The following is a 70,344-nucleotide window of genomic DNA, read 5'->3' as shown; positions in this document are numbered from 1 at the left end:
TACACCAAGAACACCGCAGCTGGCAGGGGCAAGGGCCTCCTAACACTGGGTACTTGCTAATTTCCCTTCATTTCCCTCACCACCCTGCTTTGTTTTCAGTGCCAGGCACTCCTCCTATGTGAGTCACACCCCTAGGCTCTGACTTCTCTTGGTAACAAAAGGAAGGCCTAGGCCCCTGATCCTAGTGGGCATAACACTCTTCTACTTACATTCTTTCAAAGGGATGCATCAGCACCATCAAGGGAGATGGGCTTTGTGATTAGCTTAGGAACCAGAAAAAAAAATGCAAAGAAAACTCATACAGAACTTCCCTTTGAAAGAATGTAAGTAGAAGGAGGTAAATTCATTTAAAAAACAACAACAGGGGCCAGGTGGTGGCACAAGAGGTAAGGTGCCTGCCTTGCCAGCGCTAGCCTTGGATGGACCACAGTTCGACCCCCCGGCGTCCCATATGGTCCCCCAATCCAGGAGCAACTTCTGAGCGCATAGCCAGGAGTAACCCCTGAGCGTTACCGGGTATGGCCCAAAAACCAAAATAAAATAAATAAAATAAATAAAATAAATAAAAACAACAACAACAACATTATGAGGGGGCTGGAGTGATATCACAGCGGGTAGGGCATTTGCCTTGCATGTGGCTGACTAGGGTTTGATCCCCAGCAAACCATATGGTCCCCTGAGCCTGCCAGGAGTGATTTCTGAACTCAGAGCCAGTAGTAACCCGTAAGTGCCAATGGTGTGCCCCCCAAAACCAAAATAACAACAACAACAATAAAAGCATTATGAAAGCGATCACAAAGATTCTAATTGTAACTAATAGCAATCAGTTGCAGGGATGTTTTCACTTTACTAATAAGCACAATTCATCAAAAACATCCCCATTCTATAAATAACAATAAAAAAATAAATAAAAGAAAAAATGCCCCATTCTACCTGGTTGTGTTCTGTGGGAGCCTTTATGGGGTGGGCGCTTGAACATACAAACGATAAATAGGATAAAAAGGAGGGGGGACAAGGCTGCTCCCTTCTTGAAGTTTCTTGAACTCCTCAATTTAGCACCTGCCAGGTCACCCCCACCCCCAATCTTTGTTCTTGTTGAGACTGAGGCACTGTCTACACCCAAAACACTGACAAGCCAGGTCAGACATTGGCACCAGCCAGTCCCCAGACACGGGGCCTATCACGGGCTTGCTTCTGCCTAAAGATGCAGGATTGCTCTGCGCAGGCAAGTGCATCGCTGACTTGGTTCCACCCAGGTGCATCACAGGGTTGGTTTCCTCCATGTGCATCACAGACTTGGTTCCATCCTTGTGATTCACAAACTCGGTTCACCCAGCTTGGATCCTCCTCCGTGTCTGGCCTGTCTACATTGTGAAGCCCTGGCATGCACCAGTGGATCCTGCATGATGCAAGCAAGCACTGTCCCACACACTCTCCTGCTCTGTGCCATGTGAATAGGATATTCCTTTCTGGTTCCACTGTGCCCGCCCCTGGCTGATCTTCAGGATCAGAAAGTGACATTGCTGGGGTCAAGGGCAGATGTGCACTGGATTCTGGGAGAGCAGAGCATTAGATGTAGCTGGTGAGCAACTGGGCAGTCTTGGCATAGCAGAGAGAGGGCATGTCTATTTATTCATCTATTTACTCATCTATCTTTTATTTTTGGGACCATCTTTGGCAATGCTCAGGGGCTACTCCAGGCTCAGTGTTTGGGGGGTTCTCCCACAGGGGACACTACAGTTCTAGGGTTCAGTCCCAGGTCTCCTGCATGCAAAGCCCATGTGCCAACCTGTTGAACTCTCTCTCCTGGGCCTAACGTTCCTTTAAATCTCAGCCAAATGGAGGCTTCCCCTGGTCTCCCATGCTGAGAAAGTTCTCAATTCAAAGTCTCCTCTATTCTGCGTGAGACCCTTTCCTTCCTCAGTGTCACCCAGCTCAGGGAGGTACCCAGCCACCAGTGACAGGCTGAGTAGAGTCCAAAGGCAGAGTCCGAAGTAGAGTCCACCTTACGCAACAGTAACTGGAGTGAGGACAGTGGTAGACTGTGGAAGCTTCTTGCTCTCCTGCCAGGCTGCTCAGCCCACAGCCCTATTGCTGCCTCTTGGCATTACTCCTGGTAGGCTCGAGGGACCATAATGGGTTGCTGGGGATCAAACCTGGGTTGGCCATGTGCAAGGCAAACACACTTCCCGCTGTACTATCACTCTGCCCCCCCCTTAAAGTAATTTTTTGTTTTGTTTTGTTTTGGGGTCACACCCAGGTGACACTCAGGGGCTACTCTTGGCTCTACACTCAGAAATCACTCCTGGCAGGCTCGGGGACCATATGGGATGCCAGGATTTGAACCACCGTCCTTCTGCATGCAAGGCAAATGCTCTACCTCCATGCTATCTCTCCGGCCTTCCCTTAAAGTAACTTTTTAAGTTACAGTCCTCAAAGGGCTAGGACAGGCAGAAGGCCTGGGTTCAAGCCCTGGCATTGTAGAGTCCCCGCAAAAAAACACTGTGTGTCATCTCTCCCTTCTCCGGCCTCCTCTCACTCCACCACCGCCACCACCAAAATATGTGCTTGAACAAAACTGCTCTTTAGCTAATGCAAGAGTCTGAGAAATCAACAGAGAAAACTCATCAGCCTTGCCCCGGGCAGTCAGGACAGTTCTGGAATGATCTTTGACCCAAAGTCTGCAACTTCAATCGGATTCCCATCTTTTCCGAAGGAAACAGGTGTGAGGAAACTGCTGTGCAAGTCACAGCATGAAGCCACTTGTGAGTTTAAAAAAGTTCATGTAAGCCAACATGCAGCCCTGCCCATGAACCCCCAAACCAGCCTACCCTCGTGTTTCAAACAGACGAGTTGCTGAAGAGACCCACACAGCTCGGTTCTATTTTTAAGCTGAAAAGCCTAAATGTGAAATTGGTTTCCGAACCGGCCAGTCTACCAACCTTCAGGCCAAAGGACCTATTAAAAAAATGATCTTTTTTAATCCCACCCTGCATCTTTCTACTTGGCATCGCTGCCCAAAACAGAACATATGTGTAGCCTTGGTCCAGCAACTCCATTCCTCAGAAGCCACGCAACAAAAACACACATATGTTCACCAAAACACATGGCACTAGAATGTTCTCAACAACCCTCTCTTCAAGGACAGTCCCCACTTGAATCTACCAGATGCTTGTCAGCACCACGAAGGATGAAAAATTGCAGGAGGAGATGCCTGGACTCAGTGAGTACTTCAGGGCAGGGGCAAGTGGCTCACCAGGACAGGGTGTAGTGGGCAGCTGGGCCCAAAGAAAGAAGGAATTTATCTTATTCTGAGGCTCCATCTGTAGAAGGTCCCAAACCAGACCAAGATGGCCTCTGCTAGAAGAAGTCATAGACATGACTAGGGACCCTGGAGGAGAAGCAGTGATGGGAAGGGACACCAAGGGTGTCCTGGGAAGGGTCTGGAAAGATCACTTGATTTAGTGATGATTACATGGATATCATGAGCTTGTGCCAATTCATGAAGCTGTGTGTGTGTGTGTGTGTGTGTGTGTGTGTGTGTGTGTGTGTGTGTGTGTGTGTGTGCTGTGTTTAGTCACCTGATGGTGGCCCAGGGGCTACTTCTGGCTCTGTGCCTGGGTGTTGCTCCTGATGGTGCTGAGGGTTAGGGGATCCATGAGTCATCCCACATGCACAGCATATATTTGGCCCACTGGGCTCCCTCTCCTTAATGGATACCTGAGACTTCATTCAAAAGGACTTTTTAGTTGTTGTTTTGTTTTGTTTTGGAGCCACACCTGGTGATGCTCAGGGGTTACTCCTGGCTATGTGCTCAGTAATTGCTCCTAGTTTGGGGGACCATATAGGGTGCTGGGGATTGAACTGAGATCCGTCCTGGGTCACCTGCATGCAAGGCAAATGCCCTACCACTGCACCAATGTTCCGGTCCCTCAATAGGATTTTTTGTTTTGTTTTTGAGAGAAAAAGGTTTGGGGCCACATCTGGTGGTTCCCAGGGCTTTCTACTGGCAGGGCTCAAGGGACCATATGAGGTGGTGAGGATCAAAACAGGGTCGGCCCCATGCAAGGCAAATGCCTACCCCTTGTGCTATCTCTCCAGCCCTACAAAGTTTTTTGTTTGTTTGTTTTTGTTTGTTTATTTTTTTTGTTTTTGGGTCACACCTGGCAGCGCTCAGGGGCCACTCCTGGCTCCATGCTCAGAAAATCGCCCCTGGCAGGCACGGGGGACCATATGGGATGCTAGGATTTGAATCACCATTCTTCTGCATGAAAGGCAAACGCCTTACCTCCATGCTATCTCTCCGGCCCCATCCCTACAATGTTTTAAAAAAGAAATTTCTTTAACTCTTCACCTGCCCCACTGCCTAGGAGATCACCATCGTCTGAGCGGGTAATTTCTCGTCCAGATATTTTGGCAATGTGATAAAGATTTATCATCCAAGTCATTCATTAAAGTCAAATTCCCCACTCATTGGAAACAGGAACTAAAAAAAGAAAGGAAATGAGAAAAGTGGGGAGAGGGCTATGTTTAAATTTTGATCATGAGGATGAAGATCGATCAAAGACAGAAACTCGCTGAAGTGGTAAAAATGATTAAGGCGGCAAGTTCTCATCAGTAATATTGAGGGACAAAGGGCAGAGCAGAAGAGAATGCAGACAGACTCATGGTGCAGGATGCTGGGATCGAACCAAGATCGACCGTGTGCAAGGGAAATGCCCTGCAAATGCCCTGGACCCGCTGTGCTATTGTTTCAGCCCCTACTGTGGACTACACTCAACTATGCGCAGGCATCACTCTTAGGAGAACTCAGTGGACCATTGGTAGTGCCCAGAATCAAAATGAGCTCAGCCACATGCAGGACAAGTGCCTTACACCTGTACTGTTTGCAGAAATTCTTTTCTGCAGACAATCTTGTAATTCATAAAACCCCAACCTCCATTAGATCAAATGAAGTTTTTTTGGTTTTTCTGTTTGTTTTTTGATTTTTGGGCCACACCAGGTGGTGCTCAGGGGTTACTCCTGGTTCTGAGCTCAGAAATCGCTCCTGGCAGACTCTGGGGACCATATGGGATGCTGGGGATGGAATCAGGGTTGGTCCTAGTTGGCTGCATGCAAGGCAAATGCCCTACTGCTGTGCTATTTCTCAGTCCACCCCCCCTTTTTTTTTCCAGGTCAAATGATTTTACATTTAAATGGTGAGCAGGGCCAGATTTCAGTGGCTGAAAAATCCTGCAAAAATCCCATTCCAGAGGCCAGAGTGGTGGTGCTAGGCGTAAGACGTCTGCCTTGCACACGCTAGCTAGGACGGACCATGGTTCGATCCCCCAACATCCATTATGGTCCCCCAAGCCAGGAGAGATTTATGATCACATAGCCAGGAGTAACCCCTGAGTGTCACTGGGTGTGGCCGAAAACCAAAAAAAAAAAAAAATCCCATCCCAGTCCCTCAGTTTTTCGGTCTTTATTCTCTATTGAACACCTTCTGGGGTAATGTTTTCTTTTTTTTCTTTCTTTCTTTTTTTCTAGGTACTACATGGATGCAAAAAGACATCCAGATTCTATTTTTAAACAAGTGCCATTTTTATAGCAGACTTAACCCTCACTAGATTCTCCCATTTGTTGTAAACTTGATGCCCAACAAGAAAGGTTCTCACTTGGTCAAGTGTTTATAGCCAGTTCTATGTGAGGGTTGGTTGGTTTTCTGTGTTAAGTGACTGAGGTAAGGCAGCCAATTCTTTACCCAACAGACACCCAGGAGAGCTGCTGTGGAAGGTATCTGTCAATATGGATAACGTGAAAAGAAAATGGCCTCAAGTAAAGGAATTTCTCCTCAAGAATGGACCTGGGCTCAACCATCATCACAGAAACTTTGCCCCCCAAAAACAGACATCAGCTCCTACTGAAGGTTTCACACCAGACTCGGCAGTGACCCAAATCATAGAAAACAATCTCTTCTTTGTGGTTTTGGGGTCACCCTTAAAGGCACTGAGGGTTTACTCCTAGATGTTGTGCTCAGGGATCACTCCTTGGCCATGACTAGGGGACCAAAAGAGGTGCCAGGGATGCCAGGGTTGACCAAGTGAAAGGCAAGTGCCCACCTATTGCTTCACATTAAATGGGGGTAAGAACAGGATTTACTCATCTGTTTCGTTTTGTTGGTGGGGTGGAGTTAGGGTCACACCCAGGGATGCTCAGGGATTAAGGGGTTACTCCTGGCTCTGTACTCAGGAATCACTCCTGGCAGTACTCAAGGGATCATACCGGATTGAACTCAAGTCAGCTGCATGCAAGGCAAGAACTCTACCCACTGTACTACCTCTTCTGTCCCTAGGAATTACTAATCAGAATAGAAAACCCTTGGCCAAGTTAGTGTTTTCAAAGAGGTTGCAGATGAAGTACTGTGGTAGGACTGGAGGGTCCTTACCCTTGGGTCCTGAGGTCTCTCCCCAGCACCAAGAAAAACAATTAAATAAATATAAGTAAGAAACAAATAGTTCTGTGATGCCAGGTGTATATCTCAGCTGGAAAACTTGAGATATTTTTATTTCTAATAATTTTCTATCAATCACACATGATCTCTCGTCCCATGCCCCAAGAACAGCTCAGAACTATAGCACCTCACCATCATTCCAGGAGCCTAATCAGGGTATAGGGGAAGATGTGCAGCAACACCAGCCAATGCCCCCACCACCACACCCCTGCATGCACACACACACACACACTCACACACACACACACACACACACACACACACACACACACACACACAGAGCGAGGCTCAGAGCACACTTCTGGAACATTCTTAACTCTGCAAGTTCTCAGCTGCCGCACAGCTGCACTTCAAGAGATTCAGGCTGCTCTTCCCACGCTTCGAGGTTGAAGCCCTTAATCCACACAACCCCTCTGTGGACACCCCCCACAGCAGCTTGCCCTGGTCCCTCGGGAAGAAATCTTGAATGGAGGAGCCCAAACATTTTTGGGGGGAGTGATAGGGAAGAGGGTATTAAGTAAGAGACATGTTCCAGGTGTGTGCGAGGGCAGACACCGCTCTGGGGATGTCCAGCACGAATTTGTAACTTCTACTCTGAGACCCTATTAGAGAGTAGTAGCCTGTTGGGTTACACCTTAACCCAAAACAAAGATTATCCCTGGTTTCTTTGTATGTTTGTTTACAACTTGGATCTATCCCCCAAACATAGATCGTCTTACTTGTAAACCTGAGTGGGTTTACTGCCTTACCCAGGGGTGGTCCCTGTACTCAATAAAAATGGTAGTTCTGGCAGGTAGGGGGCTCCATACAAGGTAGAAGACTGCCAGACTACACGTGTTTCACCCTCAGCCTGGTTTGGATTATTTCATGCTCACCCTGATTCAGACTCGTTCATCTAGGTCTGGAGATACAGAATGTGGGGTAATTTTACAGTAGCCAACTTGGGATTTCACCCCAAGTGTTCTGGTTCTTACCCAGGTTCCCTTTCCTGAGACTGGAAAGGAGCAGAGAGGTTCACACAGGAAGCGGCTGGGAAGGATAGTCCAATGGGCAGGGCGCCTGCCTTGAACATAGCTGACCTGGGTTTGATCCCCAGGTCCCATATTGTCTCCAGAGCACCACCATGAATAATTGTTCAGCAGCACCAGTATGGCCAAAATAAAAGCCCAAAATAACACACACAAAAAACTGAGCTGTGGGCCTGGAGATATAGCACAATGGCGTTTGCCTTGCAAGCAGCCGATCCAGGACCAAAGGTGGTTGGTTCGAATCCCGGTGTCCCATATGGTCCCCCCGTGCCTGCCAGGAGCTATTTCTGAGCAGACAGCCAGAAGTAACCCCTGAGCACCGCCGGGTGTGGCCCAAAAACCAAAATAAAAAACAAAACTGAGCTGTGGGTAATGGGAGGGCTTGGGTACTATGTTGAAGTCTGATTACTTTCCTTTGTTCTCTTTGGGTGGGGGGGGTTATTTCTAAACATTTCCCAAACAGAATTACTCAGGGCTATTTGGGGCCATTCCTAATAATACTCAGGCAGCTGAGTCAATGGTTCAATATGGTAGTGGGGGTCCCCAGACAGCCATTTATGCTAGGAGTAAACCATGTGGTGCTGGAAATCTTTGCAAGGCAGTTGCCCGGCCCCTGAGCTGTCTCTGAGCCCCATCAGTCCATTCCTTTTCAGTTAAACAAGCTCTGGGCCAGGGCTGTACCACAGGGGGAGGACTGAAGCTTTCAGGCACAAGGCCCTGGGTCTTAGCTTGGCACTGACAGACAACTACAGGGTCCCCGAGGAAGAAACTAGAACCAGTCAGGAGCCATCTTCCTGCATGAATTTCCTCCCTGAACACAATTAGTGTTGGCTTTTGAGATGCATCTTCAAGTTCATTAGTAATTCATATTCTAATAGCTGAAGTTTGCCTTCCTATAAAAAATTCAAGGCAAGTGATGGTAAAATTATTTTTCATTTATTCACCAGCAGTGCAGTCAAATCAAAATCTCCTTGTAATTCTTATTCAACTCCTCTCCCAATAATAAGACCTTCTTAGAAACAGACTCTGGTGAAATAAGACTGAAATCCTGTCTTCTAACACTTCAAACAAAAAAAAATGCATGAATGGGGGGCCGGAGAGATAGCATGGAGGTAAGGTGTTTGCCTTGCATGCAGAAGGTCGGTGCTTTGAATCCCGGCATCCCATCTGGTCTCCCGAGCCTGTCAGGTGCGATTTCTGAGCGTAGAGCCAGGAGGAACCCCTGAGCGCTGCAGGTGTGACCCAAAAACAACAACAAAAAATGCATGAATAGGAATCCAATTTAATCAGGACTTGGTTAATTTTAGGGGGCTGGAGAGATAGCACAGTAGTTAAGGCTATCTGCTGACCCTGGGCAGACCCTGGTTTGATTCCCAGCATCCCATATTAGCCAGGAGTAACTCCTGAGCATCTCTGGGTGTGGACCCCCACCCCCAACACACACAAGAACTTTGGTTAATTTTAACACCAGAAAGACAAATAGGATCTTTTTTTTTTTTTTTTTTTTTTGGTTTTTGGGCCACACCCGTTTGACGCTCAGGGGTTACTCCTGGCTATGCACTCAGGAATCGCCCCTGGCTTGGGGGGACCATATGGGACCATATGGGGGATCGAACTACGATAGCGCTTACAAGGCAGATACCTTACCTCTAGCACCATCTTCCCGGCCCCGACAAATAGGATCTTACAGTCCCTGTTCAGGTAATAGAGACTTCCCTAGGGGCAGAGCCAGAGCACAGCAGGGAGGGCATTTACTTTGCACAGAGAAGACCCAGGCTCATCCTTGCCACCCCATCTGGTCCCCCAAACCTGCCAGGAGTAAATCCTGAATGCTAGCAGGTGTGTCTTCCCCCACTCCTCCCACACACTTGACTTCTACCTCGCAACACTGACTTAAGGTATCCAGATATAGCTCTGTGAAACAGCACACACATTATATGTAAGGCCCTGAGTTCAATCCTGGACACCACCGTTAAAACACCACCGTTAAAACAAAGTATTCAGCCAGAGTAGTAGCATAGTGGTAGGGTGCTTGCCTTGCACGCAGGTGACCTGGAACAGACGCAGGTTCGATCCCCAGCATCCCATATGGTCCCCCTGCGATTTCAGAGCACAGAGCCAGAAGTAACCCCTGAGAGTCACTGGATGTGGCCCCAAAAAGCAAACAAACAAAATTAACTATATAATTTCAAATGTGGGGCCGGAGTGATAGCACAGTGGTAAGGCGTTTGCCTTGCATGCAGTCAACACAGGACGGACCCTGGTTTGAATCCCAGCATCCCATATGGTCCCCCAAGCCTGCCAGGAGCAACTTCTGAGCACAGAGCCAGGAGTAACCTCTGAGCACTGCCAGGTGTGATCCAAAAACAAAACAAAACAAAACAAAATATTGGAATCCTAATGTACCCTAGAGATTTGCTCATAGATCTGATGGCCTTTGATCTCTAGTTCCCCAAACCTAATGAGAATCTACATGATCACTGAGCAGAAGTTTTCAGATGACCACTGTGGGAGGACAGAGGGGGTACGGGTACCCAGATGAAGGCACCTCCAAACCACCCAGGTCTAAGTATATTAATGGAGCAGACTATCCTTGTTGCCCAGCCTGGGTCTGTGCCATGAAGGAGGAAGTGTTGAGGGTACAAGTGAGATCTTTGGACCTGGAGATGGTCCAGCAGGTGGAGCCCTGGCTTTGCACTCTCCTACCCAGGTCCAATCCCTGTCATTGCAGGGCAGGGTTCAATCCATGCCCCTCTAGGAGTGATCCCTGAGCACAGAGCCAGGAGTAAGTTCTAAGCACCTCTGTGCTCTCCCCTAAACAAAAAGAATCATCAGATCTTTGTGAAGTCCCTAAGATTGGACAAATGGAGCAGGCACCCCCGAAAATATGGGTACATAAAGTCCTTCTCTAGGCTATGTCTCCAGGGCATTGGCACAGGCTGGATAATTGGGCCTTCCTCAGCCTTAGACACCCCTCCCTGGGGATCAGGGTGATTACAGCCAACTGTAATAGGGTCATACCCTAAATAAATGCAGAAACTCTTCAAAAAGAACAAAGAGGAGGAGCCAGAGTGATAGCACAGAGAAGAGAGCACTTCCTTTGCATGTGGCTGATCAGGGTTCGACCCCTGGCATCCCATATGGTTCCCAAGCACTACTGGAAGTAATTCCTGGGTGGAGAACCAGGAGTAACAACTGAACACTGCTGGGTGTGGCCCCCCAAAAACAGGAGTGGGGAGACACAAAGAGATAGCTAAGGCGCCTCTGCCTTGCATGTAGCCAATCCTGGTTCAAACCCTAGACCTATGGTCTCCAAAGCACCACCAGAAGTGGTCCCTGAGGAGCCAAGGAGTTGTCCCTGAGCACCATCGGGTATAGTCCAAATCCACCAAAGACCCCAAAATAATTAAAAAAAATATATACCAGGCCCAAGGGGCTGGAGAGATAACACAGCTATAGGGCATTTGCCTGGCACACAGCCAATCCAGGATGGACCTTGGTTCAAAGCACTACATCTGGTCCCCAAGTCTGCCAGGAGCTATTTCTGAGTGCAAAGCTAGGAGTAATCCCTGAGCACCAACGGTTGTGACCCAAAAATTAAAAAACAAAAACAAAAACCTGGCCCTGGGGAGATAAGTTAAGTGATAGAGCACATGGCTACTATAGGCAAGGACGAGTTTGATCTCTGGAACCACATGGTCCTCTAGTTTCACCAGGATCAGCCCCAAGACCCAGAGCACAGCCAACCATGACCCCCAGAAAATCATGGACTGGACTGTGCTTAGCAGTGGAGCAAACCTCACGCATGCTTGATGCCAATGTTCAATTCTTGGCATAAAAAAATAAAAAATAATAGAGTAAATGGGGCCTAAGCAATAGGAGAGCAAGTAAGGAGCTTGCTTGGCCCAATGTTCAATTCTTGGCATAAAAAAATAAAAAATAAAAAATAATAGAGTAAATGGGGCCTAAGCAATAGGAGAGCAAGTAAGGAGCTTGCTTGGCCCAAAGCTGACACAGCTCTAGGCTCAGTATCCCATAAGGTCCCCAGAGCACTGCCAGGAGTCATTCTGAGCACAGTCAGGAGTAACCCCTGAGCATCGACGGGTGTGGTCCCCCAGAAAGAATAAGTAAACCAACAGGACATCCTCTGCCGAAACTGTCCCCCACTGGGTGATGACAGAAAAACTCATGTCCCAGCTGCAAGCATTCTTTCCTAAGCAAAGAGCTTGGGTTTCCACTATTTGGGTCGGTTCATTTTGTAAAAAAGCGCCCCCAGGAGGGGTTAGCAGAATAACCATTTATGTGTGAGGCCTGGGCTGGAGGCCAGAACACCCCCAAACTCTGCACGCCACTTCCCAGCCTGTCCTTCCGGACCAGCCCTCCAAGAAGCCAATCTGAGCAAGCAACTGTCCTTGACAAGTTAGCATGATCAAGCCCATCTCTGAGATCCAGAGGCCTCTGGGCACTGCCCAAAGGGGACCCGGAGCTGGCAACTCCCTCAATTCTGACCAAGAGCCAGCAAGCAGCCCCCGCACCAAAGTAACCTTGCAGATATGGAAGCAAATCCCAAGGTCTCTCCTTGAGATCAAGATGCTCAAAGGCTCCTCAGTGAACTGAATGGCAAGAATAAGTCACAGCAGTTCTAGGATTTGGCCAAGTTTCCTCCCCTCCAGGACTGGGGTGGAGATGGGGTGTGTTTCAGCCTAGTTCTTCCCTCTTTTTTTTTTATTTTTGTTTTTATTTAAATTAATGATAATGTAAGTATCATTGCATTATCTGGAAAGGTTTCCTGTAATATCCACCAAGTGCCTACCATAAAAAACCAGCAGAGAATTCTACACGTGGGAAACCCGAAAGGTACTGGAATATAGGCGGGCAGGGTTGGCAGTGCCAGAAAGCTGTGCTCACTCTATTTTATTTTCCTTTGCTGTCCTTCTGCACCCACCCCCTGGGCAAGCGGCTGTCCACCAGCCTCCAACCACACGGAGCTCCCGCCTTGGCCACCTAAGACAATGCTGGTTAAGTCTGCACAGGATGGCCAGGCTGGCTTGGGTGTGGTCCCTGGCAAGGGGTGGGGGCTTGGTCCCAGCAGCAGGCAGGAGGGCACACTGGGCCAGAAAAGTGCCCCGCATCTCCTGGGAACCCCAATTTTTATCCCCAGCTCTGCCAACTCCCTCTAAGACCACACAAAGCCCCCAGATGAACCTGCCCGGTGGATGCAGCCTGGGCGACGACACAGGGGCCCCAAAGGCCGGGCAGTGTTTTGGGGGGAATGCATGGTTCCTGGTCAGAAGGAACCACGCATCTGGGCGCCCCAACACAAACCCCTCAGAGATGGGCACGTGCTCAGAGATGTCTCCGGGGATTTTATTTTTCCTTTTTTGCAGCCCCCAAGAGCCTGGGTGGAGGGGCTGGCTGGTGTCGGGCGGATCCCAAGGGCCGCTATTGTTCTCCGGGCCTTGGCAGTGGCGGGAGACGTCCCCCCATTCCGCCGCCCGCCTGCTGCATCTGCCATGGGGGGGACCAGGCCTTTCAGCGAGGCCAGAAAAGGGTGCAAAGCGGCGCTGCAGTCCCCAGCCAGCCCCAGGCCGCGTCCCCCACCGGCTGCTCCCCCAGACTCGAGACAAAGCTCGACTTGAGGCCCTCCAGCCTGATGCCCCCCCCCATCCACCTGCTCCGGTGCGCCCCAGCGCCCCACAATCCAGCGCCCCGCGACCACGCCCAGCACCACCTGCTCCACTCCAGGGTCCACCCCTGGCGCAAAAGAATCGCGGGGACTCGAGGTCCCCTCCTCCCCAAACCCAGGCGGTCCCCACCCTCCTCCCGGTCCCTCCTCCCCTCTGCATTCTTCATGCGCCCGGGGCTCGCCTCTCCTCGCCACCTACTCCATGTTCCATCCCTCGCACCCCAGACCCGCCCCCACATCTCCAGCCTCCCCAAACCCTCCTCTCTAGTGGCACCCTCCTCCCTGTCAACCTGTCCCCCACCCAGCTCCTCCGTCTCGCCGTCTGGGCGCAAACCAGGCCTCGCCAACATTTGAGCGCCCCCCACCCAAATCTCTCCAGCTCGGAATCCAGGGGTCCCCCCCACTCCCTGGCCCTCCAAGATGATCGATGCTGCTTGCAGATCCCCGCAGGCCTCGAGCAAAGGGTCCGAGCTTCCCAGAGGGGCAGCAGAGGGGCCTTTTGTGGGTTCCAGCAGGTGCCTTGGAGAGGGGGACCAGGGCTGGCCAGGCCGCGCACAGCCGCGCGCAAGGGCTCTCCAGTCTTGGGGGGGCCTTGGGGGTAAAAAAAAAAGGTGGTGGGCAGCTAGGCAAACCCCACCCGATCTTCCAGAGGCTATCCCCAGTCCCTCCATCGCCAAAGCAGGGCCAGAAGTACACCCCCTTTTTGCCTTTTGGCTAAATCTGTTTACCCAATTCTTGGAGAGCCCCACGAGGAGAATGCAGTCAAGCCCCAAAGGATTGGGCGTACAAAGAGGTGCAAGCTCGGACCCGGTCCAGCTATCCCCGGGGACCCAGCCACCAGCCACACCTCCACCGCGCGTCCCCAACTGCAAGGCCATCCCTAGGGCGCACGGCGCACCCAGCCCTTTTGGGGCGCCTCGGGGAGAGACAGAACCAGGAGCCCCGGCCCGGGTGGAGCACTCCTGGCTAAGCAGAACCACCATCACCCACTCTGCACGATGCCAAGCCCGCTCGATGGTCCGTTATCCTTCTGCCCGTCTGCCCGTCCGTCCTCGCGTCTCCACCGGCCTGCGGGGCGCAGGGGCGGCGGCTCCAGGAGCGCGCGCTGGCTGGATCTCTGGCTCTCTGGCTCGCTCGATCGCTCGATCGCGCGGGGTGCAGGAGTCGGGAGAGCGAGTGGGGAGGGACGTGGGCGGGTTCGAGGCGGCCTGGGCCAATCACCGGCCCCACGGCTCCTCCCCGGGGCTCCCCCACTTTGGGCCCCGCAGGTTTCGGGGGAGGTGAGCGCGCAGCCTCTGCCACCGCCCTGGGGAGACTACACATCCAGACAGGCCCAGGGGCCCGGCTGGGGTCCGAGAGAGCCCCTTGGAACCATACCCCCCAAGCCCCCAGACCCTGCCCAGCTCGCCACCACCCCCTGACAGCTGTCCGCGTTCCTTGGGGTCTCCATGGAGACTCGCCCCGCTTCACAAAGCAGAGCCGCCTGCAGGCGTGGGGATGGGGTCCCCCGGGAAGGCGACGGGGCGGGTCCCGGCGACGTGTGGCCTCCCCTCCCCACCCGAGGGGCTCAGACAAGGCCCCGGCTGCTGCCCACCGAGCCCCCCACTCCACCCCCGGGACCCCATGCCTTCCCAGGTCCCTGCTGGGTTGGACCGCAGAGCTGCTGCTTGCTCTGGGTGGATGCTCCGGGGCTGCGATGTGGTCGGCCCTGGGGGTTGCTTGAGTTTGCATCTGGCTCCCCTGGGAGGCCCCTAGGGCGTGGGGGGGGGTCTCGAGCCCAGAATTTATCCTCCCAGTTTCTGACAACTCCTTTCTGCAGCCTTCCTGATGGGGATGTTTTCGAATTCAGTTCGCATCTTATTCGCCCTGCATGTTCTCTCCCTTCTGGTGTTCAAAACACACACGGTTTCATAAAAATAAGAAAAATGGCAACTCTTTGGGGGTGACTAGGCTGGAGCCCTTCCTGCCTCCCCACCCACGTGGGGTCTTCCCTAAACCCCAGAGGGTTCAGAAGCGGCCCTGGGACTGACTCTCTCCGAGTGTGTCTCTGTCTCTGTCTGTCTATCTCTGTCTCTGTGTCTCTGTCTGTCTGTCTCTGTGTTTGTCTCTCTGTCTGTCTATCTCTGAGTGACTGTCTCTGTCTATCTGTCTCTCTCATTTTCCTCTCCGCCCCCCCCCTCCTGTCTATCTCTCCAACTCTCCTCTGCTCCGTACCCCTAACCCCTCGAAAGTGAGTTCCCTTGGTCCCTTTCTAGCTAGCCCTGCCCTTCGCCATGGGCTCAAGCCATGGACCAGGCCCTGGAGGCTGCGAGCATCAATCACCCCAGTGTTCACCTCCCCTGGGAGGAAGGTCTTCTTTACTTCTCTCTCCACCATCCCTTTCTTCTCGGTCCCCACCCCAAAAATAGAGTCCCCCAGGCTGGGTGTGGCCGGGAAACCTTGGAGAAGCCTCAACCCTTCCTTTTTCTCAGAGTGGGGTGAAGGGGCACCCTCTGCAGTGCTTGGGGTTTACTCCTGGCTGGATGGGATGGAAGACAGGCCCATATGTTAGGAAAGGGATGGAACCGGGGCCTTGTGCCAGGCAGAGCGCCCTCCCCGCTGTTCTACCATGCCAGCCTGGAGGTGGCCCCTCCTTCCTGCTCCAGGCCAGGGTGCTGCCCTTCGGCTTAAGCAGGACTGCCCACCATGGCTCTGAGCCCACTCCAGGATCGGGATCGAAGCAAGAGGAACGAAGCTGCAGCAGCCGGGAGGTGCCACACCGAGCTTCTTGCCTGAGAGAGGGGTACCCTCTAGTGGCTGCCAGCGCTCTCTGCGGTGCCCATGCATCCAACTGAGAGCTGGTAATTTTTTTTTTTTTTTTTGGCCAGGCTTGATGGTAGCTGTATTTCTTTTTAATCTGGGATCTTTGGAAAATAGAAAGAGCACACTACTTACAGTCAGTAAGTACTTACTGGATCTGCTGATATCTGGTATTTGCTTTCCAGTTATTTGACCTTGGGAAAGTTACTTAGTCCATCTGAACGTGAACACAGAACTGAGGAGTCATTTTTTTCTCTTCTTTCTCTTCCTTCCTTCTTCTCTCCCTCCCTTCCTTATTTCCTTCCTTCCTTATTTCCTTTCTTTCTTTTTCTCTTTCTTTCTCTTTCTTTCTTTCTTTCTTTCTTTCTTTCTTTCTTTCTTTCTTTCTTTCTTTCTTTCTTTCTTTCTTTCTTTCTTTCTTCCATTCTTCCTTCCTTCCTTCCTTCCTTCCTTCCTTCCATTCTTTCTTCCATTCTTCCTTTCTTCCTTCCTTCCTTTCTTCCTCTCTTTCTCTCTTTCTTTTTCTTTATTTCTTTTCTTTCTCTCTCCCCTGGAGTATCAACTTTCCCTATGTAGTGCCACAAAATAATCAGTGCTGGCCACATGCAGGGCAAGTGCCTTATCCCCCATAATACATTCTTTTAACCTGACTGTGATAATTTCATGAGGAAATGCTGTTACAGGGCAGAGCTGTTATACTCAATAAATGTAGTGATTATTCATTTATTTGGGTGGTTACTGAACAATACAAGGGCATGAGACTTCCTGTTTTAAACAACCACAAAAGATCCATGTTGAGACTTTTATGATACTGAACATGTGACCAACTTAGAGAAAGTGGAATAGGAATTCAGCGGAGAGAGAAATTGGTTTAGGAACAGCATCAGAGAAAGGAGGACTTAGATTTGGGTACTGATTTGCTAAGTGGTTCTAAGTAGAGATGGAAGTTTATAGCCAGGAGTAGGCAAGCTCTTCTGCCAGGTCTACTTGAATATTTATAATATCAACCATGGCTATATGATATAGGCAAAACAGGCCCCAGGAAACCAATAAGAAGCATCCAACTCTGTCCAGTCATGGACCTGACCAGACCCAAAGATATGCCTACAGACCGAATATTCCTCACCACTGTTCTAGAATAAAAGAGACAAAGCTTTTGGATGGAGGAGGCAAGGGGGCATTTGGAAAGTGACTGGTAACCAATCATGACTGGCAAGTGAAGTTTCTGAATGGGAGAGGAGGAAGATCAGATAATGAGGCAACTTGGCGATGGGACCACTCTTGACAACACTTGGGGCTTTCATGAGTAAATGGCGGGGAGGCAAATGCCCCAAATTATTCCCAATCACCAGATTCTGAATTAGAGATGAGTAGTAGGTCAGAGTCTGAATAATAGATCATAAAGGGGATAAAAGAAGAGAGTCTTAGGTGTCACTAGTTCTACTCCATGTGACAAAAGTACCATTCATTTCTCACAGCCAAGGAGCTCCACACGTGAGAGGGAAAGTCTTGGTGCTCCAGTAGTGAAGCCGGGGCCTGGGCCCTAGGCCTAAGGCCAAATTGAGCTCCTTTTCCCTCCAGAAGTCGCCAGTCAGTGCAGTGGCTTCAGTTACTGACTGACTCCAGAAGAGCCCCAACGGCCTTTGACGTTCCTGCCTCCACCACTTTCTCCTCAGGAGGGCTCTTCATCATCCCAGCGGCAACTTCCTTCTGCCACCTTCTTTCACCTTTCTCCCTCTCTGCCAGGGTGGCAGATACCATGTGAAGGTGACTTGATCTTGTTTTTTGTTTTTTGGGCCACACCCGGCGGTGCTCAGGCGTTACTCCTGGCTGTCTGCTCAGAAATAGCTCCTGGCAGGCACAGGGGACCATATGGGACACCAGGATTTGAACCAACCACCTTAGGTCCTGGATCGGCTACTTGCAAGGCAAACACCGCTATGCTATCTCTCCAGCCCCTGACTTGATCTTGTGAGACACCTGTAGCTGTGAATTAGGAAGATGATCACGTGGCCACTGAGAGAGACGAAGACAGTGTGGGTGCAGGGAGATGACCCACACAGCATCAGGTCATCCCACCCCCTGTGTTTCCCTAGAGCCTGAGTGCAAGTAGGTCCCACCCCCAAATCATCTGTTGTTTCCCCAACAAATCAACAAACAAAATCTCTTCTGGCTTAAGTAAACCCCCCCAACCACATATGATGCTTTTTTGTTTTGGTTTTGGTTTGTTTTGGGGACACACCCAGACGTGCTCAGTAGTTACGCCTGGCTCTTCGCTCAGAAATCACTCCTAGCAGGCTCGGGGGACTATATGGGATGCTGGGAATTGAACCCAGGTCTGTTCCGGGTTGGCCTTGTGCAAGGCAAACACACTACCGATGTGCTATTACTCCAGCCCCTGCTGCTTTATTTTGAAATTTCAATGTTTCCTTTGGAAGTAATTTTTTTGTTTCTTCTCTCAGAACTCAAGTGGTCTCAAAAGAACAAAGAATAGAAGGAATTTCTGGATAATTCCAAAAATCCTTAGCCCCAAAGTAGAAAGTCATTTTTTTTTTTTTTGGTGTTTGAGCCACACCTAGTGACACTCAGAGGTTACTCCTGGCTATGCGCTCAGAAATCGTCCCTGGCTTGGGGGACCATACGGGATGCCGGGGATCGACTTAATTTGTCCTAGGCTAGTGCTCTCAAGGCAGAGACGCCTTACTCCCTGCGCCACCGCTCCAGCCCCAGAAAGTTTAAATTATTTTTATTTTTGGTTTTGGTCAGGTCTTACTACTGACTCTGCACTTAGGGATCATTCCTGGGGAGGGTCAGGGGACCATATGAGCTGCCAGGAATCAAATCATCAAATCTGGGTCGACCATATGCAAGGCTAGCACCTTCCTTGCTGTATTATCTCTTCAGTGTCAAAGCTCCCATTTGTATTTGTTTCATCCTCCTACAAAGATTTGCAGCTGAAAGACCCTAGAAATTGGTGCCCCAAAGCCAGAACTATACAGAGGAGGATAAGGAGGCTGTGTTTCAACTACACTGTCCCTGAACAAATCTCTTACTTGGGCACGAATGGGCGCGTGGGCGTATGGACAGGAAACACCTCCCAAGTCAAAGCAATCACCTCCACAAAAATGCAGCGACTAGGGGCTGGAGTGATAGCACAGTGATATGGCACGCAGCCAACCTGGGAAGGACCCAAGCTTGATCCCCCGGCATCCTATATAGTCTCCTAAGGCTGCCAGGAGTGACTTCTGAGTGCAGAGCCAGGAATAACCCCTTAGCGTCACTGGGTGTGACCCCAAAACCAAAAATAAATAAATAATTATTCATAAAAATAAATAAATTAAATTTTTTTTTCAAAAATTTAAAAATGCAGCGACCAAACATCACTCCTGTTAGTGCTTGGGTGTTAGTTCTGGATCTGTGCTCAAGAGTTACTCCTGGCTCTATGCCCAAGGACCACTCCTGGCAGGGCTCAGGGATGCTGAGGATGAAACCTGGGTTGGCCACATGCCAGGCAAATGCCCTCCTGGCTGTCCTATCTCTCCAGCCCTGATTTCATAATTTATTTTTTGACCCCCCTTGTTGCTGTCGTTGAAATGGGGGGAGGCCCCTTAAATGTAATTGGTCCAAATCTAGTTGTGGCTCCTGCAACTGTGCTCACCAGGGGTGGCACCTTGTGGTTGGGGGTTGCATATAGTCAGGTTGGGGTGTTCTCTGGGACTGCTCTCTGGCACCCACACAGTGCTCTCTGGGGGACAAGCCCTTTTGTCTGGCTATGTGCCAGACAGAGGACAGGTTCCTGTGCTTGCTGGGTGTATGCAGGAGACGTTGAGAATTGAACTCCTCACACTTGCAGTTACTGAGTCAGCCTCAGGCCTGTTTTCTTTTGGGCGTTTTGTTCTGGGGTTGGGGAGACAAGCCATGACTAAGTCCACATGCCTGGCCCTGGGTTCAATCCCTGGTACCGCTTGGCTCTATGAGTCCCACCATGGCATCATTCCAATAGGCCCCAGCAGTCTGTGTTCTCCCGTAAAAGCACCAGAAGGCCTGGGGAAGTGGCTCCGAGGCTGGAGCTCAGAACTTGTAGTCAGGATCAGTAGTTCAGCCCAGGTCCAGCTTCTGCCCCTGAGCACCTAACAGTGTTGAGTGCACTTTGAAAGACAACACTTTTTTAAGGTATTGTGATTAATATGATCACAACTTTTTGTAAAAAAAAAAAAAAAAAGACTGATAGCACAGTGGGTACGGCATTTGCCTTGCACACCATCAATGTCAACCCAGGTTCAATTCCTGGCATCCCTATGTTCCCTCAAGCTTACCAGGAGTAATTAATTTTATTTCTTTTCTTTTCTTTTCCTTTCCTTTCTTTTCCTTTCCTTTCTTTTCTTTTCCTTCCTTTCTTTTCCTTCCTTTCCTTCCTTCCTTCCTTCCTTCCTTCCTTCCTTCCTTCCTTCCTTCCTTCCTTCCTTCCTTCCTTCCTTCCTTCCTTCCTCCTCTTTCTTTATTTTTTTTTATTTTTGGGTTTTGGGTCACACAGGTTGCATTCAGGGGTTACTCCTGGCTCTGTGTTCAGAAATTACTCTTGGCAGGCTCAGGGGACATATGGGATGTCAGGAATTGAACCCGGGCCTGTCCCAAGTTGGCCACATTCAAGGCAAATGTCCTACCACTGTGCTATCACTCTGACCCCACTGGGAGTAATTTCTGAGCTCAAAGCCAGGAGTTACCCTCCCCCCAAGGACCCTGGGTGTGTCATCCCCTGCAAAACAAAACAAAACCCCCAAAATCCAGACACACACACACACACACACACACACACACACACACACACACACACACACAAGCCTAAACTTTTTTGGAGAGGCATATTCCAAGATATATCTTGTGATTGTTTCTGAATCATAAATTATGATTCCTTCACTTCTCCTTTCTCATTTTCCACAGCAAATATATCCTACTTTTACAATAAGAAAAAGTCAATAAACTGTAATTTAAAAAGGAGGGGCTGGCAAAAGGGTAAGGTGACTTGCACACAGTCAAGTCAACCTGGCTTGATTCTCAGCGCCATATATGATCCCCCAAATCCCACTAGGAATAGTCCCTTTAGGGCAGTGTCAGGAGTATGCCCCGAGACAAGTCAGGTGTGACCCCCAAACAAAACAAACAGAAAGCACAAAAGGATGGGCTGGAGTGATAGCACAGCAATAAGGTGCTTACCTTGCACGCAGCCGACCAGGAACAAACCCAGGTTTGATCCTCAGCATTCCATATGGTCCTCTGAACCTGCCAGGAGCAACTTTTGAGCGTAGAGCCAGAGTAACCCCTGAGCACTGCTGGGTGTGCCCCCCACCCAAAAAAAAACAAATCAAAATAAAGAATGTACAAAAGGAAAATTAAAGGTGATTGGGAAGTAGCTATTTACCACATATGCTTTCCCAGGTCCCTCCAGGAGTACAGATACAAGAGTAAGCCCTAGCCAGAGTTAGCACAGTGGTAGGGCATCAGCCTTGCATGCAGCTGATCCTAACTGATGGTGGTTAGAATCCTGGCATCCCATATGAGCCCCTGTGCCTGCCAGGAGTGATTTCTGAGTGCAGAGCCAGGAGTAACCCCTGAACGCTGCTGGGTGTGACCCCAAAACAAACAAACAAAAAGGGCGTACGCCCACCCTTCCAAAATAAATCAAAGAAGAAAAAAATATCCTCAATGGCTTTGCCCTCAAAGCCAGTTTTGATGCTGTGTCAAAATTCTTTTTCCCAGCCATTCATCCATTGGGAAAACACTCCAAGCTGAGCCGTTCTGAAACGTAGAACTTTATCAAAATCACAAAGGCTCTGAGGAAAATGATTAGATCTACAGCGTGAAAAGAAACCGTGTTTTCCATCCATAGACCAGCGCTGCAGGGAAAGGTCAGCAAAGAAGACTTTCTTCTGTTCCCTCCTTTTCATACTAAGGCTCTGAACCAGTTATAGATTCATTAGACATGACCCACTCCCACGTTTTGGGGCCACAGCCAGCTGTGCTCAGGGATCACTCCTGGTAGGATTGGGGAGGAAGATCGTATATGGCGCTGGGACCCAAACCCGAGCTGGCCACATGCAGGACAAACACCTTAGCCCCTGGTCAGTATCTGGCTCCAGGGAAATCTCTCTTGATCTGCAAGAATGTTCTGCAAAGCCAGGAGAGCTGGGGGACTGGCACCATGATGGGCCACAGCCCACGTTTTTGACATTCCTCAGTGTCCGGCTCTTCTAGTTTAAGGCACGAGGTATTGAGGTACACCCACAGACCCAGGCGCAGTAGGATCCAAATCCTCAAACAGGTTGGAGATCACCCCAATGTGGGAGCTGCTGTGAGCAAATTCTAGTGCAAGTTGGAGAGCGCCCTCTGCTGCCCTGTCACGAAACATGAACCAGTTCTGGGTAATTCCTTTTTTTTTTTTTTTTTTTTTTTGATTTTGGGCCACACCCGGCATTGCTCAGGGGTTACTCCTGGCTGTCTGCTCAGAAATAGCTCCTGGCAGGCACGGGGGACCATGTGGGACACCGGGATTCGAACCAACCACCTTTGGTCCTGGATCAGCTGCTTGCAAGGCAAACGCCGATGTGCTATCTCTCCGGGCCCTGGGTTATTCCTAAGATAGGAGCTGAGTGCCTGTCTCCACCATCTATGTCCATCTTCCATCCACTAGCTCAGGCAAATGACTTGCCTCTCTATCTCATCTAGCTCTTGTTAACAGGAATTTTATATAGGGATAAGTCACAAATGGGGCAGTTCTGGGGGTGAGAGAGAGAGAGAGAGAGAGAGAGAGAGAGAGAGAGAGAGAGAGAGAGAGAGAGAGAGAGAGAGAATACATTGGGGAGGGCATTTGCCTTGCAGGAGGCAGACCCAGGTTCAGTATCCAGCATCCCTTAAAACCCCCTGAGCATTACCAGGAGAAATTACTGAGTGTAGAGCCAGGAGTAACCCGTGAGCACCACTGGGTGCTTAGCAAACAAGCCAAGAAAAAAAAAAAAAAAAAAGGCCGGAGAGATAGCACAGCGGTAAGGCATTTGCCTTCCATGTGGCCAACCTGGGACAGACCCTGTTCAATTCCTGCATCCCATATGGTCCCCAAGCGTGCCAGAAGGGATTTCTGAGCACAGAGCCAGAAGTAACCCCTGAGCATCGCTGGGTGTGGCCCAAAAACCAACCAACCAACCAACCAACTAACCAATCAATCAATCAATAAACTGCTTTTAAAAAAAGTAGGTCCTGGGGCCGGGTAGGTGGCGCTGGAGGTAAGGTGTCTGCCTTGCAAGCGCTAGCCAAGGAAGGACCGCGGTTCGATCCCCCGGCGTCCCATATGGTCCCCCCAAGCCAGGGGCGATTTCTGAGCACATAGCCAGGAGTAACCCCTGAGCATCAAACGGGTGTGGCCCAAAAACCAAAAAAAAAAAAAAAAAAAAAAAAAGTAGGTCCTGGGGCCAGGCGGTGGCGCAAGAGGTAAGGTGCCTGCCTTACCTGCGCTAGCCTTGAACGGACCGAGGTTCGATCCCCGGCGTCCCATATGGTCCCCCAAGCCAGGAGCAACTTCTGAGCTCATAGCCAGGAGTAACCCCTGAGCGTTACCGGGTGTGGCCCAAAAAAAAAAAAAAAAAAAGTAGGTCCTGGGGCCGGCGAGGTGGCGCTAGAGGTAAGGTGTCTGCTTTGCAAGCACTAGCCAAGGAAAGATCGTGACCACGGTTCTATGCCAATTTCTGAGCGCTTAGCCAGGAGTAACCCCTTAGCATCAAATGGGTGTGGCCTGAAAAACAAAACAAAAAAAAGTAGGTCCTTGAACTAGGTCTAGAGATTGCCATCCATGTTCTTTTAGAGGAGGTTTCGGAGACAGAAAGGCAGATTTGGAGGTCAAAGAAGGAGCTGATAGTGAGGGGCTGGCTTGATAGTGCAGTGGGTAGGGCATTTGCCTTTCAGGCAGTCAACATGGGTTTGATACCTGGCATCCTATATGGTCCTCTGAGCACTTGACCCCCAAACAAAATGCAAACAAAACAGAAAGAGCTGATGAACTGCCCGGAGCAGGTTCCATGCCCAACCTCCTACCCTGTGAGATGCTCCTGGGCAGGCGACATCTGATGCTAGATGATGACTCAAGAATCAATTCTCCTGGTGGAAGAGAGTGCCCCCCACTTTTCCTTGGAGGGGTTAGAGCAAGTGTTGGAAGCAGAAAGCAGCCAGGATTCATTTCCACAAGAACACCAAGATGGTCTTGGGAGGCATCACACGCCTCAAACACTCCGAATGTACCCAGAGACCCTGAGGTCTACGAGATGGATTGTCTAAGAAGAGGGAGTGCTGAGGGCAGTGAAGAGGCAGTGCAGACAAGAATCTCCATTTGCAGCTGAGCTGAGTGACCCCGCCCCCCCCCCCCATGAACATCAGCCCTCAGCCTTCTTTCTATTCAGTAAGTGCCCAGAGAAAAACATTTTGCACTGTGAGTGTTGAAAACCATCTCGGTCTCTGCTTACACAGGTAGTTGAGAAACTCCTGAAGACTTGAGAAGCTCTTTGCTTCCATCTTCATCACGAGAAAAGCTGAACCAACAATCCTCAGAGATAGACAGTGGCTTAGACTGCACTTTAAGGGTCAGGAATGTGGTGGCAAATCTAAAATAGCTACGTCAAATATTTATAGCAGATGAATAATCGATTTGCCCAGAGAGGAAAGAAAATGGAGTCCTCTAAAATACTCAGGGCCAGAGAATTATCTCTCTGGTCCTGGTTTAGTCCCAGCTAGCACATTTGGACCCCTCGTGTCACCACAAGTGTTGAGCAATGGAATGCCGGGGATCACAAAACAAAAATAAAGAAATAAATCAGTTCCCGACAGAAAAATATAGGCGACCCCAAGGTGAGGGTGCTGAAAAGTAAAGGAGACATTATGTACCAGTTTTGCTGTGGAATGGGGACCCCAAAACAAAAATGTGTTCTCTCTTTATTCTTGAGTTCCTTGACATTCTTCTGGGCTCCAGGAGTGAGTCCTAAGCACCAAAACTCAAAAAGAGGGGTTGGAGCAATAGTCTAGAGAGGAGGGTGTTTGTCTTGCATGCAGCTGACCCAGCTTGATTCCTGGCATCATATATGGTCTCCTGAGCGCCACCAGGAGTGGTTACTGAGTGCAGAGCCAGGAGTTATTCCATGAACAATGCTGGGTGTGCTACTGCTGCTCCCCTTCCTCCAAATGAAGCGAGTTGGGTCCTTGCCTTGCATGTAGCTGACATGGGCTCGATCCCTGGCACACCATAAGGTCCCCTAGTCAGTCAAAAGTGATTTCCTGAATGTAGAGCCAGGAGAAATTTCTGACCACTGTCAGGTGTTTTACTTTTGGGAGAGGGGGGCCTGGGCCACAACAGCAGTGCTCAGGAAGTTACTCCTGACTCTGCACTCAGAAATTACTCCTGGCAGGCTTTTGGGGACCATACGGGATGCGGGGGATCAAACCTGGGTCTGTCCCAGGTTGGCTGCGTACAAGGCAAATGCCCTACTGCTGTGCTATTGCTCTGACCCCAGCACTACCAGGTGTGACCCCAAACCAAAACCAAAAAAAAAGACCCTGGGCTCTAGCCTCAGCACTGAAAAATAAAGAAAAGAAAAAAGAGAAAAAGAAAAGAAAGGGAGAGAAAAAAAAGAGTCAGAAATGTGATGGGAAGTCCAGGAGGATCCGTGGTTTGGATTACCTCTTTGCAAGCATGGTGGGTCTGATCGCTGGTGCCACCACAAAGTGTTGCGTAATGTTTGAACCTGGCAGTTGTGGATCCCTGGAACCACAGCAATTTTTAGGCCAGGTGTGTGTAAGCACCACAACAAAGTGGTGTGGTCCCTGGCAAGCAAAATGGGGCCTGGGAGCACAGCTAAATGAGAGAGCACTGTGATCGGATGTGCAACTCTCCAGCAAGTGCCACAACTAAGAAATGTGTGAGCCCCCGTGTTTACCATATTTATTTGAAATAAAAATGGGAGGATGGACTTTCAGTTTGGGAAGAGACCAGTTCAGGTGGGGTTACCATATATTTTCAAAATAAAAATGAGAGGATGGACTCTCAGGCTGGGAAGAGGCCAGTACTCTTTACCTAGTTGTTTATTCCCAGCGGCCTCTTGGCCTCTTCCTTTTCTCATTTTGTAACTGTGGTTGATACCATATAGGTTTTTGATTAATTCCCATAAACAGTGACACTGTCTTATGTTAGATTGTTTATTTTCCCCACTTTTTATCTTTTCTCCTCTTTGTGAACTGTTCAATAAGGTATTTTGGTGAAAGAGTCCCTCTCTATCTTTCCTTCCCTTTGTAATTTGTTAAATAAGAAAGTTTGTAGAAGTGTCCCTCCATTTAACATTTATGTAAGAAACAAGTCAATTGGATTGTTGGACTTGTTCTAGCATCCCCATAGGCTCCAATCTCGCCATATGACACTGTTCTTCCTTTGCATAGGCACATTAAAATGGGAAATTATATACAAACACTTTCTTATAGAGATGGGAACACACAAATTTTCTTAAATGGTGACAATTGTGTCCACTGTCTTAAGTTAGATTGTTTATTTTTCCCACTTTTTATATTTTTTCGCATTGTGAACTGTTCAATAAGGAATTTTGGTGAAAGAATCCCTCCGTTTAATGCTTATGTTTGAACTAGGTCATGGGGATTATTGGACTTGTTCTGGCAGCCCCCTCATGCGCTGATAACGCTAGTTGGCATTATTCCTTGTTTGCATGGGCACATTAAAATGGAAAATACTATACATACAAATAAGTTCTTATCTAATAGATATAGGAACACACAAATCTTGTGGTGCAATGGAACCTTACACCTTGAACATTGACAAGATGACCTGGCACAGACCTCAAAGGTTTGGGCATTTTCCAGTCACCCCTGAACCAGGGAAGCCATCTACGAAACATCCAAAGTTGTTTATGACCATCACCTGGAAGCAATCCTCTACCAGGTAAGACCCTACTGCTGCTCTGACATCGATTTACTCAAAAGAATCTTCCCTTAACACTGAGAAGATTTAAACAACAACGACCTGTGTACTGGACAGGGCTTTCTGCATTGCCCTTCAATTGTGAGTTGAAATTAGATGCTGCTCCGCACCATCCTGACTTCAATGTAGAATATACAGATTCCAGGATCTTCAGTACAGAAACATGATACCAACAACAGAAACTGTGAAAAATATAACTGTATGGGCACTACAGACAATGACCTGGAATGGACAAACTAGTTTGCCTGGAGCCTAGAAATGGTCTTATGTCAGGAAACTTCAGGGGTAGGGTCTCCGTGTACTTAGGCCAAAGTTTTTCCTTTCCATGACCCCCATACTTTGGTGGGCCCATGCAAACGATAATTGCCACTCTAACATTGTTTTTACAGTGCTCCTTTGACTTTAAACCTTTAAGAAACCACTAGTAAAAATATCTGGAACTGCATATATGCTTTTAGTTACACTAGCATTCTGGGGAATAAAGGAGGGAGATAAGGGATATATGCTTGGGAACAGGGATGAAGGGAGGACAACACTGGTGGTGGAAAGGCCCTCATTTATTGTCACTGTGTACCTTAAATATCACTGTGTAAGATTTGTGAAAAAAAAATTAAAAATGCCTCTTAAAAAAAAAAAAAGAAACGTGCTATCATCACAACCCTGGCATGTGTGAGATTCCGGACATCACAACATCAACAGAACAATGTTTTTAGAAAGCAATTCTGGGCCAGAGCAATAGCACAGTGGGGAGAGCGTTTGCTTTGTACGGACTGACATGGGCTTGATCCTTCAATCCCCGGCATCCCGTATGGTCTCCCGAACCTGGCAGGAAGGATTCCTGAGTACAGAGCCAGGAGTAATCCCTGAGCTGAGCTGAGTGTATCCCCAAAACAAAACAAGACAGAAAAAAAAAGGTAATCCCAGAGCTGGTGAGAGAGAACAGTGTGTAGGGTCCTCGATTTGAATGTGGCTGGCCCAGATTATATCCCGGACCCCAACCAGGAGTGACTCCTAAGCACAGAGTCAGGAGTAATCCTGAGCACTGCTGGATGTGGCTCCCAAACAGACAATAAATCAAGATGGGGGAAGAGCAATATTACAGCAGGGAGGGCACTGCCCTGCATGCAGCTGACCTCAGTTTGATCCTCAGCATCCTATGATCCCCAAGCATCATCAGGATTGAACCCTAAGTGCAGAGCCAGGAGTAACCCCTGAACATCACCAGATGTGTCTCCCTCAAATCCCTGGCATTGTGTATGCACCTTTGTACCTCAACCCCACTAACCATAAACAACAAAGGGAATTTTTTTTGGGGGGGGGTCACACCCAGTGGTGCTCAGGTGTTACTCCTAGGTCTGCGCTCAGAAATTGCTCCTGGCAGGCTTAGGGGACCATATGGGATGCCGGGATTCAAACCACCCTTCATCCAGAATTGGCTGCATGCAAGGCATATGCCTTACCACTGTCTTCTCTCTCCAGCCCCAACAAAGGGAATTTTGTTCTGATTTTTCACATTCTGGAAGAACAAATCTATGCTTTCAGAACACACCTCTCGAAACCGGGTTTGAAAAAACCTCACAGACTCAAGACTCCCAGATGTTCCCTGGATCAAAACTATTTTCAGGGTGCGCATGTGCTGCCTGGGTTCAGGTACCTGAGCACAAGTAACCTGCATCTACGCTCCTGGGATATGACTTTCCTACTTTGAGGCTGGGTTGTGAAATGGGGGCTCTCTGTCTCTTGAATGTGTTACTCCTTAATCTCACTTTCCTATCTTCTCCCCCCCCCCCAAGTCAGTATCTCTAAAGTGAAAAAATCCCGTTTTTCACTTCAAAAACTAAACAAAATTATTTTCAGGGCCAGAAAGACAGTACAAAGGTGAAGGTGCTTATCTTTGAAGCCACACAAACAGCACATCTGTTCTCAGAACACCATCAGGTGTGACATCTGGGCACTGCTGAGTGTTCCCCTTTGCAAAAACACCTCAACCTCCTCCCCAGAAAACCAAAACAAACAAAAACTATTTCCACAATCTCAGGAAGATATTTGACTACACCCCTTGTTTCCTCATGAATGTAGAAGACAGACTCCGACAGGAAGAGCGGAATCTGGCGGCAGTGACAGGCATCCAGCTGTCATATCCAGCCAGACAGTAAAGAAGCAAAGAGAAAGCGATGCTGCAGTCCTCAAATTAATTTTTAAATATAGCTACTATTCCACAAAAACATTTAACGTGTAATTATTTTATCTTTGCTCATCTCAAATAAAGAAATATCTTCTGGGGCTGAGCGAGGGAAACACTTGCTTTACAAATATGAGTCCTGGGGTTCCCATTCCTGACACTGCAAAATATCTATTTTTGAAATTCTGCATTTCTTTTCAGATGTGACGCGTGTAAGCAAAAGCTCTTTGGTAGCCTCAATAAACTTCTGTATTTAAAGGGATTCAGACATCAAAAAGAAAAGGTTTGAAACTGCTTTTTTGTTTTTTGGTCACACCTGGCATCCCATGTGATCCCGAGCGCCACCAGGAGTAATTTCTGAGAGCAGAGCCAGGAGTAACCCCTGAGCACTGCTGGGTGTGGGCCTTCCCTCCCACAAAAGAAATCTAGAGGAAGCCCACTGGGCTCTGGGGTTACCCCCGACAGCCCGACTCTGGGGTCTCCTTCCTGGATTCTTTATAGGTACCAACTAACTTTATTTTTTGTGGGGGGGGGGGGGAGAGGGGGAAGAAGGAAGGCCCACACCCAACAGAACTCTGGGCTTTCTCCTGGCAGGGCTGAGGGACCATTAGTGGTACGAAATAGTTGGCTGCATGCAACCTACTATTTACTTTTTAAGTTTACTTTTAGTTTTCTCCTCCCTGCCTCTGTGGCCAATCCTACCTTCTTAGAATTTTTATCACCCCTCAACAAAGCTGTGATGATTCATTCAGAAAAATCCTAGTGGTAGTCTGGAAGCTTCTAGTTACAAACGTTAACACTCAGAATAAGAGCTTTCAATAGCCCATGGGGGGTCAACTTTATTGGCATTGATGTGAGCCGAAGGTGTTTCCCAGAGTACCAAAGTTTGAACAACACAAGGTCCTCTCCCTGTCACTGGTCCCTGATCTTGGCTGATGGTGCCTCTGTGGTCCTGCTCGTGGCCCACTTCATTCATTCCCATACAAAAACTAATGACTTTGGCTGCCTTTTCCAAGCTTTAGAAACCTTTTAAATGACTTTCAGTTTGACAGCAGGGCCGAGCTTTTACCCATTCCTGCTGGGTCAGAGGCAGAAGAGAGATTTCCTCAGTCCTCTGCTCTGCACTGTGGCTGTTAGAGACAACGTATCCCACGAAGAACTTGACAGTGACACAGATTTAAACCTCTGCATGAGGTAACAGCAAGTCTTTATATAATTTTTCCCGTTAAAGCATTATCTTCATTTTTATTATCTCTCCATAAAAAACATTATATTAAAAAAGTAACTGTAAAGACATTGACAATAAATGCACTTTAAAAATCCCAGAATGGAAAATTTTCTAAAGTATAAATTATGGTACAATGGCATAGCTTCTATGAATTATAAAAAAGATTTATATGTAGATATAGATATATATATTTTTTTCAACGAGGGAAAAATGTTTTTGAATGATTCTGGTCGGCATTTACTAGAAAGACCTCAGAACCTGCAACCTAGGTTTCCATTTCAGCTTTAGGTGAGATTTTTGACACTGGGCACAAACTTTAAGGCACAGACTGGGGACTCATGAACGACACTGAGGCTGGACTTATGCTGAACAACAGATCCATAGTGCTAGCTTGCCCCATGGTGCTCCCCCTCTCCCCAATATTTAAAATCAAAGTCAATCTGGACGGTAAAAGCTTAAAACGTTAACACAGAGTCTTTTTTCCTCATGACTCGGTCAATCTGACGTGTCCATGAAACAGTTCACCAACTTGGGACAAGCCTTCAGGGCTTTCTCCAAAGGTGACTCCAGTGTGTTGTCACAGCTTCCTGGGGTCACAAGAGATTGTGCAGCAAAACTTTGGTCCTAATCAAACTTCTCCGAGGAGGGCAAGTGCCGAGGAGAGTCGTCTGGAGGACCTGGGTCCCTGGATGTGTCCAACAGAGTCCCTTGGAAGTTGCCTGAAATTTAGAAAGTGAGTTAGCTCACTAACCATTTGTGAAGGCAAAAGGGACCCTTTGAGGTGCCACATGAAGCCTGAGGAAGGGAGAGGCCTGGACCCTTTCGGTCCTTGGTCACTTTCCTTTCCTTTTCTGTGGTGCCAGGGATCAAGCTCTGGCATAAAAGCACCACTTTACGGAAGTTCCCAGCCCGCTGACCAATTTTTTTTTTTCTCTTTTTGTTTTTGGGTGTGTTTTTGGGTCATACTGTCCCCTGCTGGGGTAAATTTCTGATCCAGTTCTAGAGACCAGATAGTGTTCTGGGTCTCTCCAATGCATAGCAGAAGCTCAGCTCACAGAACTGTGGTCCCCTCTGCTCATTTCCCTTTGTTCTGTTTTTTTTTTTTTTTTTTTGGTTTTTCACACTCATTTGATGCTCAGGGGTTACTCCTGGCTAAGTACTCAGAAATTGCCCCTGGCTTGGGGGGACCATATGGGACACCGGGGGATCAAACCGCAGTCCTTCCTTGGCTAGCTTGCAAGGCAGACACCTTAACTCTAGTGCCACCTCACCGGCCCCCTTTTTTCTGTTTTAAAGGCAAGGATATCTGAGAAATAAGGACAGGAAAGAGAAAGACATAGGCTCAGAGAATATTTAGGGGTCCTCAAACTTTTTAAACAGGAGACTAGTTCACTATCCCTCAGCCCATTGAAGGGTTGGACTATAGTTAAAAAAATAAACTATTGACAATAGTAGCCCATGGGTCATAATTTGAGGACCCCTGCCAGAGATTGATAGGAAGATTTGAGAGACAGACAAAGAGGGAGTCGGAGAGTGCAGTGTACATACAAGCACAATGCAGGCCCAGAACGAGCCAGCTGTTAAGCAGGACAGGCAGCAGCGGGCAAAAATGCCTGGTGGGCCAGATAAATGTCCTCAGTGGGCTGCATGTCGTCCACAAGCCGGTTTTTGAGGACCCCTGGTATACAGACTTCTACTGGGTTTTTGGGTCACACCCAGCAGTGCTCAGGGGGAAAGAAAAACCAAGTTTCTTTCTTCCTTTTTTTGTTTTTGTTTTTGGCTACACCCAACAGCACTCAGGAGTTACTCCTGGCTCTGTCCTCAGAAATCACTCCTGGCAGGCTTGGGGGACCATACAGGATGCCGAGGATCAAAGCTGGGTCCATCCTGGGTCGACTGCATCAAAACAAACCTTACCGCTGTGCTATTGCTCCAGCCCCGTCTGGCCATTTCTTAATAGAAAATATAGGTTTCTTTTTGTTTTGGGCCATACATGGCAGCACTCAGGGGTTAACCTTGGCTCTATGCTCAGAAATTACTCTTGGCAGGCGCTGGGGACCATCTGGGATGCCAGAAATTAAACCTGGGCTGGCTACATGCAAGGAAAATGCCCTATTCACTGTGCTATTGCTCCAGCCCTCTCCCCCCCCCCCCCATAGGGGCCACACTGCTAAGTGTTCAGAGGCTCCCAGTGCTGGGTAGGGCACATCCAAGCAGGGCCAGGGCCCGAATTCAGGGCCTTACGTGTGAGCTGTCTCCTTGGAAACCAGCAGCACAAAAGTAACCAGTCCCATTTCAGTAGAGAAACAAGGGAAGAGCAGAAGGCAATGGACTAAGGCTGAAGAAAGAAAATCCTTCAGAGCCTGCAGCCCCACCGTGAAAAGCAGGCGTTCCTTCGGGGTGGGGGTGGGGGGCATTGCAGGGGGAAAGGCTTACAGAGATGCCAGGGTCCAGTGGCTCAGCCCAGGCCCCCCTCAATGCCCCGGATCCTCCTCGCCAGCTGGATGTCCTTGGGGAAAAGGGTGACCCGGCGTGCGTGGAGCGTCAAGAGGTAGGCGTCCTCGAAGAGGTGAACTAGAAATGCTTCTGCTGCCTTCGAGGAAAGGGGAAGAAAGAGACTCATGACAAGGATGGGGGATGGGGGGAGACAATCCCCCAATTCTGTTCAGCCAGGTGGGACCAGACTGCCCCATATTCAGTTGCCACCCGGTGAGAACATCCAGGAACCGAGTCCCCTGTGCTCCATGCTCCTTATTGCTCTCTCCAAGAGGGGGAGACTCCCATGGGAGACGTCCCAAAATGTCCATCTCCACGCAACCCCAGCACACCCTTTGCGCCCCCTTCTTACCTCCTGTAGGGCCAATAGTGCGTGGGCTTGCCAGTTGAAGTCCACACCACGGGCAAATTTAAGACAGATTTCTCGAACCTGCAGAGGAGGCCGGGGCAGTGGAGAAGAGGAGTGGAGATCGACAGGCCATCGAAGGGGCAGAGAGTAAGCAAAGGTGTTAAGGCACATGTCTTGGGGCTGCTGACCCCAGTCTGGTTCCCCAGCACCACACAGAATCCGAGCAGAGCCAGGAGTAAGCCCTAAGCACCACCAGATATGGCCCAAATCACTTCCAAAGCCCCAACCCCAAGAAAAAAAAGGTTTTTTTTCTTTTTTGGTTTTTGGGCCACATCCAGCGGCACTCAGGGGTTACTCCTTGCCCTGTGCGCAGATATCTCTCCTGACGAACTGACCATATGGGACCATATGGGATGCCGGGGATTGAATCCAGGTTGGTTATGTGCAAGGCCAATGCCTTACCCGTTGTGCTATCACTCCAGTCCCCCCCCCCCAAAAAAATGTTTTTTGAGAAGGGAAAGAGTGGACCAAGGAGATAGTGGGAGCCCTAAATTTTGCTGATTTAATCCCAACAATGGCCAGTCACCCAGAGGCGCTGCCCAATGCTGCTGAATGCAGCCAAGGGAGAGAGATTTCTTCTCTCATCTGGGGACTTCTGGGGAACCTCAATCTTCTTCCCCTGTCCTGGCTGTGCATGTACTGGATAGAACCTGGGACTGGGGACAAAGATGGCTGTAGGAGGAACCCAGCTAGCAACTCCACCGTCACTTCCAAGGTGATGGGATAAGAAGCTGCTCCCTTCACACATGGGAGGGGGTCTAGCCAGTCATGCTTTCCCTGGGGATCCCTTCCAGGCTAGAGATCAGAGACACCCCCCTGCTTAGCAATCAGGCACGAGTGGGTACTTGGTGGGTGCTGGGGGCAGGTAGGCTTCTCCGGAGCTCACCACGCGGCTGAAGGGCAGCTTTCTCAGCAGCAGGTGGGTGGTCTTCTGGAGGGTGCGGATTTCCCGCAGGACCTTCAGGCCCCCCCTTGACTGGCGGCTTCGGAGGGCAGGTGCTATGAGGGAGAGAGAGGATCAGGGGGAACAGACCTGGCACTGAACGGCCAGGGCGAGCCAAGGGCCAACTGCTAGCTGAGGCCCAACGCCATTTCAAAAACAAAGAATCACTCAGCATTCAAGTCTTACTTTCTTTAGGTGGACAGAAAGCAAAAGCACCCCCCAGTTGCCCTCCAGGCTACTATGGTCCCCACCAGATATGCCAATGGCCCAGGCTCCAACTTTGTCCACTCTGGGAAACTGTTAGACCATCACATAAAGGCAAAAGCAGAATTTTTTGTCAGTTCTTTTTTTAATTTAGTTTTTCTTTTGAGGGGGAGGAGGCACACCCAGTGGTACTCAGGGGTTACTCCAGGCTCCGTACTCAGAAGTTGCTCCTGGCTGGCATGGGGGGACATATGGGATGCTAGGATTCAAACCACCATCTCTCCTGGATCGGCTGCTTGCAAGGTAAATGCCCTACCTCTGTGATATTTTTCTGGCCCCAAAAATTTAATTTTTCTAATTAATAAACTTTTTGTTTGGGGGTCATATCCGGCAGCGCTCAGGGGTTCCTCCTGGCTCTACGCTCAGAAATCACTCCTGGCAGGCTCGGGGGACCATATGGGATACCAGGATTTGAACCACTGTCCTTCTGCATGCAAGGCAAATGCCTTATCTCCATGCTATCTTTCCGGCCCCATACTTAATAATGGAAACATTATTTTTTTTAATGGAAACATGTGACATACACAGTGGCAAGACTGCTTCAATCATACACTGTCTGTCCAACACTTTCACCACTGTACATTTCCTGCCACCAAGGTCCTCAGTTTCCCTCCTGTCCCCCTCCCCTGCACCGCCTGCCTCTCTTTTCTTCTCTTTTAGACACTGTGGTTCACAATATTGTGACTGAAGGGATACCATGCACTTTACTTTATCTCCTTTCAGCACCCAGTTTTTGTCCAGAGTGACCATTTCCAAACATCATTGTCATAGCGGTCCCTTCTCTGGCCTAACTGCATTCCCTCTTTTTTTTCCTTTTTCTTTTTTTTTTTTTTTTGATTTTTGGGTCATACCTGGCAGCGCTCAGGGGTCACTCCTGGCTCTATGCTCAGAAATCACCCCTGGCAGACACAGAGGACCATATGGGATACCAGGATTTGAACCACTGTCCTTCTGCCTGAAAGGCAAACGCCTTACCTCCATACTATCTCTCTGGTCCCTGAATTCCCTCTCTTTGTGGTAAGCTTCTCACTGGTCCTCCTGGGCCTCAACTCCATTGTCTTATGATATTATTAATATACTATTTTGTTTGTTTGTTTGTTTGTTTGTGGGCCATACCTGGCGGTGCTCAGGGATTACTCTTGACTCTGCTTTCAGAAATCACTCCTGCCAAGCTCAGGGGACCCTATGAGATGCTGGGATCATACCTAGGTTGGTCCCATGCAAGGCAAATGTCCTCCCTACTGTGCTCTAGCCCCCATACTAATTTTTTTTTTTATCTACTCCACAAATGGGTGTGCTCATTCACTGTCTCTTTCTCTCTGACTCATTTCACTCAGCATAAGACTCTCCATATCCAGGGCCAGAGAGATAGCACAGTGGTAGGGAGTTTGCCTTGCACACGGCTGACCCAGGATGGACCTAGGTTTGATCCCCGGCATTCCATATGATACCCTGACCCAGGAGCGATTTCTGAGCACATAGGCAGGAGTAAACCCTGAGTCTCACTGGATGTGGCCCAAAAACAAAACAAAACAAGACTCCATAACCATTCATATATACAACTTTTATATTTTTTGTTTTACTGACTGCAATTATCTATAGCAAAAAAGAAGACAACAGCTGGTATTAAAAAAATTCATGGATTGTCTTACTAATACTCAGTTCTCTCTCGCTGGTATTAAAAAAAATTCATGGATCTCAGTTCTCTCTCTCTCTCTCTCTCTCCCTCTCTCCCTCCCTCCCTCCCTCCCTCTCTCCCTCCCTCTCTCCCTCTCTCTCTCTCTCTCTCTCTCTCTCTCTCTCTCTCTCTCTCTCTCTCTCTCTCTCTCTACTGCAGGCCACAGCAGTAATCAGAGAGGCTGAAAAAATAGTCCAGTCGGTAGGACGCTTGCCTTGTACAATGCTAACCCAACTTCAATTCCCAGTACCCCAATGGTCTACTGAGTCTGCCAGAAGTGATTTCAGACCACAGCACCTGGAATCACCCCTGAGCACTGCCAGGAGTGATCCCTGAGTGAAAAGCCAGGAATAAGCCCTGAGCACAGCCAGGTGTGGGTCAAACTCCAAGCCTAGGCAGTGATCAGGGCCTGGTGCCACTGAGGAGACCCTACACCAGGGGAGCAGCTTCTGGAGCCTTCTGCCTTTCTACCCACGGTCTCAATCCACACTCAGTGGAGGTGGTGGCCCTGGATAAGCAGCCAAAACCATGAAGAGCACAAGTAAAACCAGCAAACCCGACAACATGCAAGGAGGGAAGCAGGGGCTGGAGTGACAGCATGTGGCCCTGTTCAATTCCTGGCACCAAGCAGCATCTCTGAGCAAAGAGCCAGGAATGACCCTTGACAGAGGGTGGTGCTCCTTACTCTCCCCCCCCAAAAGATAAATAAGCCAAATAAAACAAAGGAATCAATGTCAACCAGCAAAATAACCGAGGCCTGAGACCACTGGGGTAACAGAGCAAAGAGACATTTGGAAAAATTTGCCATCCTAGCCTAAGAGGGGGCGGAGGAAGGGCCAATGCACCAGCAAGAACAAACACGCTAGTCTAAAAAAGAACAAAGTCAGTGCTGGGAGGGCTTACAGTGCAGCCCAGTCCTTGCATGTCTGTTTGTTCCAGGGCCTGCTTTGCAGTGGAGAGGCGCCCAAGGAGAGAATCACAGGAAAGCAATGAACTAAACGTGCAATAATGAATAACAACAACGGGTCTGGCAGGAGGTAAGGTTTGGAGTTGGGGAAGAGATTGAAGCAGCATGGAGTTCCCTGGGTTTTCCAAGATCATCCTGGCTGCTGAGTAAAGGATGGTGGAGATGGGGCAATAGGGAAGGGGGAGAGGCTGGGTTGGGGAGCTAGTGGCTGGGGCTATGCTTGTAGAGCAGGAGGGGAGCAGGAGCAGTGGCAGAGGGGAGCCAGCAAGGGTAGCATCTAGAGATAGATGGAGCTGACCTTGCTGCAGGATGGGACAGGGACCAAGATTCAGGGAACCACCTAAATTTTTGGCTGTTTATTTTGTTTGTTTGTTTGTTTTTTGGGGGCCACACCCGGCGGTGCTCAGGGGTTACTCCTGGCTGTCTGCTCAGAAATAGCTCCTGGCAGGCACGGGGAACCATATGGGACACCGGGATTCGAACCAACCACCTTTGGTCCTGGATCGGCTGCTTTCAAGGCAAACGCTGCTGTGCTATCTCTCCGGGCCCTTGGCTGTTTATTAAACAATGAGGTGGAGAGGGAGGCCACTGAAGATTGGGGGAACGAAGAGGTAGAAGGGAAGCAGCCTGATTCTAGGAGCTGAGTTTGACAGGTCAAATGTATGTGACAAGAGAGAAGGTTGGCTGAGTGTGGGCATCTAGCATCAGAGCAGAGGCCTGGATAAGAGAGAAAAGCATGAGACAAATGCTGTCAAGTCGGGAGAGATAGTCCAGGGGCAAGGTGTTGCCTTGCACACAGCTAACCCTGGTTCAGAATTCAGCACTGCATATGGTCCCCCAACCATTGCTAGTGACCCCTGAATACTTCCAGGTATGTCTCCAAACAGCAAAGCAACAAACAAACAAACAAACAAACAAACAAACAAAAATAACCAAAAAACCAGGGTAGTTGGGGAAAAATGGGGTGTTGGAGGAAGAGGGTGATATGCTTTTTTAATTTGTTTTGGGGCCACATCCAATGGCAGTGCTCAGGGGTTACTCCTGGCTCTGCACTCAGAAATCACTCCTGGCAGGCTCAGGGGACCTTTTGGGATACTGGGGATCGAACCTGGATCCTTCCTGGGTTGGCCACGTGCAAGTCAAACACCCTATAGCTGTGCTATCACTCCAGCCCAATATGAAGTTGGGAGTGTGAAGACAGAAGATGGGAAGTGAGGGAGAGTATGACCAAGGGTTGGTGGATAAGGGGCGAGGATGGGGGGGGGGATGCAGAGTGCAAGGGGTCTCCTGGACAAGCCGAGGTGGACAGGGTGGTCCTCAGCTGGGTACCTCTAGGGGCACAAGGTGGCCAATGGAAAGGGAGAACAGGCACAGAAGTCCCAACAGAGAAGGGAGAAGTCAGGAAGTGTCTGGTGCTGAGGTGACAGCAGATAAAATGTGGAACAGGGATGGAAGGGGTGGCCAGGGAGGCAAAGACAGATGTGCTTTCCCGCTGCCTGATAAATCAAGACAGGACGGCAGCCACACCACATGGCTGTCTACTGTGCCATACCCCATGCCACCCCACACCATACCCAGCCACCCCAGTCACTCGCTCTCCTTTTAAGCTAGTCTCCTCACAGACACAGTATGGTAGAAAAAGTATAAAAATGAAAAAGACTCAGAAGCCACCAGGGGCAGACAGACTGATACTTAAAGCTGTTAAACAAAGGAACTGAAATAGTGTAGGTCAGAGATGACATGTCAGAGAGACGATAGCCAGAGATGATGGGTCAGACATGACAGGTCAGAGAGATGACAGGCCAAGAAATGTCTCCTTGGGTTGGAGGGCATCAGAGGTCCTAGCTCCATCCCTGACACATTCCCGAGTCCCACTGGAGCACCCTGGGTGTCGAGGCAGCAGGAATGGCATTGAGCACCCTCCGATGTGACCCCCCCCAAAACCCAAACTACAAGTCTGCATTAGAATCAACTAGATAATTCAGAACTCTGGTAGGATGGCAGATTCCAGGAGGGCAAAGATCCCATTGGCTGGGGATGTGGCTCGTTGGTAAGGTGCTTGCTGTCAAGCAACCTGGGGTTGGTTCCATTGCTGGGGACCCCATTCCCCAATACAGAACCCCCTAAATAAAAATAATGAAATTGCATCTTGTTCAAGAGAATGTGTAGCTTGAAAGCAGGGTCAAGTTTTCTGACCCCCCTGGCCAGTTTTGGGGTGGTCAGCTCTAGATCCTAATGGTCATACCAATATGGGGTGCAGGGTCTCTGGTCAGGAATCACCCCAGCTCGGTCTCAGCTTTCCAGCCTGGGAAAGGGGCGCTTGGGTTACCTGGACGTGAGGGCCGCGAGGGCCGCCTTGGGACGCTGGGGCCCGGGCTCGGCTCCAGGCGCCTTGGGACGCTGGGGCCCGGGCTCGGCTCCTGGCGCCTCCTCGGGGTTGAGGTCTTGCGGCTTCGGCGCCGCGGGCCCATAGTGGCCCCGCGGCCCCCTTCTTAGCCTCCTCCGGGACGCGGGAGCAAGGACGGAGAAACGCGGGATTCGAACCCCTCGGCGCCGGAGGCGTCTCTGCCCCGAGCCACTGCCGGCGTTTTTTAAAAACCCGAACTCAGACGCTCATTGGCTGCTTCGGGGGTGGAGCTACCGCTGAAAGGACCAATGAGAGTATAGGCCTGAAGAGCATCGCGGCGGTGATAGGACGGAGAGAGCCGCTCGACCAATAGGCGCTTGGAGAAGTGGAGGAAGGCGGGACTTCTGGCGCGCTTTGCGGAAGTCTTTTTTTTTTTTTTTTTTTTTTTTTTTTTGCGCTGTCAGTCTCTTCTCCCGGAGGAGGCGGAGCTGGAGCGATAACACAGCGGGGAGGGCGTTTGCCTTGCACCAGGCCGATCCCGGAGGGACGCAGGTTCGAATCCCGGCTCCCATATAGGCCCCCTCGAGCCTGCTAGGAGCGATTTTTGAGCTCAGAACCAGGAGTAACCTCTGAAGGCAGCAGAGAGTGGCCCAAAATCCAAAACAAAAACAAATAAAATACCCCAAGAAATTGTGACTTTAGACAGACCACTTCCACAGATATTTTATATTTGTCCAACTACCCTTACATAAAGTGATTTTTTATTTCAAGTCTAGGAAAACACCCTCAGAAAATGAGTGCGACACAGCTGGCCGTGCCCATGACCCTGTATTGACTCAGAAACCAGTTCAGTTGCATCAACATCTCCGAGCTCCTCCTTAGCTGGACACCTGCCTCTTCCTCAGTGGTTTTAGGGTGAGAGGTTGTGGTGGGATGGGGTGCGAGTGGCACCCTCAGCAAACCACACAGAGAGGGTGATTGTGGGCTTCTATGGTGGCCTCAGCCAACCCCCATACCCTGCTGTGCCCTGGCTGAGTGCTGTCTCTTGAGTTTGGGTCCACTCGTCATGCACTGGCTTGTCAAATTGGAAAATAAGTCATTTGAAAATGTGGGGAGGTAGAAGAAAGATGCTGGCTCTCTGGCTTTGTACACAACTGACTCTGGTTTGATCCCTGGCATCACAGGAAGTGATCGCTGAGAAGGGTCAGGAGTAAGCCCCGAACACTGCCAGATGTGGCACCAACCTCTGCTCCCAAATGTGCAGAGATGGATTTTTTTGGCTAGTTTATTGTGGTGATCTGTATATCCCTACTGAATTACTCTCCTGTACTCCAGAAACTAACGTAGTACTACATGTCAGTTAGGCCTTAAACAGAAGCAAGAGTCTGGACCAGTTGTAGGCACTAGACGGAAGATGCAATCCCACTTGCAATACCATCTTAGGCTCCCACATTTGGACTGTGGGAGGATCGTATCATTTCTAGAGATTAAGATGAGAATGCAGAGCCAATATTTTCTGGAGGCCTGTGAGGGAGCCAGTGAAATCGTAGGCATCAGAGAGAAGTTCACCAACACACAGCCAATTATCATACTAAAGTAGACACAAGAAACGTGTGTGTCCGGTGCAGAGTGCTTACCTGGCTGGAGTACAGGCACTGAATGTTGGAGACAAAGGGTCAGTTACTGGCTCCATATGATCCCCAAGTACTGAGTAGAGCATAACCCCAGGACACCCTGTTGGAAATGGTCCAAAGCACATCCGGGTCAGAGAGGTTAACACATCTCAGGGAAGAAGGACCATACCCTTAGTTCAGAAGCTGGGCTCTAGAGGTGCTTTTCTCAGTGCACCAGTGAAAAGCAGTCTGGGGTTCAATGCCTGGTTAACTTCTGGGTTTTGTGCCTTCCCTCCCCCTCATGCCTGTTTGCACCTCTCAGGCCTCGCCTGAATGCATTACAGGTCAGTGCTGCCCTGCAGTGCTGTACATTGCAGAGAACTGTGGACAGAAGAAGCTAATACCGGTAACTCAACTGGCCAAGTCAGCCTTGTGGGAGATCCCAGGAGGTACAGAGCTGAGCTGCCCTCAGGTCTGGCTGATGGCGCGGGAGGGTCCCAGGATGTCCCAGAATAGCCCTGTGGCAGTAGGAAGGCACTTCACCCAGTGGCTCAGTTCCCCTGGGTGGGAAGCCCCTGCTGAACATGGACCCTTGGCAGTCAGTTCTGCTTTGGAGCTCTTAACTTCCACTTCCAAAGACAATGTGAGGCCCAGTGCTTTTTCCCCAGTGCCTCTAGGCTCTACAGCCTTTCAAATTCACCCCAACTCACCTATGAGAAATTTGGAAACAACTGACCGTTGTGATTAAGGTGAATTTGACATTTTGCTCCAGGGATAGTTTGGTTTTTCTTTTGAAAAACAAAAAAAGGTTTTTGAGCCATACCCAGTGGTGCTCAGGGCTTACTCTTGGTTCAGCACTCAAGGGATCTTTCTTATTGGGGCTCCAGGGATCATATAGGGTGCCAAGGATAGAACACAAGTAGACAGCGTACCCACTGTGCTATATCTCTGGCCCATAAAAAAAAAAGTCTTTATTTTGGTTTTTGGGCCACACCTGGCGGTGCTCAGGGTTAACTCCTGACTCTGCATTCAGAATCACTTCTAACAGGTTTGGGGGAACCATATGGGATGCTGGGGTTGGCTGCTTACAAGGCCTTATCTGTATGCTATCACTCTGGCCTGAAAACTTTTTTTTTTTTTTTTTGCTTTTTTGGGTCACACCTGGTGACGCTCAGGGGTTACCCCTGGGTATGCGCTCAGAAATCGCCCCAGGCTTGGGGAACTATATGGGATTTCAGGATCTAACCGAGATCTGTCCTAGGTTAGCGTGTGCAAGGCAAACACAATACTTTTATTAACACTCACCCCGTTTTCCCCTAGAAGTGCTTGAGGACCAACTTGGCCCTGCACATGTGAAACATGTCTGCTACCAATTGCACTCCCACCCCAGAGTGTGTGAATAAGTTTTTATTTTTGGTGAGGGGAAGGGGCTGGAAGAAGTTTGGGCCACACCCAGGGGTGCTCAGGAATCATTCCTGGAGGAACTGGGGTACCGTGGGCCACGTCAAGGTCCAAATCAGGGGCCGGCGAGGTGCCGCTAGAGGTGTCTGCCTTGCAAGCGCCAGCCAAGGAAGGACCGCGGTTCGATCCCCCCCCATCCCATATGGTCCCCCCAAGCCAGGGGCAATTTCTAAGCGCTTAGCCAGGAGTAACCCCTGAGCATCAAATGGGTGTGGCCTGAAAACAAAACAAAAGGTCCAAATCAGCACTGCTGTTTAAACCTTACTCGCATAGCATCTCTTTAACCCAAATAAAAACAGTTTTTTAAATTTTTATTTTTTGTAATCACGATGTTACTCAGGACTGTTTCAGGCATACAATGTTCCAACATCAATCCCTCTACCAATGCTATGTCCACCAGCCCCCTCATTTACCACCTACCAGTTGCTTCTACAAGAGGTGCTTACCTATAAGCCACAATAAAACAAATTATATATAATCTCACTGTGGCTTACAGAACTCTTGCTGATGGGGTTTCATGCCTAACATTTACCAATTTTCAGCATTTCCTCTCCTTCTGGTTGACTGCCACCCCCACCCCCGCATCCTCCAGCCCCCTCAAGGATCTTGCTTCCTGGGAAGACCAATTCTCCTATGCTTTGTATTTCCATTGTCTTTGGGTATTTATTCTATCTTTTTTTTTTTTTTTGCGCCACACCCAGCAGCGCTCAGGGGTTACTCCCAGCTCTTTGCTCAGAAATCACTCCTGGCAGGCTAGGGGGACCATATAGGGTGACCGGGATCTAACCGGGTCCAGGTCTGTGGCATGCAAGGCAAAAGCCTTGCTGCTGTGCTATTGCTTTGGCCCAGTAGTATACCGTAGCTCCTTTATCCACTCATCTATTCCTGGACACTTGGGTTGTTCTCAGGTGTTGGTCGCTATAAATAGAGCTGCAAGGAACATGGGGTGCAAATGTCTTCTCTATTTTGCTTTTGAGACCAACTCCCAAGTGGAGTTGCTTGGACAAATGGAAGCTCAATAACTAGATTCTTTTTTTGGTTTTCGGGTCACACTCGGCAACACTCAGGAGTTACTCTTGGTTCTATGCTCAGAAATCGCTCCTTGCAGGCTTGAGGGACCATATGGGATGCCAGGATTCGAACTACTGTCCTTCTGCATGCAAACACTCTACCTTCATGCTATCTCTCCAGCCCCAATTACTAGATTTTTAAAGAAATGTTCATATTGTTTTCCAGAAAGGCTGGACCAGTTGGCATTCCCACCAGTGGTAAACGAAGTTTCTTTCTCTCCACATCTGCACCAGCACTGGTTGTTCTTTGCTGTGTGCCAGTCTTCCTGGCATGAGATATTTCATTGTTGCTTTGATTTTGCATCTCCCCAATGATTAATGACGCAGAGCATTTTTTTCCCACTTTTTGGTCATTTGTTCTTTGAAAATGACTCATTTCACCTCTTTTTCCCGTCTTTTGAAGGGATTGGAAATTATTTTCCTTATAAATCTAAAACTTTTTCTTTCCCATTGACGTTCTGAGCCATCCCCCTGCAAGGACATGACACCAGGTGGGCCCATCCAGGGGTTGGCAGCACTCCACAGACGTGGCATATGGTGACATTTTACCAGCACCTTCAGTTCATGATCATGATTCCCACCTGCAGCCGGAGCTGGCTTTCCCGTGCATGAGACGTAAGACCCCCAAACTGTAGAAGTCAAGCAAGAAAGCTGCCGGGTCTGATGGGGTATCCCTTCCTCCCAAGGGCCATTACCACCCCAACCTTTTCATATGAAAGCCAAAAGCTCCCCCGACTCCCATGACACTTCAAATAAAGGCTAGGGCTCCCCTCACTTGGCACCATTGTAGGCCTGTGTGTGCCGAGGCTAAGGCTAGGCCATGGGCTTCACACTCAAGGCTGTGAACCTTGGACAGGCCTGTTCTTTCTCTCCATGAGCTGTTGTGCTTTGGCACTGAAACTTTCCATGCCAACACTGCAGATGGACTCAGCAATGTGGTCCTTAAAAGAACGGAACTGATTTACCATTTTTGGGAAAAGGAGGGGAAGCCTCCCCGGTAGTGCTCAGGGACTACTCTGGCCCAGTTTGCGGCTGGCTGGGCAACACCAGAGTCACACCTAGCAGCTCATGGCTGATGCAGTGCTGGGCACCCAACTCAACACACAAAAGGCAAGTATTTGCAGCTTTTTAAAACTTGGGGTTTTGGGCTACACCTTGCAATGCTCAGGGAAACCATGTATGTTGGGGATCAAACAGGTGTTCGAGATAAGTGCCTTAATCCCTGCACTAATCTCTATAACTCCCTTATCCACAGGCCTGCCTTAAAAGAAAATATCTGGGGCCGAAGTGATAGCACAGCAGTAAGGTGTTTGCCTTGTACATCGCTGACCCATGATGGACCTGGGTTCAATCACCAGCATCCCATAAGGTTCCCTGAGCCAGGAGCAATATCTGAGCGCATAGCCAGGACTAACCCCTGAGCGTTAGCAGGTGTGGCCCCAAAACAAAATAAAAAAGAAAATATCTAAGAATCCAGGGGTTAAGGCGTGTGCCTTCCAAGCAACTGACTCTGATTCAATCCCAGGCACTGCATAGGGTCCCCTGAGCCTCACCAGGTGTTACTCCCTCAGTATGGAGCCAGAGGTAAGCCATGAGCACCATTAGGTGCACCCTCAAACAAAAAAATTAAAAGCTTCAAATCCATCTTCAAGCTCCCAATTTTGACTGAAGCAGCCTGGTATCCAATTGTTTCTGGCAACCTGGCACCACTGCCAGGGAAGCCCCATCTTGGGACAAGCACTGCTCTGCCCTTAGCCTGTAGAAGCCACTGTCCTCCCTCCAGCTTGCAGCCACTGTCTGCCCTGCCTCTGAGCATCTATGTTAAGGCCTTGGCTGCCTAGAAGCTGCCAGAGTGAGAAAAATAAACGGACCAAAGGCTGCCAGGAGGCTTCCTGGCCACCAGCACCACCCCATACCCATTACCCGATGTCTCTGTAGGGCGTGGAGACTTAAGGACAATACATGATAAGTCCCCAAAGACCCCAGAGAGACTATGTGGCAGGTAGGGCTTTAAGACCAAGATCAGGCAGACCCAGAATGAACTCAGGCTCCAAGACATGCAACTCTCCAGGACTGTCTGTGCCCCCTCAGCCTGAGAGAGGATGGAAGTTGAGCCTCATAACCAAAGCTTGGGGTACTGAGCCAACCCATCACCCTGGCTGCATTGTATCTGGGTGGGGCTCAGCTAAGGTTCAGCTGTGCCCTGGGTGTCAGCCTGCAGGGCCCCATGATCAAAGAACTCAGCCTCCCCATCTTTCAAGGGGAAGATGAGGTGCTCATGGTAGCTCTTAGAAGGTGCCCGCAATGGAGGCCAGGCAGGACTGTGAGCTCGGGCACCTCTGAACAGGACCAGGGAGGCCCAGGTGCAGCCAACAAAGGGCTGTGACACCTTCCTTGGAAATCAGAAGCTCCCAGAAGACCAGGGTCAAGGGTCTCTGGGACAGCTGCAGAGGCTGTACAGAGTCCCGGTGCCAGCAGACAGGTTCAGCATGGGTCCCACCTGCTGCTCGAGGCTATGGTTTGAGTTTCCCTTTGGAGGCTGAGCTTTTTCTGATCCGGAAGCATCCAGGTAACGAGTTCCTGCTAAGTCACTTCCTGGGGACGTGGGGAAAGCCTGGAGGGGGGTGCCCTGGTGCTTGTGGGGTCTGCAAGGGGTGATCAAGGAGAATTTGCATGGCCTGTCATCCCATGTGATGACAACTAGGGGGAAGGGAGGGTGGGAGGCAGGCCCTTAAAGCTCCCCAGTCCAGGGAAGTGTTAGCCTCAGCTGGTGTTGATAGACACCTGGGGATCCCCCAACAGTCTTTCACGCTCTCCCTCATCTGCGGCAGTGGGGGCCCGGGCCCGGGCCAGGCGGCTGAGCAGCGGGCGGTGCAGCCCATTGTAGAGGGCAGTGCCTGCCAGTAGCACGAGGAAGCCCAGGATCTGCAGCGCCTGGAAGCTCTCCCAGCCCAGCGCCAGGCTGAGCGCCCAGATGACCACGGTGCGCAGGCTGTCCAGCACCATGCGCGTGGTGGCACTCAGCTCCTTGGTGACGCTGATGCCCGCAAAGTTGAAGAAGGCGATGCTGCTGATGTTGCCCAGCAGTGCCAGGGCGATGAGCGGCTTCTGGCCCACCTGGCAGAAGGCATCCAGAGCGTCCTCCAGTGTCCCTCGGGGGCTGCCGCTGAAGGAGCCGGCGGGGATGTAGTACATGGGTATCAGCAGAAGTGAGAGGATCACGAAGCCGAAGAGGCCTGTGGGAGTATGGGGGGAGTAGGTGGTTGCATCCCAGCAAGGACCCTGAGCCCAACCCTCCAGTACCTCAGTGTCTCCAGCACTGCCTTCTCCTCCTTGGGGATGTGTCTCCCCAACTGGGAAGCGATAGTGGCAGCTGATGGGAACAGGAGGCCCCTACTTTACTTTTGGTTTTGTCTTTACTTTACTTTTTGGTTTGTGGTTTTTGGGCCACTCCCAATGGTGCTCCTAACAGGCTCGGGGACCACTTTGGATGCTGGGTATCGAACTTGGGTTGGTCATATGCAAGGCAAACCCCCTATCTGCTGTGTTATTGCTCTGGATCCTAGTTTCATGATTTTTTGGTTTTGTTTTTGGACCATACCAGGCAGTGCTCAGGGGTTACTCCTGGTTCTGAGCTCAGGAAGTACTCTGGCAGAGCTCAGAGGACCTTATGGGGTGCTGGGGATCAAACCTGGGTTGGCCACATGCAAGGCAAGTGGCTTACCTGTAGTACTATCTCTCTGGCCTCTAGTTTTACATTTTAAAAACTGAATTTTGGGGCTGAAATAGGGCGTTTGCCTTGCACATAGCCGACCTGGGACAGATCTGGGTTTGATTTCCAGCAACCCAACCGGTCCCCTGAGCCTGCCGGGACTTCTGAGCGCAGAGCCAGGAGTAACCCCTGAGCGACATTGGGTGTGGCCCAAAACCCAAAAGTCAAACAAACAAAAAAATAAAAAAAATAAAACTGAATTTTGATCATTTTACTTCCCTGCTCTAAAACCTTTGATGATGCCACCCTGCCTGACATTTGAAATCTAAATCCACTAGCCCAGTGGGCTGGAGAGGTATTATTCTTGTAGTGTTATTAGTAATAATAGTAGTATTATAATACTGTAATAACAGTATACTACTACTATTAGTATTGGCCATGTATAAAGCAAATGCCATTCCTGCTGTATTATTGCTCCAGCCCCACAGCAATGTTCTTTTTCTTTTAAATCTACTATCCTGATGTTTGAGTCTCTGATGAAGTGACCTTGCCTTGTTGGGCTCAGGGTCCCCTTCTCGACATCAAGTCTTCAGTGTGCCCGGGAGCTTTTGTGGTGTTCTCAGACTCCTGCTCAGCACCCCTAGCTCCTCTGTCTGGAGAGGGGAATCCACCTGCTCACTGTTGCACGGAGGCCCGAAGCTCCCAGGCCACTTGCCCTAACCCAGGACACTGTGGTGGCTATTCTGGGGATGACTTATGCCCTGCCAGGCAGAGTATCTAGGGAAGGGCCTTGTCTCGTTTGGGCAGTGTACACAGCAGACGTCGGAGAATCTGTTCACGCATGTGGAGCAAGGGAGAGGGCAGGAAGCTCAGCCCTTCCCAGGGTCCCAGCCCCTTGCCTGGGCTCCTGGTGCATTCAGGCCATACGCTGCCCTCCCAGCCCCTGTATCCCTGCACATACCCTCCGTGCCGACGGCCCGTAGCGGATGCACATTGTGCTTGAAAACAAACTTCTCCTCGAGCACCATCTGGACAGAGACGATGATCTGGGCCATGATGATCAGCAAGTCCCCTGGGAGACAGGATGAGCCCCCATGAGGCAGGGCTGGGCAGCAATGGGGACCCAGGACCTTCTCAGGTCCCTACCTTACCCTTTATCCCTGGCCTGATCTGGCCCCTAAGGGCAGGTGGGCACTAAGGTTCTAGAGGGGCATAGGCCTCAGGGCTATGCTGGCCACCAAGTGGCCACACCCAGAGACAGATGCCTCTAGTTTCGCCTTATGCTGCATGGCTAGCAGGGACACCCCAGTGTGAAATGGGTGCAACAACGCTTGCTGACAAACTTGCCAGGGTCGTCTGCCTTCAGCCCATTGGACCTTCCTTCCTTCCTCTGCCCTCCTGATCTAGTGGCTCAGATGCACCCAGGTGTATGCATGTACAGGTAAGTACCTCTATGTATGCATATATGTATACATTATTATTATTATTATTATTATTTTTTTTTTTTGGTTTTTGGGCCACACCCGGTGACACTCAGGGGTTACTCCTGGCTATGCACTCAGAAATCGCTCCTGGCTTGAGGGTCCATATGGGACGCCGGTGGGATCAAACCGAGGTTCATCCTGGGTCAGCTGTGTGCAAGGCAAACATGCTATCGCTCCAGCCCCATGTATGTACATTTTTATACATCTATATATAAGCAAGTTAAGTCATTGCTGCACCCCCTCCCATGTCTCTGGTCTTTTCTCTCCTGGACAGGCAGTGCCTGCTACCACCAGCTGGATCACTGATGGCCCCCTTCCCTGAGGCAAGCCTGGCAGGAGTCTGGTAAGTTCCTCTGACACCATTAAGGTGATGCTAGTGGGAGGAAGGACAGGATGAGGGAAAGACAGTCTGGACTCTCTCAATTCACCTCCTCTGGCCCTGCCGCACCTGTGATCACGTCGCTGAGCTTGTGCTGGTCGTCGTGCTTGCTACTGAGGTCGGCCAGGCCCACGATCACCAGCCCCGCGATGGTAGCCACGATGCCCAGCCACTGGCTTAGTGCCAGCCTGCGTCCCAGGAAAGCCACTGAGAGCAGGCCTGTGAAGATGATGACCGAGCCCCGCAGCATCTGGAAACTGGAGGCGCTGGTCATGTTCAGGGCTGGGAGGGGACAGGAAAAGCAGCTCAGGGCCCCGTCGAAGGCTGGCCCCGTCGAAGGCTTGCCCCATGTGCATGCCCAGGGACAGAGTGGGAGGGCAGGAGGAGGATCAGTGTGTGTGTAGGGCTGGCTGTCTTCAAGTGCCCGTCTGCTACTCACCCACATACATGATGCTGGTCCCGGTCATGTCGCAGAGGGCGGGGGGCAGGAAAAGAAAGGCATTGAAGGGCTGCTGGGTATCCAGGCTGCTGTCTGGAGACCCTGCTGCTCGACAACGCAGGATGTAGAAGGCAGCCAGGCAGGAGAACTCCCCTAGAAACATGCCCACTGCCTGCAGGGGCAGAGCCGAGGAAGTTTTAAAAACTGAGTTTTTGATCATTTTACTTCTCACCAAAAATCTTCGGTGTGCTACCCTGCCTGACATTTAAAATCTTTTTTTGTTTTGTTTTGTTTCTGGGTCACACCAGACGGTGCTCAGGGGTTACTCCTGGGAATACCCAGAAATCACTCCTGGCAGGCTCAGGGGATCACCAGGGATCAAACTCTGGTCGACCATGTGTAAGGCAAATGCCCTATTCCACTATGCTATCACTCTGGCCCCTAAAAATCTTTTTTTTTTTTTTTTTTTTGGTTTTTGGGCCACACCCGGTAACACTCAGGGGCTACTCCTGGCTATGTGCTCAGAAGTTGCTCCTGGCTTGGGGGACCATATGGGACACCGGGGGATCGAACCGAGGTCCGTCCAAGGCTAGCACAGGCAAGGCAGGCACCTTACCTTTAGCGCCACCGCCCGGCCCCCCTAAAAATCTTTAATTTAAAAAGTTTAAAAAACAGGGGCCAGGCGGTGGCACTAAAGGTAAGGTGCCTGCCTTGCCTGCGCTAGCCTTGGACGGACCGCGGTTCGATCCCCCGGTGTCCCATATGGTCCCCCAAGCCAGGAGCAACTTCTGAGCACATAACCAGGAGTAATCCCTGAGCGTTACCGGGTGTGGCCCAAAAACCAAAAAAAAAAAAAAAGTTTAAAAAAACATTTAAAAAGTTGGGACCAGAGAGATAGCATGGAGGTAGGGCATTTGCCTTGCATGCAAAAGGATGGTGGTTCGAATCCTGGCATCCCATATGGTCCCCTCTGAGTCTGCCAGAACCGACTTTTGGGCGTAGAGCCAGGAGTAGTCCCTAAGTGCTGCTTGGTGATACCCAAAACCAAAACCAAAACCAAACAAAAAATTGTGTGTTCTAGTTGCCCTCACTGTGTACTAGGACTTTCTGTTCTGTCTCATTAAAAAAAATATTCACCTTCTACTCCCTCACCTCCCAATCCGGAGTCATTATCTTCCCCTTAATTAACCCTCTTGACCGGCGAGGTGGCGCTAGAGGTAAGGTGTCTGCCTTGCAAGCGCTAGCCAAGGAAGGACTGCGGTTCGATCCCCGGTGTCCCATATGGTCCCCCCAAGCCAGGAGCAATTTCTGAGCATTTAGCCAGGAGTAACCCCTGAGCATCAAACAAGTGTGGCCTGAAAAGCCAAAAATAATCAGCTCAAATTACTGGGCCCGGAGAGATAGCACAGCGGCGTTTGCCTTGCAAGCAGCCGATTCAGGACCAAAAGTGGTTGGTTTGAATCCTGGTGTCCCATATGGTCCCCCGTGCCTGCCAGGAGCTATTTCTGAGCAGACAGCCAGGAGTAACCCCTGAGCAATGCCGGGTATGGACAAAAAAAAAAAAAAATTAACCCTCTTTACTCTCAGTTCTTTAATTTGTTAGGTACCAAGACTGACCTCCTGCCCCAACAGATTTTGCCCTTTCGCACACCCCTACAAAGCTCATTATTACTCTTTAACTCTCTCACCCCCAAACATCAGTGCCTCACATTTACCCTTTTTAACTTCAGTACTACACAGTTCTAATCATAGACCAAAGTCGTGCATTGGATTTAACAACCTCCAACTATCTCAAAAGACATAAAATGGACACATAGGTGTATTTTCTTTAACAGCTATAACTCTTTCTAAATATTCTTTTACTGTGAAGATTCTACCCACTTTTTATCTTGTCTTCTCTTTGTGAGCTGTTCAATAAGGAATTTTGGTGGAAGAGTCCCTCAGTTTAATGCTTATGATTGAAACAATTCATGGGGATTGTTGGACTTGTTCTTATGGCCCCCATATGCGCCGATAATGCCACATGGCATTGTTTCTTGTTTGCATAGGCACATTAAAATGGGAAAATACTGTACATACAAATAAGTTCTTATCTAATAGAGATTGGAACACACAAATCTCGTAGTGCAATGGGGCCTTACATCCTGAACATTGATATAATGACCTGGCACAGGCCTCAGAAGAATGGGCATCCTCCATTCACCCCTGAACCAGGGAAGCTATCTACGAAACATCCAAGGTTTTTTATAACAACACCTGGAAGCAATCCTCTACCAGGGAAGACCCTACCACGGCTCTGACATTGACCTGCTCAAAAGAGACTCCCTTAACACTAAGAAGACTTGACAACAACAATGACCTGCTTACAGGATAGGGTTCTCTGCATTGCCCTTTAATTGTGAGGTGAAACGAAAGGACGCTCTGCACCATCCTGACTGCAATATAGGATATGCAGATTCCAGGATCTTTAATACAGAAACATGATACCAACAACAGAGACTGTGTGAATAAAAGTGTATTGGCACTACAGACAATGACCTGGATTGGACAAACTAGTTTGCCTGGAGCCTAGAGTTGGTCTTATGCCAGGAAACTTCAGGGGTAGGGTCTCCTTGTATTTAGGCCAAGGCTTTTCCTTTCCATGTCCCTCATATTTTGGTGGGCCTATGCAAACAATAATTGCCACTCTAACACTGTTTTTACTGTGCTCCTTGACTCTAATCCTTAAGAAAAACAACCCACTTAAACTTCTGAGGTTAACTTAAACTAATATGCATGTGCATGGAAATGTAAAAAAGTACTTTGCCTTCAATGTTTAAGGAGTTACATAAGTTTTATGTCTTTAGATTTCTTTGTGTGCTGCTAAGAAATATTATGTATTATAATCTGGGGACTTGAGGGACAAAGTAATTGTACATTGGTTCTGTTTTATTTTTCTTAATGTTCTTTGGCTGAAAGTTCAAAGTTAAGATATCAACAATGGGACTACTGAGAATTCTGTTTATGGGTGATTGTCCTTCCACTGCAACTTTACCTTGTCCTCTTTCTTTGCATCTTTGTTCTCATAATTAAAAATAAAAAATTAATAAGAATAAAAAATAAAAAAATTAAGAAGAAAAGAAAAAAATATTCAGGGAAAAAAGGGAAAAAAGGGGGGGGGCGGAGAGATAGCATGAAGGTACGGTGTTTGCCTTTCATGCAGAAGGACAGTGGTTTGTATCCCGGCATCCCATAAGGTCCCCTGAGCCTGCCAGGAGTGATTTCTGAGCATAGAGCCAGAAGTAACCCCTGAGCGCTGCCAGGTGTGATCCACTCCCCCCAAACCCAAAAAATCAAATAAACAAATAAAAAACATTTAAAAAGTTGACAGCAAGGAAGAGGAAAGAGGGTCACCTGGAAGGGCTGTCCCTTTTTCTGATCAGAGGGGGCTGTGGGCATTGTAGCCACATGTGCGAGGCTCCAGGGATCAGACACTGGACCTCGGCCTCACACCTGCTCCAGCTGCTTTTAACACTCAACCATCTTCTAGGCATTTTAAGAGCACTTTTTTCAATGCAGATGCTGTGCCCCTCCCTACCGGTGTTCAGGAGTACTGGGGCACTCCCTGAGAAACTTAGCGGGTGGTGTGGGCCAGGTGGCCTGTTGCTCATTTCCCGCTATGCCAGAAGGTCCTGGGGGCCATTCAGTATAGCATTGAATTTGGGACTTCACTCACGAAGCTTGCAGCTTACCCAAATCACCTTCCTGTCACTAAAACATTTCTTTTCCAATCTATGGGCCACATCTAGCAGTGCTCAGGGCTTACTCCTAGCTTCAGTGCTCTGGGATCACTCCCAGGGATCTCAGGGGACCAGATGCAGAGCTGAGGATGGAGCCTGGATTGAGTGCAGGCCAGGCAAGCCCTTCTGGGCCATTCCTTTTGTTCTAATACAATCTTCCCTTCAGCAAGAGGTGACCTGACCCCTAGCCCAACTGCAGACAGCACAGAGCTGCATCCACAAAGGCCCCATGTACCTCCATATCTTGAGTGGCTGCCTGGATCCCACCTGAAAACCATCCATCTAGGCCACCCCCTAATCATATCCCAGAAGGAGATATGGAGACCCTGAGAAACTTCTGAGCTCTGTTAAAGTCACATAGCAAATGGCAGCAGAGCTGGGCCAAGCTGGGCTGGTACTCTCCGCGTGATCCTCAGAGACCCCACCCTCTGTCTCTGCCCTGCACCCTGGCTGGGTTCAGTGCAGGTCTTGCTCCTAGCACTGATGCTTTCTAAACGCGTCCTGCATGGGCAACCAAGTGTCAGATCACGGGCAGGTCCAGTGCAGGGCATCTCTCCGGGCCCCTTTGGATGAGAGAAGAAGCAGGTACCTGGAGGAAGGGGTGCTGGAACGGGTGCTCCTGGCTCTCTCCGCAGCCCTTGGCGTTGAATTTGTCGGCCCACCTGCAGCAGAGGGAGAGAGAAGGGTCCATCCTAAACTCTGCCATCCTGCCCCTCATGCCAAGCCTTGAGGCACTACCAGAGAGGGTGCTCTCCTCGGGAGACTCTTCATAGTAAGGTTTTACCTGCAAACGAGGCACCTGGGTATCTCTGCTAACCAGACCCAGACACAAAATCCTTGGGTTCACAGCGACTACAGAGGGCCTGGGCTGAAGAGACTCATTTCCTCCAACCTTTAATGCGATGTCCCTGTGCCTGCGCTGTAAGCCTGGGCCCCTCCATGCACACCCTGCATTAGATCTGCACCCCAATCTGAGTTCTGTGCATTGCCACCCCAAATAACAATGTTGCCTGCTGCCGCTGCCTTTACCTTTACTTCACTGTCACAGGCTAGATTTTTTTCCATCAGGTTAAGTCCCCCAGTGGGCTTGGAGCTGGTACCCAGCTCTCTGCTGGGAGGACCACGCTATGCCAGGAGCAACCCAGGCTCAGCTATGCCAGGAGCAACCCAGGCTCAGTTGTGCACAGCGTGTTGAGTCCTCTCTCCTGTCTCACAGATTCAGTTTCCATTTTGGGGGTCACAACAGGTGGCTTTCAGGGTTTACTCCTGGCTCTGAGTTCAAGAAATCTCTCCTGACAGGCTTGGGGGACCACATAGAATGCTGGGGATTGAACTGGATTGGTCATGTGCAAGGCAAACATCCTTCCTGCTGGCTATCGCTCTGGCCCACAAATTCCATTTCTTAACTTTTTTTCTTACTTTCTTGAAAACCCCCATCTTTTCCCAGTCTAAAAACATTCCTTTAGGGGCTGGAGAGATAGCACAGCGGTGTTTGCCTTGCAAGCGGCCGACCCAGGACTTAAGGTGGTTGGTTCGAATCCCGGTGTCCCATATGGTTCCCTGTGCCTGCCAGGAGCTATTTATGAGCAGACAGCCAGGAGTAACCCTTGAGCACCGCTGGGTGTGGCCCAAAAGCCAAAACAACAACAACAACAACAAAACCCATTCCTTTAGAAGCTAGAGAGACAGTATAGAAGGCAGGTCACTTGTCTTGCCTGCAGCTGACCCCAGATCAATCCTTGGCACTTTATAGGGTCCCCCAATCCCTTCCAGGAGCAATCCCTGAACAAAGCCGGGTGTGCTCCTACTCCATCTGCCCCCAAATAAAAACAAAGCAGAACAAAACTAAACATAATTGGAGGCTTCGCCAGACCCTAGGGCAGGGGTCCCTATGGTACAATCATGGCTGAGAGCTCCGCTCTGTAGTCTATCCTCTGGGCAAGGCAAGGGGAGCAGTGTTCCTCCGAGAGGCGCAGGGTCATTCCTGGGTCTGCCCCAAAGCAGGGCAGTTGCAGGCCTACAGGGGTGGTCCAGAACTCATACAGGCAGAAGGCTCAGCCGTGGCACCATTCCCACAAACCAGTCCTGGGCCCAGAACCTCGATGGCTCAACCTGCTGGCAGCTCCCACCTGTTGGTTCAGGCACGAGCTCCCTTCCCTGGGCCAGTGCCTCAGAAACCTCATCCTATGTCCCCCTTCTTGATTCCTCTCTCCTGGCCCTTCCTGACTACTGTCTCCCAGGGCCACTGATTTCTGGAGGACTCAGGGGCTGTGATCTAGCCAGATTCTCCATGAGTGGGAACCTCGATTGACATACTGGGCCCTATCCTAGGGGTTGTGGCATCTCCAGGACAAAGCTGGGGACTTTTTTTTTTTAAATTATAAATGACTTTTTGAAAATTAAAATAAAATAATTAAAAAAAATGACTTTTGGGGGGCTGGAGCAATAGCACAGTGGATAGGGTGTTTGCCTTGCATATGGCTGGCCTAGGTTCGTTTCCCAGCATTCCATATGGTCCCGGGCCTGCCAGGAGCAATTTCTGAGTGCAGAACCAGGAGTTACCCCTAAATACTACAGGGTGTGACTACCCCCCATAATTACTTTTTGTTTGTTTTTTCTTTACATCTACTCTTAGCTTTGTGTTCAGGGGACCAGGCAGTACCAGAGCTCCCACAGGCCAAGCCACACTCCAGTGGTGGGGTTCTCTCCAGACCGATGGTTTCCTTTTCCTTCACTTTTGTGTGTGAGGGTGAAGCGTGGGATTCACTCCAGAGGTGCTCAGGCAACCACATGTGATAGTGGGGACTGAAGCCAGGTCGGCCGCACGCAAGGGATGTTCCTTTCTAGGTGTACTGCTGTGATAAATAAGGGTGAAGTTGCAGTTTTACTCTATACGCCAGCTTAAGAAATAGCTTATCTTTGGGGCCAGAGAGATAGTTCAGCAGGCAGGGCACTTGCTTTGCACATGGCTGACCCGAGTTCAATCCCTGGTGTCCCGTATGCTCTTCCCCTCTACCTAAAGCACCGCCAGGAGTGATTCCTGAGTGTAGAGCGAGGAGAAACTGTGAGCAAAAACTAAACCAACAGACAAAATAAATATCATGTCTTTTTTTTTGGGGGGGGGGTGCTCAGGAATTAGTCCTGGCTCTGCACTCAGGAATCAGTCCTGGCAGGCTCCAGAGACCATATAAGGAGCCTGGAATTGCACCCTGGTCAACCTCGTGCAAGGCAAGTGTCCTACCAGCTATACTTTCCCTCTAGTCCCATGAAAAAATATCTTATCTTGATGTAGTGGGAAAGAGAAATATAAGCAGGTAGCTCGAGGCAAGAACCTCTGAATGACCCATTCTAGGAACAGGTCAAAGATGAACAGCTAAGTGATCATGAAGTTGACCAAAACTGGAGAGGGAGGGCCAGAGAGATAGTACAATGGGTAGGGCATTTGCCTTGCATTCAGCCAATCCAGGCTTAATCCTTAGAATCCCATAAGCCCTGCACCCCAGCGCTACCAGGAGTGCAGAGTCAGGAATAACCCCTGAGCATTGGTATGGCCCAAACACCCCCAAAACAAAACAAATAAAAACAACCCCCAAAAGAACAGAACAGGAGAGTTCTGGACACACCTGGTTACTTAAGGGGAAGGAATGCGGGTGCCCGATAAGACCCCTCTAAATATCATGTTATCCCCTTACTGCCACAGTATACCTCAAGGTACTGTCACAAAGCAACCACTGGAGAAATTCTTTTTTTTTGCACTCAGGGGTTACCCCTGGCTCTGTGCTCAGAAATCACCTCTGGCAGGCTTGGAGACCATATGGGATGCTGGGAATCGAAACCAAGTTGGCTGCATGCATGGTAAATGCCCTACTGCTGTGCTATCGCTCAGGCCATTCCGTTGGTCTCCTTTGTTCTTCCCACAGGTGCTCTGTGTCTCTATCCAAGCCACCATTTCTGGTCATGTACTTGACTAAAGTCCATCATTTTTTTTGTTTTTGTTTTTGTTTTTTGGGTCACACCTGGCAGTGCTCAGGGGTTACTCCTGGCTCTACACTCAGAAATCATCCCTGGCAGGCACTGGAGAACATATGAGATGCCGGATTTGAACCACCCTCAGCCCTGTTTGTTTGTTTGTTTGTTGAACCGTCTTGCCAGCCCTGACTAAAGTCCATCATTAAATAAATGACACCTCCTTGCCTTTTCGCCCAAGATGGTGTCAGTGTCACTGGTGAAGCCGGTTTTGCTACACCACCACCACTCTGGCCCCAGACTTTCCTTTTCTTCAATGTCCCTCCCTGGCCTGCCTGCGATGAGCACTACATGGCTACCTGATTTTCTTGGTTTATCCTGGCAACTAGTGAGGGGCTGTCCAGGCCTGGCATTTCTGTGCCCTGAGTCTGAAGAGGGGAAAGCTGGGGCCAGGACCTTGGCAGAGACGCCAAGCTAAGAGGTGCAGTGCAGGGCCAGGAGAACATGTGAGAATGACCCAGGGTGAGTGGCTTAGACAGGACGACCACAAAGCCCACTCCTGGGCCTGTCCAGAAAGAGGTTGTACAGGGACTGGCTGGTAAAGTAGAGAGAAATCTTGGGCAGCATCCTGGGCTGCGAATGTACCAGGCCTGGGTGAAGATGCCAAGCTGGACTGAGTTTGCAGAGCCCAAGCCAATGAATGAGCTGGGGGAGGGCAGGAGCTCCCAGGATGCACTAGGATATCCTGCTAGACTCTGAAGGTCAACTGGAAGTTCAGGGCCAAAGTAGGCCGGGCAGCCAGTATGTCATGGCGGTGCCACCCTGACCCAGAGGTGAGCGGGGACTCCACCCCATGGAGCTCTCCGGAATGACAACTGGGGCTCTAGCAATATCTGCTGGCCCCTGTCACTCATTTAGGGGGTCTGAGCTCCACACCCAGCACCTTCCCTAGACCTCCATCTCCTGGCTTGCAGGCTGGAACCCCAGATTGCAGCCATGAAGGGATCAGCCCGAGGCAATGCCCCTACTCTCCTCCCCACTCCCAGCTAGATCTGCCTCGACAGGCTGGGCTGGCAGCATTCCCAGGCTGAAATGGAAACCCAATCCCTTTGTATCTGAGGACCAAGGGCAGGTTGGGCTCCAGGAATTGGGTGTCAGTGAGCAGCAGGCAGAAGTCACAGTCTGGTGGCTGCCAGGGAACCCCCACCCCGCACCTGTCAGACCATCTGGGGAGGGCTGAGACCACCTCAGGTGGGGGGGATTCAGGAACTATGGGTTCATGGCACAGCAGTGTTGCTTTGCAAATGTGATTTTTGTTTTCAGGCCAGGGCCCAAGATGTCTAGGCGGTTATTCCCAACAGTGCTTGGGGGAACCACGCGGGGTATATGCGTGTGTGGGGAAGTGGAGAGTGTTATTCCTAGCAGTGCTTAGGGGACTCCAGGCCCTCCTGTACATCCACCACTAACTCTAGCTCACTCTACTCTCATCCCACACAATCCACTGGACCTTGACTTCCCTTTAAGCTTCAGGTCAAGAATCTGTGCTATAGGTTGGGGAGATTGTTTAGGGCAGTGATGGCTAACCTTTTTTGAGCCCGAGTGCTCAAAAAGCTGCAAAATGCCTGGTCCTCCCAATGGCCAGTCTGGCCCTGTTGCCAGGTGAGCTGCAAAGCAGACACCAGCACACTCAACTCCCACATATCTTTTTTGTTTGTTTGTTTGTTTTTGGGCCACACCCAGCGATACTCAGGGGTTGCTCCTGGCAGGCACGGGGGACCACATGGGACACCGGGATTCGAACCAACCACCTTTGGTCCTGGATCGGCTGCTTGCAAGGCAAACGTCGCATATCTTAATTGCAGACCCCTCCCTGCGTGCCAGCTGCAAGGCCTTCGAGTGCAACCGATGGCATGCAGGCCATAGGTTCGCCATCAAGCGTTTAGGGGTCAGGGTACGTTTGCTCACCTAAGCACCTCCAGGAGTGACCCTAGGGCACTTTAATTTCATGGCTTCAAAATTAACAAAAGGAGCTGGAGTGACAGGACAGCAGTTGGGTGTTTGCCTAGCACGCGGCTGACCCAGGATGCTCCTGGGTTCAATCCCCAGCGTCCCATATGGTCCCCCAAGCCAGGTGTGATTTCTGAGCACATAGCCAGGAGTAACCCCTGAGCATCACTGGATGTGACTCAAAAACAAAAACAAAATCTAGGGGCCAGAGAGATAGCATGGAGGTAGGAGGATAGCATGCAGAAGGATGGTGGCTTGAATCCCAGCATCCCCATATGGTCCCCTGAGCCTGCCAGGAGCGATTTCTGAGCATAGAGCCAGAAATAACCCCTGAGCAATGCTGGGTGTGACCCTCCAAACAAACAAACAAACAAACAAAAAACCCCAAAACTTAACAAGAGAATCTTTTGTTTTATGTGGGGTGGTGGTGGGGGACTGGAGGATGGAAAGTCACAGTCAGGCCCAGAGAGTTAACAGAAGGGTCCAAGGCCAACCAGATTTATGTACAGAGACAGTCCAAAAGCACACATAAGCCCGTGAAGAGCTCAAATGTTAGCGACAACACAAGTTGAAGTTTTCTCATTGGGGCCTGGGAGGTGGCTCACAAAAGATGAAGCTTGTGCTTTGCATGTATAGAAAATCCTCAGGTTCAATCCCTGGCACCCAGGGATCTGTAGTGAGCTTGTAGTAGCCCCCTGAGCACTGCGGGAAATGTCCCTACACACCTTATAAAAAATGCAGGGTTGGTGGGGCTGAAGCGATACCATGGCGGTAGAGCATTTGTCTTACACATGGCCGGCCTGAAACCTGGTATCCCATATGGTCCCTTGAGCCTGCCAGGGGCAATTTCAGAGCCAGGAGTAACCCCAGAGTGCAGCTGGTGTGGCCCCAAAACAAAACAAAACAAACAACAACAAAAAGGTAGAGTTGGGCTGGAGCCACAGCACAGTGAATAGGGTGTTTGTCTTACATGCAACTGACCCAGGTTCAATCCCTGACATCCCAAATGGTCCCCTGGGCCTTCCAGGAGTGATTCCTGAGTGCAGAGCCAGGAGTAACCCAAGCATCATTGGGTATGGCCCAAAAATCGCAAAAGAATAAATGTAAGGTCCTTATCTATCAAGCAAGGAAGGTCATGTGAACATGAAATAAGATGTGCCAGGGGCTGAAGTGATAGAACAGCAGCAGGGCGTTTGCCTTGCATGTGGCCAATCCAGGACGGACCTTGGTTCGATCCGTGGTGTCCCATATGGTTCCCCAAGCCAGGAACAATTTCTGAGCGCATAAACAGAAATAACCCCTGAGATCACTGGGTGTGGCCCAAAAAGAAAAAAAAAAAAAAAGAAATAAGATGTACCAAATCTGGTACATGGCAGAGAGTCCGAGACAAATTGTTTACTAGGGAGACAGCTCAGTGGGCTGGAGCAGATATTCTGTATGTAGGGAACCCAGATTGGATCCTTGTTACCCTGTGTGTCCGTCCCCCCACTTGCAGGGAAGGGAATGATCCCTGCAAGCACTGATGGAGAGTATCTCCAGGCACCTCCATAGGTGGTCCCCAAATCAGTACCTTAGAACAGAATTCCTTTCTGCTCTCTGCATTCCCTTCCTGACTTTGATAGCAGAGCCAGAAGCATCCAGTCTCTGGAACCTTCCCTGCTGACCCAGGCAGATGCAGCTGGAGTAAGAACATCCATCTTTTTGGGAGGAGAGGAAGCACCCTGGTGGTGCTCAGGACCGACTTCTGGCTCTGTGCTCAGGGATCACTCCTGGCAGGGCTCAGGAGACCGACCATATGGGGTGTTGAGGACCAAACCCAGGTTGGCTACGTGCAGGGCAAATGCTCTCCCACTGTGCTAGCTCTCCAGCCCTAAACTCCAATATGGAAGAAAGCAGCAAAAGACCCCTGTAGAATGTTCTAGGCTCCCCTTTCTGGGGTTAGTTACCCTGGTGGGGCTAACTCAGACCTCAGCACTCTGAGAGGATGTGCAGCCGCCTGGCCTGTGGCTGGCGACAGAGGAAGTGACCCCTCCAATCAAAAGTGGGGCCCCTCCTAGAAGAATCTCTGCAGCTTCCTCCCTAAAACTCAGCTTCTTCCTCCTGCACCAGGGGTAGGGCAGGGGGGTGGGGGAGGAGACAGGAGGACCACAGGGTCCACTCCCTGAGAACCTCTTGCCTCTGAGACTCAGACACTCAGGAATCAGTCCTGGTAGTCTTGGAGGACCATATGGGATGATGGGGGATCGAACCTGAGGTTGTGGGAACACTTGATTCTGCATGACGCTGGGTCAGGGGGAAGCAGCCCTATGAGGAGAAATGGTGGATGTCAGGGGGGAGCCTCGGCAGAAGGTTCTGGTAGGAGCCCAAGGAAAGAGAAGCAGCCACTTATTAGGAAAGGGGCCTCTGCTAAGGCCAGGATGGGGCAGGCCTGTCTGAGTGGCTATATGGGCAGAGGGGCCCTTGCACTAGAGCCCTGAACCCCAAGATTCCCCCACAGTGCCTGGTGCATGCCCAACCCACTTCCTCAAGGGTCTTACTTCCCCCACAATGGAGAACTGGGGCAGAGGTAAAGCTGGACAGGGACGAAACTGATGACAAGGCTGCTGGATGGGGGTCCTGGGGTGGTCAGAGGTAGGGTTAGAGAGGGAATGTCCCTGGATTCCTGAAGGATCTCAGCCCCTGGCTAGCAGACTTGGACTTGGGCAAGTAATTTCCTTTGCCCCAAACTCAGCAGTCTGGCACATTTCAGTGGGAGGGAGGGGCCACCCAGGGGCTCCATCCTATCTGGCCCATGGCTCCATTCTTATCAGCCTGGGACCTCAGGACCTCCTCCCCCAAAGGAGACACTACAGCCTTGCCAGGGGCTGATCTTAGAATTCCTGGAGGGAGGGGACAGGTCTGGACTGAGGGGACGCTTCAACAACCACTCCCACCCTCACTACCAGGCTACAGGGCAAAAGAGTGGGGTCAAAGGTTGGGGTCCCCCTGAGGGCCTTTTCCAGCCTCTCAGGTGGCCTCTGAGGAGCCAGAACCTTTCCCATCTGACCTGTTCCGGAATGTTTATGGGGGAGCTGAGTCAACACTTGATCCACCAGTAAACTGGTAAGCCCCAGTCATCTTCTGGCAACCCTAACCACACACATACACCCTGAATCCCACCCCCACCCAGGTCGGTGTTCAAGGACTGTGCTGTGTTGGGAAAAAAGCCCAGGGCCTCAAACAAGCAAGGCACGTGCTTGAGGCCTGCTGAGACAGCAATGGAAGCCCTTGACTTGTTTTGTTCAGGATAAGCTGGGAGTCCTGAGGACAGTCGCGGTGGGTCAGTGACTTCTCCTAGAGCCCCTCATCTGCCAGGAGCTTCCCTACAAATTTCCTGCACTAAACTCTTCTCTCTTTGGCCATCAAGTTGATCATATTCTATTAGGGTTCCCCCCCAGTCAGTGAGGTGTAGGTGGGGGGCTCTTTTCCTAGCTATGCTAAAGAGGTTTGGGAGGCTTGGAGAGACATGCAATGCCAAATATAGAGCCTGGGGCAAGGCTAGCCCTCTGCCATATGTTGGGAGCTCAAATCCTAATATTATTTTTCTTTTTCTTTTCTTTTCTTTTTTTTAAATTTGCTTTTTAGGCCATATCTTGTGGTATGGAGCTCAAAGATTGCTCCTGGTACGCAATGCAATGGAGCCTTGGTCAGGCGTGTGCAAAGCCCATCTCTCTGGCTCCTAAATCAACTTATTCCAGGCTCTGCTGGAAAGAGGCTCCATGATTACCGGGAACGATCCAGCCTGGGTGTAGGGGTGACAATTCATCCAGACCTGGAGAGCCTTGTCCCTGTCTTGGGGTGCGACCTGCCTGAGACAGAAACCCCTCCAAAGCTTCAGGTGCCCCCCCCTGCGTGCAACTTGGGGACCTGGGTCCAGCCTCCCACCCAACTTGGGGGTCCCCGGCCTGCGCAGAGGAACCGGCCACTGCACCCCACCCGCTGAAAGCAGAGGGAAACTGAGGCTCGGGGGTTCGGGCTGGGCCTGGCCGGGACCCCCAGCAAGAGACGAATCCAACCAACCCACCAGCCAAGTTGGGGTTCAGCCTCCCCCTGCCCTTGCCCCGTTCCTTCCCGGGCCTGGCAGGCCTGGCAGGCCTGGCTGGGGCTTTAGACCGATCGGAGAAGCCCGGGAAGGAAGGGGTGAAGGAGCACGGAAAGGGGGCGCGGGGGGTCGCCGGACGCAGCAGGCCGGGTCGGGCCGGGCCGGCTCCCTCCCTCGCCCGGACTCACTTGGCGGAGAGCGTGTTGATGGAGCCGGTGACGAGCATGAGCCCGGCCAGGAGCAGCTGGTACTTGGTCCAGGCCATGTCGGCGGCGGGGCAGCGCGCGAAGCCCCCGGGACCCCCAAATTCCTTCCGACCTCCGCGGAGGCTCCCGGGTCCTCGGTGCAAGGGGTCTCGGGCGCCGCCGCTTCCGGAACCGGAGTCATGTGATCACGTAGCCACGCCCACGGCAGATGGGCCCGCCTACCGGCGGATGGCCCCGCCTTACCGGCAGGTGGCCACACCTACCGGCAGCTGTCCCGCCCCGGAACGTGGCCACGCCCATCATAGTCATGTGATTACATAGCCACGCCCTTGTCGGCTGGTCCCCGCCCACCGATAGATAACCAAGCCTACCGGCAGCTGGCCCCGCCCCGGAATGTGGCCCCGCCGAGCCGGAGTCATGTGATCACACAGCCACGCCCACGCCATGTGGCCACGCCCCTGCTATCTGGTCACGCCCACCGACTGCCGGCCCCGGCCCCGCAACTGGCCCCGCTCAAACCGGAGTCATGTGATCACACAGCCACGCCCATGCCCTGTGGCCCCGCCCACCGCTTGCGACCCCGCCCAGGAACTTGTCCCCGCCCACCTGGAGTTGGCTCCGCCCCATCAACTGGCCCCGCCCACCGACCGCTGGCTCCGCCCCTGAAGGCATCTGTCGCCTCCTAATCTGCAACTCTTGCACCGCCTGCGTCTGTGCATCCTGGATTCTCCAAGGCTGGGCCGCGGCTGTATTGGGTGGGGGTCCACTGGGGGACCCTGGCAAGTCCCAGAAGGCAGATGGGGCGATGCTGTGGGAAGGTTCTTAAAAGGCTGAGCTGAACCCTGCTGGAGACACCCACCCACACACACACACACACCGCACACACCGTGCAAAGGTTAGGCTGCTAATCGGCCCTCCAGTGTGCCTGGGAATGGGGACCACCCCAGGGCTCCCAGGGTTGTTGCTCCAGCTGGCTGCAAAGTGGCCTAGGTGTGTGTCGGAGAAAGAGGAATTGGGAGAAGTCCAAATTTTTTTTGATTTTTATTTTTTGGTCCACACCTGGTGATGCTCAGGGGTTACTCCTGGCTATGTGCTCAGAAATTGCTTCTGACTTGGGGGTCCATATGGGATGCCGGAGATGGAACCAAGGTCCGTCCCGGGTCAGCCGCGTGCAAGGCAAATAAATGCTCTACCGCTTGCACCATCGCTCCGACCCCAAGTATTTTGTTTTATCACCCGAGTGAGAGATGCAGCTTCTTGCCCTGGTCCCTGCCTTGCATGCACTCCTTGCTTTCCATCGTTCCTGCTGCTCCTTTTAGTTTGCAAAAGTCCCGCTTTGGGAGTCTGGAGAGATAGTGTAGCCCATAGGGCGCTGGCCTTGCATGCGCCTGACCTGTGTTCCATCCCCCATTCTCAGCAAGGCAGAGACCAGCAGGAGTGACCTTTGAGCACAGAGCCAGGAGTGAGTCCTGACACCTCTGCGTGTGGTCTCAAAACCAAATAGGGAAAAAGGAAAGGGAATGTCCAACTTGATTCTCAGCTTCTGTTATCTCCAACCTTTATCTCCAGGCCTCTAGGCTGCATTTGGAGCCTGTGGCAAGTTGGTGGAGAAGATTTCCTCTGGGGTCTAAGAATGAATGGTGGATGGACAGACAGACAGAAGAAAGAATGGATCGAATAGTTCCAGCCTCAAAACTGGCACTGCATGCCAGCTGGCTGGTGCCATCCCCATGGGTGGTGGAACCCACAGACCCATTCAGTGAGGTGTTGGGTCATTCAGCTTCCCCCCGCCCCCCCTGCCCACATGTCCAAGACAAGGGCATTGTCCTGAAGCCAACATGAATAATTATTTCTGTCACCAGCCGACATGATGTCACTAGCAGACAGACTTGGTCGTCTCCAAGATGGACTTGTCACCTGTGTTGTCATTGAACTCATATTTAAAAAATGAGCCCACTACACTAACAACTATCATATCATGGAGAAGTAGAATGCCTGTCTCGAATACAGACAGGGGGTAGGGAGAAGGGAGATGGGGGGCATTGGTGGTGGGAATGTTGCACTGTTGAAGGGGGGTTGTTCTTTTTATGACTGAAACCCAACTACAAGCATTTTTGTAATGATGGTGCTTAAATAAAGAATTAGTTAAAAATAAAATGAACCCAGGATTTCCTGACAATTGTTCCTGGATCTCTGGGCTCCAGCCCCAGAGACAGGTCTGATGCTCAAGGGAAGAACAGATCAGCATTCCTGAGGCCTGAGGTTTTCAGGTTTCCTGGGAAGAGAGCAGTGATCCCGGGGGATGTGTGTGAGTCAGAGGGAGTTGGGAAAATGACTTTCTCAGAAGATGGGACCAAGGGCATGAATGGGGAGCAGACCTGTCCTGATCAGATGCCCAGTGTGCCCACCTGTGCTGACAATGAGCATCTGTGCTCGCAGCAACCCCTTGAAGCTGGAATTCAGGGGAGATTTGAGATGGGATGTGAGGACCAGTTTTCTAACCTTAACTCCTTAAGTTGGGGCCTTTATATATATATTTGGGTCATACCCAGTGGTGTTCAGGGGTTACTCTTGGCTCTGTGCTAAGGAATTACTCCTGGTGAGTTTGGGGGACCATATGGGATGCCAGAGATCGACCCAAGGTCAGCCATGTGCAAGGCAAATGCCCTATCTGCTTTGCTATTGTTCCTACCCACTTCTTTTTTGGGTGATGCTGGGATTTAACCCAGGTCTGATGCATGCAAGACTGGCACTTTTTTTTTTCCTTTTTGGATCATGCCTGGGATGCCAGGGATCGAACATGGGTCAGCCACATGCAAGGCAAATGCCCTTCCCCCTGTGCTATCACTCCAGTCTAAGACTGCCACTTTATCATTGAGCTACCTCCCTGGTCCAAGCTGGAAATGTTTTTGTGCAAATTTACATGCAACCTTCAAAGAGCCTCTAAGATCCAGAATTGAAGAAAACACATCCATGCCATTGTCTGCATTTGTAGTCCAGCTCAGCACCACTGGCCTGGAATGGAAAAGTGCTTCCAGTCAATGCCAACCCACTCAGATTAGCAGAGTCTTTCCACTAGCACAGACAGGCTCAGGCACAGACAATGCTGGTCAGGCTGTTTGTGGTGCATGCACTTGGCCATTCCCATTCCAGTCACCTGTTTCTGGGGCAAAATGTGACTTCCTTTGAGTGTGGATGACCAAGATTCTCTGCTTACCATTCTGCACACACCCTTACACTTTCTCCTATCCCCACGAGCAGTTTTCCTTACCGGAAATCATGCTTCATAAGACATCCAAAGGCCAAATATATTATTTCTCTTTATGTAATTGGTCTTCACTCCCCTTCCCCCTTTCCTGGCTCACAGCTTCTGAAACTTCTAATTTCCTGTGCTGTGAAGATGTTCCTGTTAGTTTATGAGGTAATGCTTGGAAGCACCCAGATGGTGCTGGCTGTCCACCCCAGACAGACAGGGCTGGGGTTTCTCATCACCAGGGGCTAATGATTTGATCAGTAATGTCTATGGAGTGGCCTCAAGATTCAAGAGGAGGGCAGGGGAGATGCACTAAGGATTGGAGTGCATGGCCTACCTGCAGGAGCCTGATTTGATACCCAAATCCACTTGGTTCCAGTAGAAAATGGCAGTCACTGGGGCTGGAGAGATAGCATGGAGGTAAGACGTTTGCCTTTCATGCAGAAGGATGGTGGTTCAAATCCCGGCAGTGATTTCTGAGCAACAGAGTAACCCCTGTGCACTGCTGGGATGTGATCCAAAAACCAAAAGAAAAAAAAAAAGAAAATGGAAGTCAGAAGAAGACCCCTAGGCATGGTTATCCCAAACTAAAAAACAAACCAACTAGACATAAGGAGAGGGCTGGAAGAGCTTTCAGGGGGGAGCACCAGAGTAATTTCTCATGCCTGAGTGTCTGGGCCATAAGTTCCAAGAGAATAGAAACTTCTTTGTACAGGGTACACATTTCCTGATATGGTTTTTGTTTGTTTGTGTTTTTTTTTGAACCATACCTGGTGGCACTTAGGCGTTACTCCTGAATCTGTGCCCAGAAATTGCTCCTGGCTGAGGTGGACCATATGGGATGCTGCATTTGTCCTAGGTCAGCTGTGCAAGGCAAACGCCCTACCATTGTGCTACCACTCCAGTGCCATGATGTGTGTGTGTGTGTGTGTGTGTGTGTGTGTGTGTGTGTGTGATTAATCAGGTTTTGGACTCACTTTCTTTGATGTCCTTTGGTAATGAATTGGTGACGTAGGTCATGGCTTCAGAAGCTTCTTCCTCTCACCTGAGCAATGTTTACTCGGATCCTGTATAAGGATGCTGCAGGTAGGCAGACAGGAGTGTTTGATGATATGGATAAGAAAAAGTTATGGTCTTCCAGGCCTTCCAGCCCCAAAACATGAAGGTCTTTGAAATGCAGAAAACCTATAGAGAAGGGTAAGATGCAGGAAATACAGGCCTTGAGCATGGATAGTATAGCTAGGTAAGGCTCACCTTGCAAACGGATGACTCCAGTTTGTTCCCCTGCATTCTATATGGTCCCCCAGTACTGAGTATAGAGTCAGGAGAAGATTCTGAACACTGCTGGGTATTTCCCTATTGCAAATGACCACCAATAGTACCAAGTTCTCCCCCTTGACTACATTCTAGCAACAGTCTGAGGGAGGGCTGAGTTTGGGAAAACTTATAAGAATGGACTCTAGCATCAGAGCACGCATCTCCCTAATCTGATGTCTCCCACATCTCTGCATAAAATGTGGATTTCCTTTAACACTGTGGCCTTCATTATCTGTCTTGGGAGGGTCTGTTCACATCTCTTCTTGGGCTGTGTACTCTGGGTGCATTTCATACATTGGGATTTGCCCGCATCACAATTTCTCAACCTGGGCTGTGTCGTCTCTGGGAAAACACTCTCTCATGAAGATATTCTTTCACTTTCTCTCCATTTCATATCCTTTTCCTTTGCTATTTATCTCCTTCTTGAAATGCTTTTCTGCCAGGGCAGCTCTGAAAAAGAGGAGAGGAGATTAGTATTGACTTTTCTTCTTTTGCTTGGAGGAATACCTCACCCCAGTCTGAGTTTCATGGAGAAATTGAGTGGTGGTATTAATTCCCAAGCTATGACAATCAAGTGGGACTTAAGTGCAGTCTAACCACAGTTTAGTGGGCCTGGAAAGATGCGAGCAAAGATGTTGCATTGTGTCAGACTTTGTCAGTTCCTGGGAGGGTGAGTGAGGAGGACGGTGGTTGACTCCTCTCTCTCTCTCTCTCTCTCTCTCTCTCTCTCTCTCTCTCTCTCTCTCTCTCTCTGTGTATCTCTCTCTCTCTCTGTCTCTCTCTCTCTCTGTCTCTCTCTCTCTCTCTCCCCTCTCTCTCGGCTGCTACATCTCATCCCCATATGCCTTATATTACCCCATATACCTGCCACATAGGTATATGAAACTAATACACAAATGAAAATTTCCTCATGATAACTCCTATAATTCATAAAGAAACTATTTTAAAATGAAAACAGTGTTTAAAAACTAGTATCTAGAATAAAAGGATTTCCTGATTTGAGTGGGTCTTTTTTTTTTTTTTTTTTTTATGAATACACCTGGCAGCACTCAGGGGTTATTTCTGGCTCTATGCTCATAAATTGCTCCTGGCAGGCTTGGGGGCCATGTGGGATGCCAGAGATTGAACCCTGGTCTGTCCCAGGTTGGCTGTGTGCAAGGCAAATGCCCTATAACTTACTATCACTTTGACCTTTTTTGTTTTTTTTTGAGGAGATGGTTTGGGCTACACCCAGTGGTACTCAGGACTTACTCCTGATTCTGTGCTCAGGAATCACACTTTAAGGGCTTTTGGGACTTATGGGATGCTGATAAATGTACCAGGGTTGGCTGCATGCAAGGCAAGCAAGCACCTTACTTGATCTCCTATTGCTCCAGCCCATCATGCTAACAAATTCAATGAATGGAACAGAAGGTGAAACTCTGATTTACATACAGTGTGCAGACACCTCAGATCTGGTGACAGTACAGCTTTGCATCTGGTCTCTGAAGGGCAGTGCCTGTCTCATCTGAGGGTTCCAGGTGGCTGAGGGCACACTAAGTCAAATTCTTTTTTTGAAGGGGGGCAACCTAGGAATGCTCAGGGGTTAGGCCTGGCTCTGCACTCAGGAATTGCTCCTGGTGGTGCTTGAGGGACCATATGAGAGGCCAGGGATCAAACTTGGGTCAGCTGTGTGCAAGGCAAACACTCTCTCTGCCTTATTGCTCACACACACACACACACACACACACACACACACACACACACACATCTCAGAATTGGAGCTGGGGACTCCATTCACTTCTGAGATCCAGTTTTAGCAAGAATCCTGCTGAGTCACTTGAACCCTAGCCTCACCCCACTCCATGGCTCCCTGGGCTCCCGTTTTCACCTCTCCCCACACCCTCAGGGCTTGCTGGCTGATCAACGGCAGAATCCTGTAAGGTCAGTTTAGTTAGGCTCCTACCTGTTCCCAAGAGATCTTTGCTCTGCTTGGTCTCCACCAGGGGTCTCAAACTCGAGGCCTGCGGGCCATGGTCCGTTTGCAGCCCTCCGTAC

The 70,344-nt window shown here is 50.1% G+C and overlaps 3 protein-coding genes across 3 annotated transcripts in view; all 3 read right to left on the bottom strand.

Annotated features, from left to right (window-relative positions):
• Nucleotides 1-14,368, bottom strand: part of DPYSL5 (dihydropyrimidinase like 5) — a 67,288-nt gene extending 52,920 nt beyond the window's left edge. The window contains exon 1 of the mRNA XM_049784479.1: nt 14,198-14,368. The gene's annotated coding sequence lies outside the window, so the exon portion shown is untranslated. The remainder of the gene's footprint in view (nt 1-14,197) is intronic.
• Nucleotides 14,369-32,894: 18,526 nt separating this feature from the next.
• On the bottom strand, nt 32,895-39,664 carry CENPA (centromere protein A). The gene is made up of 5 exons (XM_049784501.1): nt 39,571-39,664; nt 35,142-35,161; nt 34,228-34,299; nt 33,285-33,362; nt 32,895-33,029 (listed from the first exon to the last, which is right to left on the bottom strand). The coding sequence occupies exons 1-5, from the start codon at nt 39,662-39,664 to the stop codon at nt 32,895-32,897; spliced, it is 399 nt and encodes a 132-aa protein (XP_049640458.1).
• Nucleotides 39,665-44,769: 5,105 nt separating this feature from the next.
• Nucleotides 44,770-63,913, bottom strand: SLC35F6 (solute carrier family 35 member F6). The gene is made up of 6 exons (XM_049784486.1): nt 63,720-63,913; nt 54,067-54,139; nt 49,699-49,870; nt 49,329-49,541; nt 48,358-48,468; nt 44,770-46,920 (listed from the first exon to the last, which is right to left on the bottom strand). Exons 1-6 carry the CDS (start codon nt 63,794-63,796, stop codon nt 46,448-46,450), a joined length of 1,119 nt encoding a protein of 372 aa, XP_049640443.1. The 5' UTR covers nt 63,797-63,913; the 3' UTR covers nt 44,770-46,447.
• Nucleotides 63,914-70,344: the final 6,431 nt, after the last annotated feature.

Source organism: Suncus etruscus, chromosome 12 (assembly GCF_024139225.1).
Source record: "Suncus etruscus isolate mSunEtr1 chromosome 12, mSunEtr1.pri.cur, whole genome shotgun sequence".
NCBI classification, from domain to species: Eukaryota; Metazoa; Chordata; class Mammalia; order Eulipotyphla; family Soricidae; genus Suncus; species Suncus etruscus.
This window is presented reverse-complemented; position numbering and strand designations above follow the sequence as displayed.

Excerpts from the sequence above, each read along its gene's own strand:
- CENPA (XM_049784501.1), bottom strand. The coding sequence starts at position 39,664 with ATGGGCCCGCGGCGCCGAAGCCGCAAGACCTCAACCCCGAGGAGGCGC. Across the intron at positions 34,300-35,141 it reads GAGGGAAACTGAGGACCTTG|GTCCTGCGGGAAATCCGCAC; the intron begins GTGGCAGGAAAT and ends GGGGGCCTGAAG. Across the intron at positions 33,030-33,284 it reads CACTATTGGCCCTACAGGAG|GCAGCAGAAGCATTTCTAGT; the intron begins GTAAGAAGGGGG and ends CTTTCCTCGAAG.
- SLC35F6 (XM_049784486.1), bottom strand. The coding sequence starts at position 63,796 with ATGGCCTGGACCAAGTACCAGCTGCTCCTGGCCGGGCTCATGCTCGTC. Across the intron at positions 54,140-63,719 it reads ATCAACACGCTCTCCGCCAA|GTGGGCCGACAAATTCAACG; the intron begins GTGAGTCCGGGC and ends CCTCTGCTGCAG. Across the intron at positions 48,469-49,328 it reads GCTCAGCGACGTGATCACAG|GGGACTTGCTGATCATCATG; the intron begins GTGCGGCAGGGC and ends CCTGTCTCCCAG.